This window comes from Lissotriton helveticus, chromosome 5_1 (assembly GCF_964261635.1).
Source record: "Lissotriton helveticus chromosome 5_1, aLisHel1.1, whole genome shotgun sequence".
In the NCBI taxonomy this organism is placed as follows: domain Eukaryota; kingdom Metazoa; phylum Chordata; class Amphibia; order Caudata; family Salamandridae; genus Lissotriton; species Lissotriton helveticus.
In genome coordinates, this window is record NC_136065.1 from 2,137,656,012 (window position 1) to 2,137,727,632 (window position 71,621).

Here is a 71,621-nt window from a genome sequence, read left to right on the forward strand (position 1 = left end):
GATGCACTGCTGAAACAGTACGAAACTTACCGGTCTCATAAAGAGACACGTCAGGACCCGTATCCACCGAAGTGGACACTTCGTTTTGGGATCTGTGTACCACCAAACCCCACGGACCAGGGACAATTAGATTGACCCTGTCTAGATACTACCCCAGCAACGGTACTCACCGGGCAGCAAGAACGGAAGGCCTCGGACTGGACTGGACTGCTTCGACGCCGGACGGACGAACTTCGGACTTCTGTTACGGGTGGGCCTCCGGATACCTCGGACCTTGGACTCTCGGCTTGGGCTCTGGTCGGGACTCGCCGCGTTCCTCCACCGCCTCGTCTGGATGCTGGACCGCAACCTCCATCTCCTCCGTGGGCCTGAGGGATACTTGAAGCAGAAATATCTGCACGTGGCCGGTATGGTTCCGTCACGGCTGCAGAGGGTCAGGGGGCATACGTGGCTTCACCGGCGCGTGGGGAAAGGGCAAGTCCCTGTTTGGGCGCCATTATGTGGTATATAAATAAATAATACCGGATCTAGGTTTGACTGGACATAGCAATAACAGATAGCTCAATAAATAAGAGTCAAGATTCGAGGTAGTAGGAGTTTGCAGGTTTAATACAGCATAAAGGACAGGAACAGGACAACCTGCACAGGAATAGGATGGCAGAGCCCGGCAGCTGCCGGGGCTGGATCTGGGATGAGCGCGCTAACTTTAATAACAGTACACAAGCATATATACTAAAACAGTTGCATTACAATACATACAATAGGCGGAGCAGTGGGTGTGGTCAATAGCAGTCGCGAAAGATAAGGGTGAAAGTGGGTGTAACAGGAGGCGTATACATAGACATGTGATGTAAACGTAACAGAATATGTCATAAATGGGGCGGAAACATGGAGGGGGCTACCTAAGGAGCCGGGACCTCTAACCTAATGGTGCGCGCAAACTGACAATGACGTGTCACTAGGAGAAGCTGGGGGCTATGAACTCTGTGCTAGGAGCAGAGACTGAAGTCTGGAGAGTCAGGGCGACATGTGCCTAAACAATATCTAGTATCTGATGTTTAGAGAACATGTCGATAGAATCCAAAAGTTATCGGGGTAAAGGCTAACAGACTCTAAGACTGGTGCATGCATTATTCTACATGTAGTGCGTGATGAAGAATATTAAATGACCATAAATACAGTATTTCTCTTACATGGAGACGTAAAGGCTAGACGATGACGGAAACTATTGATGCGATTCAGTAGTTTAGGAATGCAGAGAAGGAGGGCTGGACTGATAACTAGAATCATAACATACTCTTGGCAGACTAGCAGGCAGAGCCAGGCTGAACCGGGCACTGTGAGGCAGGAAGTAAGTGAAGGGTCAGGAACACAGGTGGGGGCTGTATCGCTCCTCAGCGAGGGCTCAGGAGACAGTAGCTGAATCTGGTGTCCGGGCCCTTTTGAGGCCTAGAAACAGGGACTTTTCAATGAAATAACGTGCACACTGAGAAACGTGGCAACGTAACCTTACATAGGCCTAATACTCGTAGCTTTCACGAGAACTGGAAACTAGCATACTAGAGATGGACACAACTATAATTGCGTCTTTAATCGAACATGGGGGATACATATGCATATTAATCATGCACACATAACATAAGATGGGGAACACGTAGGGACACAGAACATGGCAAAATTTACTTTTCCACAGTAGTAACATCAATATTTTTCCAGTCGCGACATAAGATCGGCGGGCAGGTGCTAGTGGAGATGTTTTTGTGAGGTTTAACTAAGATCGTGAATTTGACAGCTAAGTGATCTGTCCAGGTAAGAGGAAGCACTGTGGGAATAGTAGTGTGGGTATTGTTAGTAAATAAGGCATCTAAAGTGTGCCCTGCTTGGTGGGTGGCTGAGCTGACCTGCTGTTCTAAGCCAGCGGCCAAAAAGTCAGAAATCATCATGGCTTCTGTGGAGTACTTTAGTACGCAAACTGTTCTTTGTTCTGGATTGAGAATTTTTGGTGCCAGTAGTTTTTCCCTAGACATTCTTTGAGTTTTCTTGATAGATTCTTGGAGTATGTCCATAGGATACCCTCTCAATTGGTATTTCGTTATTTGATCTTTCAGTGTGTTCTCGAGTTGTTCTGGATTCGAGGTGATCCTTTGTACTTGGGTTATGAATTCAAAGTCGGTCATATTGACTTTTACATCCAAAAAAGTCAATATGACCAACTTTGAATTCATAACCCAAGTACATGTAAAATCTACTGACAGAAATTCCAGCCTCCTGTTCCAAAGCTTTCATCTGGATACGTTAATAAAACATTTACCAACTTCTCAGTTCATAAGACTGAAAAGGATCACCTCGAATCCAGAACAACTCGAGAACACACTGAAAGATCAAATAACGAAATACCAATTGAGAGGGTATCCTATGGACATACTCCAAGAATCTATCAAGAAAACTCAAAGAATGTCTAGGGAAAAACTACTGGCACCAAAAATTCTCAATCCAGAACAAAGAACAGTTTGCGTACTAAAGTACTCCACAGAAGCCATGAAGATTAAAGCCATAATCAATAAACATTGGTGCTTGATCAACACGGAACCAGATCTTAAAGACTTGTTCAATAAAAAGATTACATTTGCATACCAACGATCAAAAAATTTGAAAGAAATCCTAACAACTACAAAGCAGCAAAAAATCACCCACAAAGGGATGTCAAAATGCCAAAATTGTACTCACTGCAACAATGTGCTAGTTGGCAACAAATTTATGCACCCTACGCAAGGATATGAAATCCAACTTCAACACACTAGTACATGTGACACTAAGAACACTATCTATGTAATCAAATGTCCATGCGGAAAGGTCTATGTGGGCCAAACCGAAAGGAAAATCAAGGTACGCATAACAGAGCACAAAAGTAACATACGTCTAGGTAATACCAAATCAACTGTAGCTACCCACTGGATTGAAGCGAAGCATCAAATCTCGCAATTGAAGTTTACAGTTTTGGAGACAATTCCGTCACGCAACGACATGGACCCCACTAAACAGAGACTCAAAGCAGAATTTTTCTGGATAAAAAAACTGAACTCTCTACAACCTATCGGGATGAACGATCGCATTGAATACTCGTGCTTCTTATGAATCAGCATCAAATGAGAACTATTCTACTTCCCTGAAATTATCCACTTGACTTATGGAACTTTGATTTTGAGCATATGTATGCTGTGAACTCGTTAAACACACTTGCGTATACACATCAATTTATTGTTTATCATTATCATATGTATTTCTATCAGACTGCAAACTCGTATTGTCAACATCACGTAACCACCTGTATGAATATCCCTATAGACTGTTATTGTCCCTTTTCTATCTTTAGAACTCTCGCAGTTTTCTTCAACTTCAGGTAACATACTACCTCAACCCAATATACATCAACTCGTATAATCTACAAGTTCGCCACTTTCTCCTTTTAATTTAATTTCATTAGTCACTAGCACGCATTACCCTTTACTTCATGGACACATTTACCCACTTTTAAGATTGACTTTAGCTTCCGCTGGTAAAATCTCCATAAACGGAAAGTCTTTTATCGACTTCCATTGAAGCCTCAGTACCCATGTCACATGACCTTTACAGACACGCCTTTAAATTTTAAGCATGCGATAACTGCCGACAAACGCCGCGTAAACCGGATTACTCTTCACGACTCCTGTCATTATCTTGAATTGTAAGTAACTACCCTGTGCGTAACCATTCGCTATAGATGTTTCACAGTTTTGACTGTTCTTGATGCACTGAATATAATTTAGCCGCTACTGACACGGGCTCACCTCAGCTTCCTGTTACCTTTTCACGATATGTTTTCCCATTGACCAGTCCCCTCGGTTCATTGCCATACCGCCTAACATTACTCACCATTGATCGGTTTCGCTTAACAGACAATACGCAGTCATTTAATATTCGTTTTCGTCTTTTTGATATTAGTTAAAACAACCCTGAAGTTAGTTTACAGCGGATGAATGTATTTTATTTAAATGTGTAATGAAGTTTAAAATGTTTCACCTTTTAATTTGTTATGTATAGTGTGTACGATAGTGAACACTAAGGTCCTGTATTATTTCATTTTCAGGCCCCTGACGAAGGGTCCTGTTCTCAGACCCGAAATGCATTGGGCAACGTGAATAATGTACAGATTTTGACCATTTGGTGAACAAATGAAATATTCTTATGATTGAAATAAGAGAAATAACAAGAGATAACGAAAAATAAATCAGAAATGTTCGAATAACAAAACTATGACTCGCTAATTTTGAATTGGAGAAGAAATTTCAATAATTTCATGTGCACACGAGCGCGCACTTCAGTGAAAGTTGTTGCAACTGCCACACACTACTCCAGTCTATTTGAGTGCCAGACACGTGTCCCTCTGCCAGCCTCTCCCAGTGCTAGACAGTGTTCCCGACACCAGTTTCTCCCAGTGCTAGACTTGTGTCCCTCTGCCAATTTCTCCCAGTGCTAGACAGCTCTTCCTGGGCCAGTCTATTTGAGTGCCAGACACGTGTCCCTCTGCCAGCCTCTCCCATTGCTAGACAGTGGTCACTGTGCACTGTCACTCAGTGTTAGACATCTATCCCTGGGCCAGTCCCTCCCTGTGTCAGATGTCCCTCCTGGACCTGTATCTCCTAGTAATGGACAGCCATCCCCAGGCCTGTCTCTCGCAGTGATGGACAGATCTCTCTATACCAGCCTCTCACTGATAGACAGCTAGCCTGAGGCCAGTCTCTCTCAGTGACGGACAGCTGGCCCGAAGCCAGTCTCTCCCTGTAAGAGACAATTAGCCTTAGGCCAGTCTCTCTCAGTGATAGACGTCCCTCTCTAGGCTAGTATCTCCCAACTAGACTGGGGGTCACAGGTCAGTGTCTCCCTGTGCTGGACCTCCCTCCCTGGGCTATCATCTCCCAGTACTGGTCAGCGGTCACTGGTCGGTCTCTCCCAGTGTTAGACGTATATCAATGGACGAGTGTCTCCCGGTTCTAGACAGAGGTCACTGGACGGTCTCTCCCAGTGTTAGACATATATCGATGGGTGGGTGACTCCTGCTGCTAGACAGCGGTCACTGGTCAGTCTCTCCCAGTGTTAGACATATATCTATGGGCGAGTGACTCCTGCTGCTAGACAGCGGTCACTGGTCAGTCTCTCCCAGTGTTAGACATATATCTATGGGCGAGTGACTCCTGGTGCTAGACAGCGGTCACTGGTCGGTCTCTCCCAGTGTTAGACATATATCTATGGGCGAGTGACTCCTGCTGCTAGACAGCGGTCACTGGTCAGTCTCTCCCAGTGTTAGACATATATCTATGAGCGAGTGACTCCTGGTGCTAGACAGCGGTCACTGGTCAGTCTCTCCCAGTGTTAGACATATATCGATGGGCGAGTGACTCCTGGTGCTAGACAGCGGTCACTGGTCGGTCTCTCCTAGTGTTAGACATATATCTATGGGCGAGTGACTCCTGGTGTTAGACAGCGGTCACTGGTCGGTCTCTCCCAGTGTTAGACATATATCGATGGGCGAGTGACTCCTGGTGTTAGACAACAGTCACTGGTCGGTCTCTTCCAGTGTTAGACATATATCGATGGGCGAGTGACTCCTTGTGTTAGACTGCGGTCACTTGTCGGTCTCTCCCAGTGTTAGACATATATCGATGGGCTAGTGACTCCCGGTGCTAGACAGCGGTCACTGGTCGGTCTCTCTTAGTGTTAGACATATATCTATGGGCGAGTGACTCCTGGTGTTAGACAGCGGTCACTGGTCGGTCTCTTCCAGTGTTAGAAATATATCTATGGGCGAGTGACTCCTGGTGTTAGACTGCGGTCACTGGTCGGTCTGTCCCAGTGTTAGACGTATATCGATAGGCGAGTGACTCCTGCTGCTAGACAGTGGTCACTGGTCGGTCTCTCCTAGTGTTAGACATATATCTATGGGCGAGTGACTCCTGGTGTTAGACAGCGGTCACTGGTCGGTCTCTTCCAGTGTTAGAAATATATCTATGGGCGAGTGACTCCTGGTGTTAGACTGCGGTCACTGGTCGGTCTGTCCCAGTGTTAGACGTATATCGATAGGCGAGTGACTCCTGCTGCTAGACAGTGGTCACTGGTCGGTCTGTCCCAGTGTTAGACATATATCGATGGGCGAGTGACTCCTGCTGCTAGACAGCAGTCACTGGTCGGTCTCTCCCAGTGTTAGACATATATCGATGGGCGAGTGACTCCTGGTGTTTGACTGCGGTCACTGGTCGGTCTGTCCCAGTGTTAGACATATATCGATGGGCGAGTGACTCCTGCTGCTAGACAGCGGTCACTGGTTGGTCTCTCCCAGTGTTAGACATATATCGATGGGCGAGTGACTCCTGGTGCTAGACAGCGGTCACTGGTCGGTCTCTCCCAGTGTTAGACATATATCGATGGGCGAGTGACTCCTGGTGTTAGACAGCGGTCACTGGTCGGTCTCTCCAAGTGTTAGACATATATCGATGGGCGAGTGACTCCTGCTGCTAGACTGCGGTCACTGGTCGGTCTCTCCCAGTGTTAGACATATATCGATGGGCGAGTGACTCCTGCTGCTAGACTGCGGTCACTGGTCGGTCTCTCCCAGTGTTAGACATATATCGATGGGCGAGTGACTCCTGGTGTTAGACTGCGGTCACTTGTCGGTCTCTCCCAGTGTTAGACATATATCGATGGGCGAGTGACTCCTGGTGCTAGACAGCGGTCACTGTAGGTCTGTCCCAGTGTTAGACATATATCGATGGGCGAGTGACTCCTGGTGCTAGACAGCGGTCACTGGTCGGTCTCTCCTAGTGTTAGACATATATCTATGGGCGAGTGACTCCTGGTGTTAGACAGCGGTCACTGGTCGGTCTCTTCCAGTGTTAGAAATATATCTATGGGCGAGTGACTCCTGGTGTTAGACTGCGGTCACTGGTCGGTCTGTCCCAGTGTTAGACGTATATCGATAGGCGAGTGACTCCTGCTGCTAGACAGTGGTCACTGGTCGGTCTCTCCTAGTGTTAGACATATATCGATGGGCGAGTGACTCCTGCTGCTAGACAGCGGTCACTGGTCAGTCTCTCCCAGTGTTAGACATATATCGATGGGCGAGTGACTCCTGGTGCTTGACTGCGGTCACTGGTCGGTCTGTCCCAGTGTTAGACATATATCGATGGGCGAGTGACTCCTGCTGCTAGACAGCGGTCACTGGTTGGTCTCTCCCAGTGTTAGACATATATCGATGGGCGAGTGACTCCTGGTGCTAGACAGCGGTCACGGGTCGGTCTCTCCCAGTGTTAGACATATATCGATGGGCGAGTGACTCCTGGTGCTAGACAGCGGTCACTGGTCAGTCTCTCCAAGTGTTAGACACATATCGATGGGCGAGTGACTCCTGCTGCTAGACTGCGGTCACTGGTCGGTCTCTCCCAGTGTTAGACATATATCGATGGGCGAGTGACTCCTGCTGCTAGACTGCGGTCACTGGTCGGTCTCTCCCAGTGTTAGACATATATCGATGGGCGAGTGACTCCTGGTGCTAGACAGCGGTCACTGGTCGGTCTCTCCCAGTGTTAGACATATATCGATGGGCGAGTGTCTCCCGGTGCTAGGCTGCGGTCACTGGTCGGTCTGTCCCAGTCTTAGACGTATATCGATGGGTGAATGTCTCCCGGTGCTAGACAGCGGTCACTGGTCGGTCTCTCCCAGTGTTAGACGTATATCGATGGGCGAGTGTCTCCCGGTGCTAGACAGCGGTCACTGGTCGGTCTCTCCCAGTGTTAGACATATATCGATGGGTGAGTGTCTCCCGGTGCTAGACTGCGGTCACTGGTCGGTCTGTCCCAGTGTTAGACATACATCAATGGGCGAGTGTCTCCCGGTGCTAGACAGCGGTCACTGGTTGGTCTCTCCCAGTGTTAGACATATATCGATGGGTGAGTGACTCCTGGAGCAAGACAGCGGTCACTGGTCGGTCTGTCCCAGTGTTAGACGTATATTGATGGGTGAGTGACTCCTGGAGCAAGACAGCGGTCACTGGTCGGTCTGTCCCAGTGTTAGACATATATCGATGGGCGAGTGACTCCTGGCGTTAGACAGTGGTCACTGGTCGGTCTGTCCCAGTGTTATACATATATCGATGGCGAGTGACTCCCCGTGCTAGACAGCAGTCACTGGTCGGTCTCTCTCAGTGTTAGACGTATGTCGATGGGTTAGTGACTCCTAGTACTAGACTGCGGTCACTGGTCGGTCTCCCTCAGTGTTAGACATATATCGATGGGTGAGTGACTCCTGGTGCTAGACAGCGGTCACTGGTCGGTCTCTCTCAGTGTTAGACGTATGTCGATGGGTGAGTGACTCGTAGTACTAGACAGCGGTCACTGGTCGGTCTCTCCCAGAGTTACACATATATCGATGGGCGAGTGACTCCTGGTGCTAGACTGCGGTCACTGGTCAGTCTGTCCCAGTGTTAGACGTATATCGATGGGCGAGTGTCTCCCGGTGCTAGACTGTGGTCACTGGTCGGTCTGTCCCAGTGTTAGACATATATTGATGGGTGAGTGACTCCTGGAGCTAGACAACAGTCACTGGTCGGTCTCTTCCAGTGTTAGAGGTATATCGATGGGCGAGTGTCTCCCGGTGCTAGACTGCGGTCACTGGTCGGTCTCTCCCAGTGTTAGACGTTTATTGATGGGTGAGTGACTCCTGGAGCTAGACAGCGGTCACTGGTCGGTCTCTCCCAGTGTTAGACATATATCGATGGGCGAGTGACTCCTGGTGCTACACAGAGGTCACTGGTCGGTCTCTCCCAGTGTTAGACATATATCGATGGGCGTGTGACTCCTGGTGCTAGACAGCGGTCACTGGTCGGTCTCTCCCAGTGTTAGACATATATCAATGGGCGAGTGACTCCTGGTGCTAGACAGAGGTCACTGGTCGGTCTGTTCCAGTGTTAGACGTATATCGATGGGCGAGTGACTCCCGGTGCTAGACAACTGTCACTGGTCGGTCTCTCCCAGTGTTAGACATATACCGATGGGCGAGTGACTCCTGGTGCATGACAACGGTCACTGGTAGGTCTCTCCCAGTGTTAGACATATATTGATGGGCGAGTGACTCCTGGAGCTATACAGATGTCACTGGTCGGTCTGTCCCAGTGTTAGACGTATATTGATGGGTGAGTGACTCCTGGTGTTAGACGGCGGTCACTGGTCGGTCTGTCCCAGTGTTAGACATATATCGATGGGCGAGTGTCTCCTGGTACTAGACAGCGGTCACTGGTCCGTCTCTCCTAGTGTTAGACATATATCGATGGGCGAGTGACTCCTGGTGCTAGACAGCGGTCACTGGTCGGTCTCGCCCAGTGTTAGACATATATCGATGGGCGAGTGTCTCCTGGAGCTAGACAACAGTCACTGGTCGGTCTGTCCCAGTGTTAGACATATATTGATGGGTGAGTGACTCCTGGAGCTAGACAACAGTCCCTGGTCGGTCTCTTCCAGTGTTAGACGTATATCGATGGGCGAGTGTCTCCCGGTGCTAGACTGCGGTCACTGGTTGGTCTCTCCCAGTGTTAGACATATATTGATGGGTGAGTGACTCCTGGAGCTAGACAACAGTCACTGGTCGGTCTCTCCCAGTGTTAGACATATATCAATGGGCGAGTGTCTCCCGGTGCTAGACTGTGGTCACTGGTCGGTCTGTCCCAGTGTTAGACATATATCGATGGGTGAGTGACTCCTGGAGCTAGACAACAGTCACTGGTCGGTCTCTTCCAGTGTTAGACGTATATCGATGGGCGAGTGTCTCCCGGTGCTAGACAGCGGTCACTGGTCGGTCTCTCCCAGTGTTAGACATATATCGATGGGCGAGTGACTCCTGGTGCTAGACAGCGGTCACTGGTCGGTCTCTCCCAATGTTAGACATATATCAATGGGCGAGTGTCTTCCGGTGCTAGACAGAGGTCACTGGTCGGTCTGTCCCAGTGTTAGACATATATCGATGGGTGAGCGACTCCTGGTGCTAGACAGCAGTCACTGGTCGATCTCTACCAGTGTTAGACATATATCGATGGGTGAGTGTCTCTGGGTGCTAGACAGCGGTCACTGGTCGGTCTCTCCCAGTGTTAGACGTATATCGATGGGCGAGTGTCTCTGGGTGCTAGACAGCGGTCACTGGTCGGTCTGTCCCAGTGTTAGACATATATTGATGGGTGAGTGACTCCTGGAGCTAGACAACAGTCCCTGGTCGGTCTCTTCCAGTGTTAGACGTATATCGATGGGCGAGTGTCTCCCGGTGCTAGACTGCGGTCACTGGTTGGTCTCTCCCAGTGTTAGACATATATTGATGGGTGAGTGACTCCTGGAGCTAGACAACAGTCACTGGTCGGTCTCTCCCAGTGTTAGACATATATCAATGGGCGAGTGTCTCCCGGTGCTAGACTGTGGTCACTGGTCGGTCTGTCCCAGTGTTAGACATATATCGATGGGTGAGTGACTCCTGGAGCTAGACAACAGTCACTGGTCGGTCTCTTCCAGTGTTAGACGTATATCGATGGGCGAGTGTCTCCCGGTGCTAGACAGCGGTCACTGGTCAGTCTCTCCCAGTGTTAGACATATATCGATGGGCGAGTGACTCCTGGTGCTAGACAGCGGTCACTGGTCGGTCTCTCCCAATGTTAGACATATATCAATGGGCGAGTGTCTTCCGGTGCTAGACAGAGGTCACTGGTCGGTCTGTCCCAGTGTTAGACATATATCGATGGGTGAGCGACTCCTGGTGCTAGACAGCAGTCACTGGTCGATCTCTCCCAGTGTTAGACATATATCGATGGGTGAGTGTCTCTGGGTGCTAGACAGCGGTCACTGGTCGGTCTCTCCCAGTGTTAGACATATATTGATGGGTGAGTGTCTCCCGGTGCTGGACAGCGGTCACTGGTCGGTCTGTCCCAGTGTTAGACATATATCAATGGGCGAGTGACGCCTGGTGCTAGACTGCGGTCACTGGTCAGTCTCTCCCAGTGTTAGACGTATATTGATGGGCGAGTGACTCCTGGTGCTAGACAGCGGTCACTGGTCGGTCTCTCCCAGTGTTAGACATATATCGATGGGCGAGTGTCTCCCGGTGCTAGACTGTGGTCACTGGTCGGTCTTTCCCAGTGTTAGACATATATCGATGGGCGTGTGACTCCTTGTGCTAGACAGAGGTCACTGGTCGGTCTGTCCCAGTGTTAGACGTATATTGATGGGTGAGTGACTCCTGGTGTTAGACGGCGGTCACTGGTCGGTCTGTCCCAGTGTTAGACGTATATCGATGGGCGAGTGACTCCTGGTGCTAGACAGCGGTCACTGGTCGGTCTCTCCCAGTGTTAGACGTATATCGGTGGGCGAGTGTCTCCCGGTGCTAGACAGCGGTCACTGGTCGGTCTCTCCCAGTGTTAGACATATATTGATGGGTGAGTGTCTCCCGGTGCTGGATAGCGGTCACTGGTCGGTCTGTCCCAGTGTTAGACATATATTGATGGGCGAGTGACTCCTGGAGCTAGACAACAGTCACTGGTCGGTCTCTCCCAGTGTTAGACATATATCAATGGGCGAGTGACGCCTGGTGCTAGACTGCGGTCACTGGTCAGTCTCTCCCAGTGTTAGACGTATATTGATGGGTGAGTGACTCCTTGTGCTAGACAGAGGTCACTGGTCGGTCTGTCCCAGTCTTAGACGTATATCGATGGGTGAGTGTCTCCCGGTGCTAGACAGCGGTCACTGGTCGGTCTCTCCCAGTGTTAGACGTATATCGATGGGCGAGTGTCTCCCGGTGCTAGACAGCGGTCACTGGTCGGTCTCTCCCAGTGTTAGACATATATCGATGGGCGAGTGACTCCTGGTGCTAGACAGCGGTCACTGGTCGGTCTCGCCCAGTGTTAGACGTATATCGATGGGCGAGTGACTCCTGGTGCCAGACTGCGGTCACTGGTCAGTCTCTCCCAGCGTTAGACATATATTGATGGGCGAGTGACTCCTGGAGCTAGACAACAGTCACTGGTCGGTCTCTCCCAGTGTTAGACATATATCAATGGGCGAGTGACGCCTGGTGCTAGACTGCGGTCACTGGTCGGTCTCTCCCAGTGTTAGGCATATATTGATGGGTGAGTGACTCCTGGAACTAGACAACAGTCACTGGTCGGTCTCTCCCAATGTTAGACATATATCAATGGGCGAGTGACTCCTGGTGTTAGACTGCGGTCACTGGTCAGTCTGTCCCAGTGTTAGACGTATATTGATGCGTGAGTGACTCCTGGAGCAAGACAGCGGTCACTGGTCGGTCTGTCCCAGTGTTAGACATTTATCGATGGGCGAGTGACTCCTGGTGTTAGACAGCGGTCACTGGTCGGTCTGTCCCAGTGTTATACATATATCGATGGGTGAGTGACTTCTGCTGCTAGACAACAGTCACTGGTCGGTCTCTTCCAGTGTTAGACATATATCGATGGCGAGTGACTCCCGGTGCTAGACAGCGGTCACTGGTCGGTCTCTCTCAGTGTTAGACGTATGTCGATGGGTGAGTGACTCCTAGTACTAGACTGCGGTCACTGGTCGGTCTCTCTCAGTGTTAGACGTATGTCGATAGGTGAGTGACTCGTAGTACTAGACAGCGGTCACTGGTCGGTCTCTCCCAGAGTTACACATATATCGATGGGCGAGTGACTCCTGGTGCTAGACTGCGGTCACTGGTCAGTCTGTCCCAGTGTTAGACGTATATCGATGGGAGAGTGTCTCCCGGGGCTAGACTGCGGTCACTGGTCGGTCTGTCCCAGTGTTAGACATATATTGATGGGTGAGTGACTCCTGGAGCTAGACAACAGTCACTGGTCGGTCTCTTCCAGTGTTAGACGTATATCGATGGGCGAGTGTCTCCCGGTGCTAGACTGCGGTCACTGGTCGGTCTCTCCCAGTGTTAGACGTTTATTGATGGGTGAGTGACTCCTGGAGCTAGACAGCGGTCACTGGTCGGTCTCTCCCAGTGTTAGACATATATCGATGGGTGAGTGTCTCTGGGTGCTGGACAGCAGTCACTGGTCGGTCTCTCCCAGTGTTAGACATATATCGATGGGTGAGTGACTCCCGGTGCTAGACAGCAGTCACTGGTCGGTCTCTCCCAGGTTATACATATATTGATAGGTGAGTGACTCCCGGTGCTAGACAGCAGTCACTGGTCGGTCTCTCCCAGTGTTAGACATATATCGATGGGCGAGTGACTCCGGGTGCTAGACAGCGGTCACTGGTCGGTCTGTTCCAGTGTTAGACGTATATCGATGGGCGAGTGACTCCCGGTGCCAGACAGCGGCCACTGGTCGGTCTCTCCCAGTGTTAGACATATATTGATGAGTGAGTGACTCCTGGTGTTAGACGGCGGTCACTGGTCGGTCTGTCCCAGTGTTAGACATATATCGATGGGTGGGTGACTCCTGCTGCTAGACAACAGTCACTGGTCGGTCTCTTCCAGTGTTAGACGTATATCGATGAGTGAGTGACTCCCGGTGCCAGACAGCGGCCACTGGTCGGTCTCTCCCAGTGTTAGACATATATTGATGAGTGAGTGACTCCTGGTGTTAGACGGCGGTCACTGGTCGGTCTGTCCCAGTGTTAGACATATATCGATGGGTGGGTGACTCCTGCTGCTAGACAACAGTCACTGGTCGGTCTCTTCCAGTGTTAGACGTATATCGATGAGTGAGTGACTCCCGGTGCTAGACAGCGGTCACTGGTCGGTATGTTCCAGTGTTAGACATATATCGATGGGCGAGTGACTCCTGGTGCTAGACAGCGGTCACTGGTCGGTATGTTCCAGTGTTAGACATATATCGATGGGCGAGTGACTCCTGGTGCTAGACAGCAGTCACTGGTCGGTCTCTCCCAGTGTTAGACGTATATCGATGGGCGAGTGACTCCTGGTGCTAGACAGCAGTCACTGGTCGGTCTCTCCCAGTGTTAGACGTATATCGATGGGCGAGTGACTCCTGGTGCTAGACAGCAGTCACTGGTCGGTCTCTCCCAGTGTTAGACGTATATCGATGGGCGAGTGACTCCTGGTGCTAGACAGCAGTCACTGGTCGGTCTCTCCCAGTGTTAGACATATATCGATGGGCGAGTGACTCCCGGTGCTAGACGGCGGTCACTGGTCGGTCTCTCCCAGTGTTAGACATATATTGATGGGCGAGTGACTCCTGGAGCTATACAGAGGTCACTGGTCGGTCTGTCCCAGTGTTAGACGTATATTGATGGGTGAGTGTCTCCCGGTGCTAGACTGCGGTCACTGGTCGGTCTCTCCCAGTGTTAGACATATATTGATGGGTGGGTGACTCCTGCTGCTAGACAACAGTCACTGGTCGGTCTCTTCCAGTGTTAGACGTATATCGATGAGTGAGTGACTCCTGGTGCCAGACAGCGGCCACTGGTCGGTCTCTCCCAGTGTTAGACATATATTGATGAGTGAGTGACTCCTGGTGTTAGACGGCGGTCACTGGTCGGTCTGTCCCAGTGTTAGACATATATCGATGGGTGGGTGACTCCTGCTGCTAGACAACAGTCACTGGTCGGTCTCTTCCAGTGTTAGACGTATATCGATGAGTGAGTGACTCCTGGTGCCAGACAGCGGCCACTGGTCGGTCTCTCCCAGTGTTAGACATATATCGATGGGTGAGTGCCTCCTGGTGCTAGACTGCGGTCACTGGTCGGTCTCTCCCAGTGTTAGACATAAATCGATGGGCGAGTGACTCCCGGTGCTAGACTGCGGTCACTGGTCGGTCTGTCCCAGTGTTAGACATATATCGATGGGCGAGTGACTCCCGGTGCTAGACTGCGGTCACTGGTCGGTCTCTCCCAGTGTTAGACATATATCGATGGGCGAGTGACTCCTGGTGCTAGACAGCGGTCACTGGTCGGTCTCTCCCAGTGTTAGACGTATATCGATGGGCGAGTGACTCCTGGTGCTTGACAGCGGTCACTGGTCGGTCTGTTCCAGTATTAGACGTATATCGATGGGCGAGTGACTCCCGGTGCTAGACAGCGGTCACTGGTCGGTCTCTCCCAGTGTTAGACGTATATCGATGGGCGAGTGACTCCTGGTGCTTGACAGCGGTCACTGGTCGGTCTCGCCCAGTGTTAGACGTATATCGATGGGCTAGTGACTCCCGGTGCTAGACAGCGGTCACTGGTCGGTCTCTCCCAGTGTTAGACATATATTGATGGGTGAGTGACTCCTGGTGTTAGACGGCGGTCACTGGTCGGTCTGTCCCAGTGTTAGACATATATCGATGGGCCAGTGTCTCCTGGTACTAGACAGCGGTCACTGGTCCGTCTCTCCTAGTGTTAGACATATATCGATGGGCGAGTGACTCCTGGTGCTTGATTGCGGTCACTGGTCGGTCTGTCCCAGTGTTAGACGTATATTGATGGGTGAGTGTCTCCCGGTGCTAGACAGCGGTCACTGGTCGGTCTCTCCCAGTGTTAGACGTATATCGATGGGTGAGTGTCTCCCGGTGCTAGACAGCGGTCACTGGTCGGTCTCACCCAGTGTTAGACATATATCGATGGGCGAGTGACTCCTGGAGCTAGACAGCGGTCACTGGTCGGTCTCTCCCAGTGTTAGACATATATCGATGGGCGAGTGACTCATGGTGCTTAAGTGCAGTCACTGGCCGGTCTGTCCCAGTGTTAGACATATATCGACGGGTGAGTGACTCCTGGTGCTAGACTGCGGTCACTGGCCGGTGTGTCCCAGTGTTAGACATATATCGATGGGTGAGTGACTCCTGGAGCTTGACAGCGGTCACTGGTCGGTCTCTCCCAGTTAGACGTATATCGATGGGCGAGTGTCTCCTGGTGCTCGACTGCGGTCACTGGTCGGTCTGTCCCAGTGTTAGACGTATATCGATGGGTGAATGTCTCCCGGTGCTAGACAGCGGTCACTGGTCGGTCTGTCCCAGTGTTAGACGTATATTGATGGGTGAGTGTCTCCCGGTGCTAGACAGCGGTCACTGGTCGGTCTGTCCCAGTATTATACATATATAGATGGGCGAGTGACTCCCGGTGCTAGACTGCGGTCACTGGTCGGTCTGTCCCAGTATTAGACATATATCGATGGGCGAGTGCCTCCTGGTGCTAGACAGCGTTCACTGGTCGGTCTCTCCCAGTGTTAGACATATATCGATGGGCGAGTGTCTCCTGGTGCTAGACCACGGTCACTGGTCGGTCTGTCCCAGTGTTAGACTGGTCAGTTGCGTTCTCTCCCAGAATCAGGTCACTCTGGGTTTCACCCTCGACACAGCCATGAGACAGAGAGCTATTTTTCCCATGTTGACTTTCCGCCCATCTGCCACTCAAACTCACATTTTTGGAGGTTTTGAGGATGCCCCTCCAGATGTGGGAAGGTCTGGGATAAACCATGTGCTCATCATGTCTGTGGGCTGTCTCGCCTTTCTATCTTAGCTTGACTTCTGGCCCCTGCTGGCTCTCCTAATTTTTAGGTCTCGCCTAGTTAGCGTGCTTTCTCTTCAAGACATGCTAAATTCAGGATGTGGGCTTAAAGCTCCGCATACTTTCTGCCCATCTTTTTAATTGGCTCCTGTCCCTGTCCTTTGCAAATGGTGGCTTTGCATTGGTCATTAGGGTTAGTATTCCCTTCTTGCTACCGCCTTGTCTCTTTTTGTAACCTCCCATGAGGACACCCCTTGTTACATGTGTTTGTTGGACCCGGCCTTGTGGCGTGGTTCGCCTCCGTCCCTCCACACCCTGTGAGCGCAGGCCTGTACCCCGATTCCCCTGCGCAGCCTCCCCATTAGTGTAGTCTGCACCCCGAGCCTGGTCGACCTACTCCCGTTAAGCCTCGATCCCCCTAGAACCTCGACCAGGCCTGCCTTTCCCGCTCCGCGCCCGGCTCCGAGCGCCTAACCATGCATGCCCCCCAAGGCCCGGACGCCATCTTCCCTTCCTGGCATCCATGTCTTCCTGGGCCTAGCGTGACCCCGGCCCCAGCAAAACCCAGACTCCAAAGGCGCGCCAGTCCCGGATGGGGGGTAAAGGGCTCCCTGAGTGAGGAGTTTCGATGGCACCTCCAGCCTCCCCCGCGGGGCTGGTATCTATCACACCATTGGCCCTCCCCTGTGGGCCAGTTTCGATCACCCCTCTGGCCTCCCCGAGGGCTGGCTCCAGACCCGCTGGGCGTATGGGAATTCCCGGACCCACCCTTCAAAGGGATCAAAGAGCCAACCGCCGGACCTCGCCAACGGCCAGCCCCCCGGGCAGGAGACCTCTGCCTGCGAGGGTCCGGAGATCAAAGAGTCAGAGGACTATAACTGGGCCCGCCCGACAGCTAGCGGGCAGTTGTATCTTGGACCTGAAGCCCTGCTGATCTGATCGCGGCTGACCCTAAGACGAACTCATCTTGAACCTCTGAGCCCTGCTGACGCTGTCGTGGCTCCTTCTTCGCCTCAAGGAACTGAACCACCTGAGCCCTGCTGACGCTGTCGCGGCTCGATCTCTCTAAGACCACCGGAGCCCTGCTGACGCTGTTGCGGCTCGTCCTCTTGTAACCATCGGAGCCCTGCTGACGCTGTCGCGGCTCGACCTCTAAGACCACCAGAGCCCTGCTGACGCTGTCGCGGCTCCTCACGAACTCCTCCAGATCGAGCCCTGCTGACCTCGTCGTGGCTCGAGGAGTACTCTCGTCCGGATGGACCATCGAGACCACCATCACGACAGAGCCGACTCTACGGAGGTGAAGCAGCAGTACGACCACCATCCCGTACCCCCCGGCTCGAGGATTGAGAGCTGTGCGTAGGGTACGCCTCGTACTGAACCAGAGACTAAAGACTGTCCCGCTTCCCCCTTCCCGAATCCTCAAAGACTTTGTGGTCCCTCGATCACTGTGTACATAAGAGTGCTTTCTTCATTTATTGCTTATATAAAGAACTTGTTACTAGAATCCAACGGTGTGGTGTCTGTTCGTAGTGTGGTGTGAGCTCCGTGTGTACGATCCTAGACTCGAAGTCCTCCCCGGTGAAGGACCTCACAATCAAGACTCAGCAAGTTCTGTGGAAGAGGTGGGTCTTGGGGTGACTGGGCGAGCACAACCTGGCCCTCTGAGATCGCCCCTTCTAACATTGGTGGCAGCGTCGCGATAAGAACCTACGTCTAGGGATCGTACAGCACTAACACACTACCCGAACGAAGAGCAACCATGAGCATCACAAACGACAAAACCACCTTCCAGATGGAGCTGCTGAAGGACTATTCGCACCGTGAGCTCAAGCAATTCTACAAAGATCTCCATATCCCGTCAACGGGATTAAACACCAAAGAGGACTTTCAACAAGCTCTAACAGCCTGGGTGGAGACCGGAGCACAACCTCCAGCACCGACAGAAGCCGATGGAGGGGGAGCACCCCTAATCGAAACCCACGCCCCACAGCAAGAAAGAGCAGAGTCCCCGACGCGGACTCACAGCACGGAGAGAGGTCTATCTCGAGAAGAGATGACCGACCGAGAACGCAACCGAAGCCACAAGCTCGAACTAGCCCGGTTGAAGATGGAGGTAGAACTCAAGCTGGCCGAGAAAAAGCTAGCCATCGAGCAGCTGCGGCTGCAAGGAGAACTGGAGGAGAAGAAACTCCAGCGAGAACATGACGGAAAGAAGCTCCAGCTGGAGCACGAGCGCAGCATATTGGAAATGGAACTAAAGGCCCGGAACGAAGACAACCGAACAGCAGCGACCCGAGAATCTGTTCTCCCGGTGGAACCCAAGGTCCACATCCCCAAGGATGTGGTCAAAGAATATTATAAAAACGATGACATCCAGCAATGGTTCAAGGCCTATGAGGTCGCCATGACCTCCCACCGAGTTCCGCAGAAAGATTGGGGAGCCGGGCTGTGGGGTCGATTCCTGAGTGAGGGGAGAAACACCCTACTCGACCTACCGTCCGCCGAACAGACCTCCTACAGCCACATGAAAGAGGCCCTCCTCACCAGGTACGGGCTCACCCCAGAAATGTACTGCCAACGCTTCCGGGAACGCAAGAAGATCCCCAGCACCACATGTGTCGAATATGTCAATTTCTACAGCCGGGCCCTGGAAGGGTGGATCACGGGCAGCAAAGTGTCCACCTTCGAGGGGCTCATTGACCTCATTGCGTATGAACATTTGTCCCTGAATTGCTTTGTGGAACTCCGACAGCACCTCCTGGACAGCAAGTTGGCCGACCCCCGGAAGCTGGCTGTCGAGGCCGATCGCTGGGTGAGCACCAGAGTACCCAGGGGGCCCGGGGGAGACTCTGGCCGAAATGAACAGGGGTCTTCCCGCCAGATAGGAGGAGGGAATCAGAATAGACAGAGGGGATCCCAGGGAGGGTCCCCGCGCAGCCCCCCCAGAAATCAGCCAGGTCCCTCGCCTCCCACAGCGCGCGCAGGATTCCCCCCAGCTAAACCAGGGCCCCGAGTCAGCCAAGCCTGCTTCCATTGCCAGCAACCAGGGCACTATGCCAATGACCCCCGCTGCCCTTTGTTCCAGAAGCCTGCCGCTACAGGGCCCCCAGCGCGCCACATCACCTCAGTAGCCCTAGAAGAGGAGGGGGAGGAAGAGTTCGAGGGAGCTGACCCCGCTGCGATGAAGTTAGTCTCCCTGGGTGATAGGGAGATGGTCCCAGGAGGCCCCCTACCCGACAACACCGAGAAATACCGACAGCAGGTGACGGTCAATGGCCACCACATAGGGGCGCTCCGAGACACTGGGGCCAGTATCACCGCCGTCAAACGGCACCTCGTCACGGAAGCCCAGATTGTTCCCCACATCTCCTGCAGGGTGATCGCAGCCGATAACTCCGTCCGCACCTGCCGGATAGCTCAAGTCCCGTTCGAATGGGGGGGCGTCTCCGGAGAGTTACGAGTGGCGGTCCGCTCAGACATGCCCGTGGACTGCCTGCTCGGCAACGATCTAGAGAGCTCCCCATGGCAGCGGGTCGAGAAGAGGACCCACTTGGAGATGGTGGGCCTGCCCGAGTGGGCCTGTGTGAGTACCCGGTCGAGGACCGCCCGCAGGACCCCCCCCCCGAGGGGGCGACCTTAGAGGCGGCACCGGCGACCCCCGAGGACCCTGAGGTCCCTGAACCCTCTGAGACCCCTGAGCTGTTCCCCGGAGAGAGCTTCCCCCAGACGCAGGCCCCCTCGGCCCTGGCGTCGAACCGACCCCGAGCCTGGACGACCTTCCTGAGCTGGCCCAGTGGCGCCAGGAAGGAGGACCGTCCCGAGAAGAATTCTGCCTAGAACAGACCTCTTGTCCGTCCTTGGTTGGGCCGCGGCAGCAGGCCGCCGCCCAGGCCGCCGGTGACCAGTCCGGCTCCCACTCTGTCTATTGGGAAAACGGCCTCTTGTACAGCAAGCAAAAGTCTGCCGAGCTAGGGTCAGCCCGTGTGCTGGTGGTACCCCTACGCTTCCGCTGCTTCCTCCTAAATCTGGCCCACGATGTGCCCCTGGCGGGACACTTGGGTCAAGACAAAACATACTACCGCCTAGTCACCTACTTTTACTGGCCGGGCATGCGCTCCGATGTGGAGGCCCACTGCAAGTCCTGCCCCACATGTCAGTCCAGCAGAAAGAGCGGGGGGAAGCGTAAGGCTCCCCTCCAACCCTTCCCGTGGTCAGTACCCCCTTTGAGAGGGTGGGAATTGACATCGTGGGCCCCATCGACCCCCGGACCTCCTTGGGTCACCGCTTTATCCTTGTCTTGGTAGACCATGCCACCCTCTACCCCGAAGCCATTCCCCTCCGAACGGTGACCGCCCCCGTAGTGGGGCGGGCCCTCATGGCCATCTTCTCCCGGGTGGGATTCCCCTGAGAAGTCGTCAGCGACCGAGGGGCCAACTTCATCTCGAAGTACATGAAGTCCCTTTGGCAACAATGTGGGGTGACGTACAAATTTACCACCCCATATCACCCCCAGGGTAACGGTCTGGTGGAGCGATTCAACCGGACCCTCAAGGGAATGATCATGGGTCTCGAAGAGCCCCTGAGGCGTAAGTGGGACGTCCTCCTTCCCTGTCTCCTCTTCGCATACCACGAAGTACCCCAGAAGTCCCTGGGGTTCAGCCCCTTCAAGCTCCTTTACGGGCACCCCGTCAGGGGGCCCCTCAGCCTGGTCAAGGAGGGGTGGGAGACGGCGGCCCCAGAGCCCCCTCCCGATGTGTTTCGATACATTCTGGCCCTCCGGAACCAGACAAGGAAGTTCAGAGAACTGGCCGAGGCAAACCTCGAGGCCAGTCAAGAAGAAATGAACGGGGGTACGACCAGTATGCCACTCTGGTCGAGTTTCAGCCCGGACAACAGGTCTGGGTGATTGCCCCCGTAGAGCCCTGTGCCCTGCAAGACAAGTGGACGGGGCCCTTTAAAGTGGTAGAGCGCAAGAGTCAGGTGACCTACCTCATCGACGTAGAGTCTCCCAGGAACCCCTTGCGGGTCCTTCACGTGAACCGCCTCAAGCCCCACTTCGCCCGGTCCGAGTTGAGCTTGCTCCTCGCCACAGACGATGGGGAAGAGGAAGAAACGGAGCCTCTCCCCGACCTCCTGTCCACGAAAGAAAAAGATGGCTCCGTAGAGGGGGTGAGTCTCTCCTCCTCCCTCTCTCCCGAGCAGCGCGAGGACTGTCGCCAGTTGTTGGGACAGTTCTCGGACCTCTTCTCCCTCACCCCCGGCGTCACGAACTGGTGCATCCACGACGTGGACACCGGGGACAGCCCACCGGTACGGCACAGAGCCTACCGTGTCCCTGACCGAGTCCGGGCCTGCATCAAGGCCGAGGTATCAAAGATGTTAGCTCTCGGGGTGGTCGAAGCCTCTGACAGCCCATGGGCTAGCCCTGTGGTCCTGGTTCCGAAGGCAGCCCCCCCCGGTGCTGTTCCCGAGCTGAGGTTCTGCGTTGACTACCGCGGGCCCAACGCAGTCACCAGAACCGATGCGCATCCCATCCCCCGAGCCGACGAGCTTATTGATCGCCTCGGGGCTGCTCGCTTCCTAAGCACGTTCGACCTGACCAGTGGGCTAAGCATGAGCGCAAAATCCGCTCCGCTCGCGGATTTTGCGGATTTTCGGTAAATTCGCGATCCGCGAACTCCCGCGAATTTACCGCGAATCCGCGAGCGGCGGATTTCGGGGGCAAACGTTCAAGCCTGCCTGGCCTGTTGTAACTAATTTACGATGGCGCCGGCAAGCTGCCAGCGCCATCCTAAAATAGTTACTAAGTTAGCTTCAACAGGAAGCTCTAATAGATAAAACAAAGCAGGTGCTCGATTTTATCTATTAGAGCTTCCTGTTGAAGCTAATTTAGTAACTATTTTAGGATGGCGCTGGCAGCTTGCCGGCGCCATCGTAAAATAATTACAACAGGCGAGGCTGGTGTGCTGTCTCTTCATCTGCTGCTCTGATGGGGCCCAGACCCTTTGGAACCCCCGCCCACACACTCGCGCTGTGCACCGTCCTCCCGCCATTGACCCACAATGATGGACAGCTCAACCAAGGGACCCCTGCGCCCCTCGGGGCGATCGCATAGTAACACACACATGGTCGCTGGAACTAGTTGAAACTCTAATTCAGTGACTCATTCATCAGCCAAAAAGCAATCGTGAGCGTTGTCAAGGCTGGGCAGGTGTGCCTTCTTCCCAAATCTACCGTCGAAATCAGCTGTGATGCTGGATAGAGGCCTATGCATCCTTGACTTTCACGAGCGCAATCCCAGTGCTGTTCCTGTGACCAGGAGCTTCTGTATCTTCATCTACTGGTCTGATCGGTCTCTGACCTTTTATACAGACAAGAGGCATGTGCACTCGCATGGAAGCCCCGCCCGTTTGTCCCCGCCCACACACTCGCTGTGTGCACCGTCTTCCCGCCATTGACCCACTATGATGGACAGCTCACTCAAGGGACCCCTGCGCCCTTCGGCGCGATTGCATAGTAACACACACATGGTCGCTGGAACTAGTTGAAGCTCAAATGCAGTGACTCATTCATCAGCCCAAAAAAAATCGTGAGCATCGTCGAGGATGGGCAGGTGTGCCTTCTTCCCAAATCTACCGTCGAAAATCAGCTGTGATGCTGGATAGAGGCCTTTGCATCCTTGACTTTCACGAGCGCAATCCCCGTGCTGTTCCTGTGACCAGGAGCTTCTGTATCTTCATCTGCTGGGTCATCTCCATTGGGCCATGCTGCTCGATCAAGGAAACCACCAGGACTGAGGCTTAATTACAACAAAGGGCTACCTCGGACCCACTGAGTAGCTCCTGAGCACGTTGGAAGACCTTGGCAGTCGATGAATTGAAGTGAGCTGGGCAGGGGCAAGATAGAGAATTGAGGCCCGATTGGGACTGTCCCGGGCGGTGCGGCCTGTGCCTGTCCCCCAGAGGGACAGAGACAGTCACTGGTCGCTGGCTCAGTGGGGACCGAGAAGGAGGCGCCCATTAAGGGGGTGCAGAGGTACCTACTTGCAGAGGCAGCCGGGCTAGACCCTGGGGTGGATTGTGGGTGGGCTGGCCTCCCCCTGGCATTTGGGCCTTTGGCCCCCGTTGGCTTTGACTGAGCCCCCGCCAGACATCACAACTATCGCTGGCCCACGCTGGGATTGGCCGCCTGCTGACCTGGGAGTTACCCCAAAACAAAAATAAAATAAGAGGTGCCCTCCCCCAGGCACTCGCAGATATACCAAATATGACACGTGATATGCTGCAGGGAACTAAACAGAGCCCGATCAACCGGTACACGGTCGCATGGAAGCCCCGCCCAAATAGGCCGGTCCGCAATCCGCAAAATTCGCGGATTTTGCGGATCCACGATCCGCAAATCCGCAAATCCGTGAATCGTGGATCCGCAAAATCCGCCCATGCTTAGTACTGGCAGATCGCCCTCACCGAGGGAGCTAAGGAAGATCCGCTTTTTCCACCCCGGATGGTCACTACCATTTCCGGGTGATGCCCTTCGGGATGAAGAACGCCCCCGCCACCTTCCAGAGGCTGGTGAACCAGGTACTGGCGGGGTTGGAGGAGTTCAGCGCTGCGTATCTGGACGATATCGCAGTGTACAGTTCCCACTGGCCCGAGCACCTCCAGCACCTCTGGGCGGTGCTGACGGCCCTGAGAAGGGCCGGACTCACCATTAAGGCGAGCAAGTGCCAGATCGGACAAGGGTCCGTGGTCTACCTCGGGCACCAGGTCGGAAGCGGCCTCGTAGCCCCCCTACAGCCCAAGATCGATGCCATCGTGGCCTGGGAGGCCCCCACGACCCAGACGGAAGTGCGGGCATTCCTAGGACTCACGGGGTACTACCGGAGATTTATCAAGGGGTACGGCAGCATTGTGACCCCCCTCACGGAGCTAACCTCCAAAAACCAGCCGAAGAGAGTCAGCTGGACCTCCGCCTGCCAAGAGGCGTTCGAAACGTTGAAACACGCTATGTGCACTGCCCCCATCCTACAGGCCCCTGACTACTCACGAGAGTTTGTAGTCCAGACGAACGCGTCCGAGCATGGCATCGGAGCAGTCCTGTCTCAGGTGAACGAGAACGGCCTGGATCAGCCAGTGGCGTTCATTAGCCGGAGGCTACTCCCTTGAGAACAAAAGTGGAGAACCATCGAGCGGGAGGCCTTCGTGGTGGTTTGGGCCCTGAAGAAGCTGAGGCCCTACCTGTTCGGTACTCACTTCCGGGTCCAGACCGACCACCGACCTCTCCGGTGGCTAATGCAAATGAGAGGGGAAAATCCCAAATTACTGCGCTGGTCCATCTCCCTCCAGGGGATGGACTTCACTGTTGAGCACCGGCCTGGTTCTGACCACGCCAACGCAGACGGCCTGTCCAGATTCTTCCGCCTCAGCGAAGAGAACCCCCAAGAGGATGGGTAGTTCTCCCCGCCTTCAGCTGGGGGGGACGCGTGTTGGACCCGGCCTCGTGGCGTGGTTCGCCTCCGTCCCCCCACACCCTGTGAGCGCAGGCCTGTACCCCGATTCCCCTGCGCAGCCTCCCCATTAGATTAGCCTGCACCCCGAGCCTGGTCGACCTACTCCCGTTAAGCCCCGATCCCCCTAGAACCTCGACCAGGCCTGCCTTTCCCGCTCCGCGCCCGGCTCCGAGCGCCTAACCATGCATGCCCCCCAAGGCCCAGACGCCATCTTCCCTTCTCCTGGTGCTAGACCACGGTCACTGGTCGGTCTGTCCCAGTGTTAGACTGGTCAGTTGCGTTCTCTCCCAGAATCAGGTCACTCTGGGTTTCACCCTCGACACAGCCATGAGACAGAGAGCTATTTTTCCCATGTTGACTTTCCGCCCATCTGCCACTCAAACTCACATTTTTGGAGGTTTTGAGGATGCCCCTCCAGATGTGGGAAGGTCTGGGATAAACCATGTGCTCATCATGTCTGTGGGCTGTCTCGCCTTTCTATCTTAGCTTGACTTCTGGCCCCTGCTGGCTCTCCTAATTTTTAGGTCTCGCCTAATTAGCGTGCTTTCTCTTCAAGACATGCTAAATTCAGGATGTGGGCTTAAAGCTCCGCATACTTTCTGCCCATCTTTTTAATTGGCTCCTGTCCCTGTCCTTTGCAAATGGTGGCTTTGCATTGGTCATTAGGGTTAGTATTCCCTTCTTGCTACCGCCTTGTCTCTTTTTGTAACCTCCCATGAGGACACCCCTTGTTACATGTGTTTGTTGGACCCGGCCTTGTGGCGTGGTTCGCCTCCGTCCCTCCACACCCTGTGAGCGCAGGCCTGTACCCCGATTCCCCTGCGCAGCCTCCCCATTAGTGTAGTCTGCACCCCGAGCCTGGTCGACCTACTCCCGTTAAGCCCCGATCCCCCTAGAACCTCGACCAGGCCTGCCTTTCCCGCTCCGCGCCCGGCTCCGAGCGCCTAACCATGCATGCCCCCCAAGGCCCGGACGCCATATTCCCTTCCCGGCATCCCTGTCTTCCTGGGCTTAGCGTGACCCCGGCCCCAGCGAAACCCAGACTCCAAAGGCGCGCCTGTCCCGGATGGGGGGTAAAGGGCTCCCCGAGTGAGGAGTTTTGATGGCACCTCCAGCCTCCCCCGCGGGGCTGGTATCTATCACACCTTTGGCCCTCCCCTGTGGGCCAGTTTCGATCACCCCTCTGGCCACCCCGAGGGCTGGCTCCAGACCCGCTGGGCGTCTGGGAATTCCCGGACCCACCCTTCAAAGGGATCAAAGAGCCAACCGCCGGACCTCGCCAACGGCCAGCCCCCCGGGCAGGAGACCTCCGCCTGCGAGGGTCCGGAGATCAAAGAGTCAGAGGACTATAACTGGGCCCGCCCGACAGCTAGCGGGCAGTTGTATCTTGGACCTGAAGCCCTGCTGATCTGATCGCGGCTGACCCTAAGACGAACTCATCTTGAACCTCTGAGCCCTGCTGTCGCTGTCGCGGCTCCTTCTTCGCCTCAAGGAACTGAACCACCTGAGCCCTGCTGACGCTGTCGCTGCTCGATCTCTCTAAGACCACCGGAGCCCTGCTGACGCTGTCGCGGCTCGTCCTCTTGTAACCATCGGAGCCCTGCTGACGCTGTCGCGGCTCGACCTCTAAGACCACCAGAGCCCTGCTGACGCTGTCGCGGCTCCTCACGAACTTCTCCAGATCGAGCCCTGCTGACCTCGTCGCGGCTCGAGGAGTACTCTGGTCCGGCTGGACCATCGAGACCACCATCACGACCGAGCCGACTCTACGGAGGTGAAGCAGCAGTACGACCACCATCCCGTACCCCCCGGCTCGAGGATTGAGAGCTGTGCATAGGGTACGCCTCGTACTGAACCAGAGACTAAAGACTGTCCCGCTTCCCCCTTCCCGAATCCGCAAAGACTTTGTGGTCCCTCGATCACTGTGTACATAAGAGTGCTTTCTTCATTTATTGCTTATATAAAGAACTTGTTACTAGAATCCAACGGTGTGGTGTCTGTTCGTAGTGTGGTGTGAGCTCCGTGTGTACGATCCTAGACTCGAAGTCCTCCCCAGTGAAGGACCTCACAATCAAGACTCGGCAAGTTCTGTGGAAGAGGTGGGTCTTGGGGTGTCTGGGGGAGCACAACCTGGCCCTCTGAGATCGCCCCTTCTAACAGTGTTGTTATGCGCTAGGTTTTAATTACAGCCTCCACGCACTATTTTCTTAAAGGCCTTTAGACAGAACACTCATTTGGTCCAAACAAGGGTGGTAGTAGATACTTTACTTGCTAGAACATCTCACATGTATATTATACCTTCTATACATTTCCCTTCATCAGCTCCACATAGAGTACAACCTAATCCAGAATTAATGTAATAATTATTTTGTCACATTTCAAAGCTACTAATTGTACATATGGACTTAGCTATTTGAAGTGTCTTGTGGTACTGTCTTGCATGCAATGCATTATTGATAATCCTGGGCAATGAACTCCGCTCGTGGAGTTTGCGGATGTTGGACTTTGGCCTTGTGGCAGGTTCACCCCTGAACTTTTTCCCTTAAAGTATAGTGATTTCTGGTCTTTGCGCACTTTGACACTGTGGCGCAGTGTAAAGTGCGTGCGCTCCCTGAGTGCGTGGAGTGAGATAGGCCTGCCCTCCCATAGGAATGCATGGGGAATGTATGGGTCCCTGGTAGTTCCTGATGCGTGGGGAGTGCAGGCTCGAGTTTAGTATGTGTGAACTCGTGAGGGTGAATGCTGCGAGATGGTGTATGCGGCATGTATGTGTCTAGAAGGGAAGTGCTACTTCTGGACATTGAGATATGTGTGCAGTGAGGGTGCTGGAGTGTGATTGGCTGGAGCTGGCTGGCATGCCATGGTGAGTGTGAGATTAGCATGAGTGATGTGTGGGAGGAGTGTACCTGTGTCCTGGATGGGCTGGGTTTTCCCCACACAATGCTGGCTCCGCCCCCCTGTGGTGTGACTGATGACCCTAGCCTCCCCAGTGAATGAAATGGGTGGTTGGGCCATCAAGAGTACTCAAGAACCAGCTGCGACTGGTTCCGCCCCCACCCTGCCCTTAGACAAAGGATTTGTCTGTATAAAAAGAGGCTGTGACCTCTTAGAAAAGGTTCTTGTTTACTGCTTGAATCTACCAGGGGCGTGCTGCTGCTTGGGCCCAGGGGGAAGGCTTGCCTCCCCTGGGCCCTGCCCAGCCCCTGGACTCCTGAAGAGCGTTGCTGGACTTTGGTCCCTTATAGCGCTTGGGAGCGCTGTTTATTCCCCTCTAGCGCTGTGCTTGGACTTTTGCTGGACTTGTGTTCCCCTGAGGTGCCTGGAGGCCCTTTGTCCTGTCTGGTGGCGCTGGGAGCGCTTGACTGGTGGCTTCTGGCGCCTGGAAGCGCTTGTGTGCTGTCCCAATGGCAGCGCGGCCCGGCCGGAAGTCCCGCCCCCGCAGCCGCGACCTGGAAGTCAGGCAGGCCGGGGGCAGGAGAGAGGCAGGCGGAAGCTGCCCGCCGGGGCTCCCATGATGTGGAGAGAGCCCCGGGGCAGCCAGGAAAGTGCAGCGCCGGTGTTGCGGGGCTCCCATGGAATGGAGGGAGCCCCGGCCGAGGTGTCCGCCCGGAGCCACGAGAGCTCCGCCTCCCGAAGTCCCGGTCCCGAGATGGGGGACCGGGAGAAGCGTGGTGCACCACCCCTCGCCCCGAGAAGCAGCCGGTGAGTAGAGCTGCCTGGGGGGAGGGCGGGGGAGGAGAAAGCAGCTACCGAAGGCCCCCCGCGCTGGAGGCCCTGTGTTACTATGCAGCCCCCGCTTGACAGTGGGGCTGCTCAACGATGGGGGCATTTGTTGGCTTGAGGAGCAGGATGGCTCCAGAGGCGCCCCCCCCCGTATTTGCAGAGCCTAGATGGCTCAAGGGGGCGCAGTGGTTCTGATGGGCCCATGCTTCCCCGCACAGCTCTTCCTAGGGGCAGAGCTGATTCCCAGAGCCCCGTGGCTCCAACGAGGGGGACATGTATTTCTTTAAGGAGCCAGAGTGCTCCTGTGCACCCATTATGGATTCACAGCCTGTGAAGGGCTCCAACGTTTTGGGCGCAGTGTTCCTGAGGGGCTAGTGAGAGCCCCAGGCAAGAGTTGTTCCCCAGCTGCCCAGCAAGTAGTGGGCAGCTGCACCGTTTAGGTATTTTGCTTCTAGGGACATGTTCTGGACTTTAGGAGTGAGGCGCACTCCTTCATCCCTGGCCTTTCCCCAGCTGCGCAGCACTTAGTGCCAGCTGCAGCGTTTAGGCACCCCTGTTCTGTCCCTCAGCTGCCCAGCAAGTAGTGGGCAGCTGCTACGTTTAGGTTCCGGCGCAAGTGGCGCAACCTGGACCCTGGACTTTGATGTAAGTTCATGTTAATGTGATTTCTGCAAAGTGCTCTTTGCTGCACCGCTGAATGTGTTGTTGATGCATCATGTGCCTTGTTCCTTACACCGCTGAACGTGTGTTGATGCGTCATGTGTTTCTTACACCGCTGAATGTAGGTTCTGCATCAGGTGTTTTGTCCCCAGGTCTGTGCCCCTACTTGTATTGTGATACTGAGGTGGTTGTTCTTGCTAGTGCAGGTGGTGCTAGTAAGGTCCTGGTTCCCTGCGTGACCTGTTCCTAGGGTGGTTAGGATTGCGTAGGGGGGACTTACCAGTTACCAGTGGGTACTGGTTGTGTGCTTTATGTCCTATTTGGTGTTACAGTGATGTTCTGTTATGTACTAAGTGATATTCCAAGGGCTTGATACTGAGCTTGCCCCCTGACCAGAGTCCCAGGACCAGTGGACTCTATGGTGCCTTCCCTGCCAAATTGCTGGGACTTGTCTGATCTCCCTGGGCCCCTGGGGCCTCGCTGAAGTGTGCCTCGCTCGTTCCCCTCGGCAGCTCGTGCCGGCCGCCCGTCCAAGCCTCGAGCCGCGCCGCTCTCCCCTGAGCCGCGCCGCTTCGCTGGGCCGCCCGCATCCTGCCTCCCCCTCCTCTTCTGAGCCGCACACATTGGTCGCCCCAGAGAAACGCTTGTACCTTGCCGGCCGCCCGTCCAAGCCTCGAGCCGCACCACTCTCCCCTGAGTCGTGCCGCTTCGCTGGGCCGCCCGCTCAAGTTTACTAAGGAGGTCACTCGCATTATCCCACGCAACAAGGATGGGAGGTACTGTCCGATAGGCTCTATGTCCTAAGTTCTAGGCCTACAAGTATTGTATTCTACGTTCAGAAAGTGCTATTCCTGACAGTGGTCCAGGTGGCCCTGTCTTGTAAATAATCCCTTGTAAATTCTGCCCGTGCCTCTGGCACATTGTAAAGTGTGTGTTTTATCTAATGTGTTTTGGTGTAATACAAAGGCTATTTTTATATAACCTTGTGTGGAGTTTCCTTTGTGGTGGGCCTTTGGGTGTTGTTGCTGGGGTGCATGCGCAAATACTTAACTTACATCGCCTCCAAGTTTAGCCTTGCTGCTCGCGCCACGTTACCTAGAGGGTGAGAAGGGGTTATCTTGGCGTGTAACTCCCTTGCCCTGACTTGGGAGTGGTGGTCTCTGACTGACTTTGGCGAAAGCCCTGGCCAGCCAGGGATCCCATTTCCAACATTGGCGGCAAGCGGTGAGGATAAGGATTTGTGTTTGCGTTGTACCTTAGTAGCAGCTGGCTGCACCACAAAACTCTGCATTTTAGATAAAAACATTTTGGGGATTATTGTATGGAGTTTGCTGAAAATGTCATTTCTGTGGAAATGTGTTTCTTGTGCACTTTTAGTTAGGTGTCCCTAGCTCGGGAGGGTAGATCATCCCCCTAAGTGCAGTGTGTTTTCTGGATTCACCAGAAGGGTGGGATCCAGTGGTGGCAGCATACGTGTGTCCAGTGCATGTGTCCCCCGTCCCTGCCCTGGAGTAATGGTACCTGTGTCAAGTGTGGTCAGGTTGAGAAGTCAGGGGTGGTAGAAACTGCCTTACCAGTCTGGGGAGGGGTGTGTGTGGATGAATGGTGTGTGGCACTGGACGTGTTTGTGAGTTCTCTGGATGGGGAGCTTGCTGAATGCTTGTGTAATCTTGTTTTGTTCAGATACCTAAGTCCTGTGTGTTGAACTTTTCCCAAGAACGTCTGCAGATAGTGGAGCCTGCTTTTTGATTTCTGTGGTCTGTTGAGAGACAGAATTTTGGAGTTGGTAATGTTCTGGGAGGAGAGAGGCATAGGGGATGGAGTGATTCCAAAAGGAGTGTCTGAGGTGTCTTCCAGCCCAGCGTGGTGGAAGAGGTTCAGTGTAGCCCAGCTAGGTCTCGGTGTAGGGGCTCACGTCCTGTCTCAAGAGGAGAAGGAGTGGGTGGGACTGCATGTCTCCAGGTGCCCGAAACCCAGTGTCAGGGCCTGGATTGTTTCTGAAGGGAACATCCGGTCGGGGGCCTAGGCTGTACCAATAGGTCATTTGAGGAGGATCTTCCAGAGTGTCTGGAGAACGTGGAACCTCTGTAACCAGGGTTCCAGTAGTTCTGGTGTCTGGGAGTACCGCTCCAGTTGGGAGGGTGCAGAAGTCCAGATGGAGGGGTGCGAGGGGGATAGGTTCCCCAGTGGAAGAACCAGTGGGTCAGGGGCCAACCAGAAGGGTTGTGTCGCCCGGGAGTGACCATGGTGATGCCACTTCTGTCCTGAGTGTCAGGCAGACTTGTACATGACACATTAGTTGTGTCACCCTCAAGGAAGTCCTGGTGCGCCAGGCATCTGACCAAAGGGTACGTCCCTCGGTTGGGGAGCCAGTAGCCGGTGTTTCCGGATCTGGACGTAAGGGCAACTGTATGTAGTGTCCTGAAGTTACAAGAGGGAACTCATGCCTGAAGAGAAGGAACCGGGTAAGCTGTATGGGGTACTGACCTGCAGTGGTTGCCTTGCTGCTGAAGGAGGAGAGAAAGTCTTAGATTTTTGTTTCCAACTTGTAGAAGTCCTGGTGCGCCAGGCATCTAACCAAAGGGTAGCGTCCCTAGGTTGGGGAGCCAGGGTCAGGTGTTGCCTGTCCTGGACAGCAGGGCGACTGTAGCCAGTGTCCTGGCCGGTTTGTCTTCTAGGGGTACCCCTGTGAACACAGGTGGGGCTCATCTTAAGTGAAGAGACCCTGTGTTTCCCAGAAGGGGTGGTACAGGCCTAGCAGGGATCTTTAGGGTTCTTGGCTGAGTGTTGTGGTACTACCCTGAGAGCAGGTGGGGCCTACCTTAAGTGGAGGGACCCTGTTCTACAGTGGGAGGGTGCAGAACTCTGGAAGGGGGTCAGAGGAAGTCTGACCCCTGTGCATCCGGTGAATTTGAATCCCAGGTGGTAAACCAGTTAAGGGAGCTGTGACTCTGTCATGACCAGCCTGGTGTCCTGTAGGCACCGCACTGAGCCGCGTCTGCCTTCGGCCGCGCAGCCTATGCCGCTCGCCGTCCCCGTCTCGACGCGGTCCGCGAGCCGCCGCCTGCGCCGCATCTGGCAACCCGCAAAGTGCAACGCCTTACTACACCGTTCTTGTGCTGGTCTGACTGTGGTCACTGCTGCTGAGGAAGTCAGGTCCTAAACTGGTGGGAGAGTTGTGTTCTGGAGGGTGCTTCAGAAATAGAGGTAGGGTGGGGCATTCTTGCCCGTGACCTCTGGTCAGCCTGAGGGTGCGGACCCTAGGTTGAAGGATCAGTGGTAGTTTGGAACTACACTGAGAAAGGGAGTGGAGAATGACTAGTGCAGGCCAGGGGTTACAACCCCCCACTCTGTGGATGGGCATGGACCAGTGGTATCTGGGTGGCCTAGGGCCTGGTCCTAGCCGTGGACAACTAAGGAGTACCAGTGGGGTAGCCTAGTTGGGCCTGTTTTTTTTTTAAGTATGTACTTGTCTTATGGATCAACGTGGCGTAGAACCGGAGGGTGTCCCTGCAGTGCGGGCCCGCGTCCGTGTTCTATCGCCCCAAGCAGGGAAGTCCATCACGGTGGTGATTGGCCTACCCTGCGTTTTGGCTGGAAGGGGGTTGTATTGGACTTGGGCCTTGTGGCAGGTTCACCCCTGAACTTTTTGCCTTAAAGTATAGTGATTTCTGGTCTTTGCGCACTTTGACACTGTGGCGCAGTGTAAAGTGCGTGCGCTCCCTGAGTGCGTGGAGTGAGATAGGCCTGCCCTCCCATAGGAATGCATGGGGAATGTATGGGTCCCTGGTAGTTCCTGATGCGTGGGGAGTGCAGGCTCGAGTTTAGTATGTGTGAACTCGTGAGGGTGAATGCTGCGAGATGGTGTATGCGGCATGTATGTGTCTAGAAGGGAAGTGCTACTTCTGGACATTGAGATATGTGTGCAGTGAGGGTGCTGGAGTGTGATTGGCTGGAGCTGGCTGGCATGCCAGGCTCCAGGAAGTCTGGATGGGTCTGCCCGGTGGTGAGTGTGAGATTAGCATGAGTGATGTGTGGGAGGAGTGTACCTGTGTCCTGGATGGGCTGGGTTTTCCCCACACAATGCTGGCTCCGCCCCCCTGTGGTGTGACTGATGACCCTAGCCTCCCCAGTGAATGAAATGGGTGGTTGGGCCATCAAGAGTACTCAAGAACCAGCTGCGACTGGTTCCGCCCCCACCCTGCCCTTAGACAAAGGATTTGTCTGTATAAAAAGAGGCTGTGACCTCTTAGAAAAGGTTCTTGTTTACTGCTTGAATCTACCAGGGGCGTGCTGCTGCTTGGGCCCAGGGGGAAGGCTTGCCTCCCCTGGGCCCTGCCCAGCCCCTGGACTCCTGAAGAGCTTTGCTGGACTTTGGTCCCTTATAGCGCTTGGGAGCGCTGTTTATTCCCCTCTAGCGCTGTGCTTGGACTTTTGCTGGACTTGTGTTCCCCTGAGGCGCCTGGAAGCCCTTTGTCCTGTCTGGTGGCGCTGGGAGCGCTTGACTGGTGGCTTCTGGCGCCTGGAAGCGCTTGTGTGCTGTCCTGGCGCATTGGAGTGCTTTGTGTCCTGCTAGCGCTGAGAGCGCTTTGTTTTTCCGAGGCCGGTGCCCACCCGGCATTTGTTTGCATGCATTTTGCGTGAGGATCGGCGCGGGAGCCCACTCCGCTGTTTTTGCCGACCTCCGCGATCCACAGCCGGTGCCACCCGGCATTGCCCAGAGAAGGGGAGCTCATCCCCGTGATCCTTCCACTCGAGGGAGCCCACCCCTCGGTGAATTGCCCTCCAACCTCTGCAGGTCTGAAAACGGGCCGCCGAGCTGCCCGCGACGACCCGGAAGTGGTTGGCCGGCCGCCCAATGGCAGCGCGGCCCGGCCGGAAGTCCCGCCCCCGCAGCCGTGACCTGGAAGTCAGGCAGGCCGGGGGCAGGAGAGAGGCAGGCGGAAGCTGCCCGCCGGGGCTCCCATGATGTGGAGAGAGCCCCGGGGCAGCCAGGGAAGTGCAGCGCCGGTGTTGCGGGGCTCCCATGGAATGGAGGGAGCCCCGGCCGAGGTGTCCGCCCGGAGCCACGAGAGCTCTGCCTCCCGAAGTCCCGGTCCCGAGATGGGGGACCGGGAGAAGCGTGGTGCACCACCCCTCGCCCCGAGAAGCAGCCGGTGAGTAGAGCTGCCTGGGCGGAGGGCGGGGGGAGGAGAGAGCACCTACCGAAGGCCCCCCGCGCTGGAGGCCCTGTGTTACTATGCAGTCCCCGCTTGACAGTGGGGCTGCTCAACGATGGGGGCATTTGTTGGCTTGAGGAGCAGGATGGCAAGTAAGTTCATGTTAATGTGATTTCTGCAAAGTGCTCTTTGCTGCACCGCTGAATGTGTTGTTGATGCATCATGTGCCTTGTTCCTTACACCGCTGAACGTGTGTTGATGCGTCATGTGTTTCTTACACCGCTGAATGTAGGTTCTGCATCAGGTGTTTTGTCCCCAGGTCTGTGCCCCTACTTGTATTGTGATACTGAGGTGGTTGTTCTTGCTAGTGCAGGTGGTGCTAGTAAGGTCCTGGTTCCCTGCGTGACCTGTTCCTAGGGTGGTTAGGATTGCGTAGGGGGGACTTACCAGTTACCAGTGGGTACTGGTTGTGTGCTTTATGTCCTATTTGGTGTTACAGTGATGTTCTGTTATGTACTAAGTGATATTCCAAGGGCTTGATACTGAGCTTGCCCCCTGACCAGAGTCCCAGGACCAGTGGACTCTATGGTGCCTTCCCTGCCAAATTGCTGGGACTTGTCTGATCTCCCTGGGCCCCTGGGGCCTCGCTGAAGTGTGCCTCGGTCGTTCCCCTCGGCAGCTCGTGCCGGCCGCCCGTCCAAGCCTCGAGCCGCGCCGCTCTCCCCTGAGCCGCGCCGCTTCGCTGGGCCGCCCGCATTCTGCCTCCCCCTCCTCTTCTGAGCCGCACACATTGGTCGCCCCAGAGAAACGCTTGTACCTTGCCGGCCGCCCGTCCAAGCCTCGAGCCGCACCACTCTCCCCTGAGTCGTGCCGCTTCGCTGGGCCGCCCGCTCAAGTTTACTAAGGAGGTCACTCGCATTATCCCACGCAACCAGGATGGGAGGTACTGTCCGATAGGCTCTATGTACTAAGTTCTAGGCCTACAAGTATTGTATTCTACGTTCCGAAAGTGCTATTCCTGACAGTGGTCCAGGTGGCCCTGTCTTGTAAATAATCCCTTGTAAATTCTGCCCGTGCCTCTGGCACATTGTAAAGTGTGTGTTTTATCTAATGTGTTTTGGTGTAATACAAAGGCTATTTTTATATAACCTTGTGTGGAGTTTCCTTTGTGGTGGGCCTTTGGGTGTTGTTGCTGGGGTGCATGCGCAAATATGTTACCTAATTTCTAATTTCTCATTTAAAATACTTATAGAGCGCAGCGTCCACCTTGCGGTTTCTTGGCGCTATGGGCTAGAGGGTGACTTTGGCGAAAGCCCTGGCCAGCCAGGGATCCCATTTCCAACAGCGGAGATTTGTTAACTACGCATTCCAATAAAAACACGGAATTCAGGCAAAAACTCCTTTCCTCCACGTAGCGGAGTCAGCTACTGAACTGCACCGACAAATGCTTTGATAAAGCAACTTTACATGCAATAAAGCATATAACCAATTCACAAAAGTGAACTTTGAAAATGAAAAATATTAGGCAATGAGAGAGGTGATGATTTTGGGGTCCTCCCTAACCTAGGGGGAGGAACAAGCAGATGGAACACAAAGAGCATATCATGCTGAACGATTCAGTGGTGGTCTCATCCTCTTAGCACAACCCTAAGCGCAGTTATGGGCAAAAATACAATCCCAACCATAGGCCTTGCAATGCATTATGGAACGAGATTAACAGTATGCAGTGAATATTATAGTATCCAATATCAAAACATTCCTGAAAGTGCAGCAGTTCTCGGACTGAGCTGAGAGCTAATACTATACATTCTACAAAGAGTTGCAGTTCAACTAGTCATTGCTAGGTGTCACTCAAGTCAAATGTTTTTGCATTTAACTCATAAGGGTCACCTAGCAACGACTAGGTGAACTGCAGCTCTTTGTAGAATTATTTTGATATTGGATACTATAATATTCACTGCCCACTGTTAATCTCGTTCCATAATGCTTTGCAGGGCCTTTGGTTGGGATTGTATTGTTGCCCATAACTGTGCTTGGGGTGGTCCTAAGAGGATGGGCCCACCACCGAATCGTTCAGCAAGATTTGCTCTTTGTTTTCAAGGCATCTGCTTAGTTCTCTCCCTAGGTTAGGGAGCATCCCAAAATCATCACCTCTCTCACTGCTTGCTAAATTTTTATTTTCACTTTTGTGAAAAGACTATATGCATTTTAGCATGTAAAGACAGAGATCCTTGTTATTTTACCAAAAGTATATGAGGTCTCTGTTTTATTAATTAGGAGTTAGATGGAGGAAGTTGTGGAATACACTGCGTTTTTGTTCAAGTTTGTGGAATTCCACGTAGTAGCCAACTACACCCACCCTTAATTATTGGTAGGGTGGGTTTACCATATCTTCTGCAGGGTGCAGTATCATATGTGACCAAAAGTTTATGATACTCACAAGGGACCTCTAGGAGTAGCTTACGGTACTGCACCTAGACATGCAATGCTGGTACCTTGCTCAATAGGGACCTCTAGGAGCAGCTTGCGGTACTGCACTGAGACATACAATGCTTCTTCCTGGCTTACTATGCACGAATTTGCAATGCACTAGGTCTTGCATTACTGAAAGTATGAGCTATTGGCTTTCATTATTATTTGCAATGCCAATACCTCTAACTATCAGTAATGGGAGCCCTATTTTGTTGCAAATGCTTGTTCCTCTTCTGTCTATGTTTGCTTTCTGTCTCTCTGGCCTACCTGTTTCTTGGGGTCCCTGCATCAGAAGCTGTTCTTGTGCACTCTCAGTCTATGAAGAGTCCCTGTCTCTGAGAGCTATCTGTCTTTTGGGGTCCCTGACTTAGGAGCTGTCACTATGAGTGAGTGATTGTGAGAGTGGCTGTTTGGGTGAGTGTGTACTTTTGTCACTAACATTATGGGTGAGTGAGTATGTGTTAATATCTGTATGGATAAGTGAGTGGGTGTGTATATAACTATGTAGGTGAGTAAGAGGCTGTGAGATTGACTCCATGGGTGAGTGAGTAGCTCTATGGGTGACTGACAGTGTAAGAGGGGTTGCATGGGTTTATGAGTGGTTATATCAGTGGCTGTATTAGGGAGTGAGTTGGTGTATGAGTAGCTGTATGCATGTATGAGTGGATTTGTGTTTAGACCTATGAATCAGTGAGTAGCCGTGTAAGTGCTGGTATGGGTGCGTCAATGGTTTTGAGATTGGTAGTGTGGAAGTTGGAGTGGGTGTATGAAAAGTTACATTGCGGTGTGAGTGGGTGCGTTAGAGATTCTTTGGATTATGTCATCAGTGATGCCATTTGAGATGTCATCAGTGATGTCTTCAGGGATGTCACTGACCATGTCATGAGTGATGTAATATGTGAGGTCATAGGCATTGCATTGCGGGGGTGCGAGTTATAGTTAGCTCAGCTAACTATAACCGCTGAATTTCACTGGTTTTGTATGAGTGAAACCTGAGCCTAACTATAACGTCCCTGTAACCTTTTTTTTCTATGAATTTCTATGTTTTGTTTTATTCCATTTCCTAACTGTAACGTCCCTGTATCCTTTGTTTTTTCCGTGAATTTCTAAGGTGTTTTAAATACTAATTCCTAACTATAACATCCCTGTAACCTTTGTTTTTTTCAGTGAATTTCTATAGCTTTTTAAGTAGTAGTTGCATTTACAGAGTGGCTAAAAAAGGGGGCTGGGCCTCCGACCAGCTCTCAGGAATCCCACCGTGTAGGACTTATAGGAGATCCCTGCTGGCTCCCTGCCTCCTGCGGCATCCACCCGCGAGTCTGCGGCAAACTTTAAAAAACAAAATGCTTTTAAAACGTGGCGGGGTCCCTGTTGGACCCTCTCCCCATATCTGCGGGGCCAGGGTATTCCTATCCTGCCCCCTTTTCTTCATTTATTTTCTTTTTCTGAGACTCTGCTTCAAGCCGAGACCCAAAATGGCTGCCAACCCTTCCTGGTTAAAGTATTGGCCGCCAATCACATTTTAGTTGGTTTCCTATTAACATTGCTGTTCAACAAATTTGCACAATGCTTTCCAAAAACGTTCATCCACCTTTAGCTGCCTTGGGCCGTGCATGACAAATTTTGTGCCAATCTGTCAATTGGGAGCAAAGAAAAAGAGGAGGCTCAAAAGTGTTATTTCTCATTATAATTCCCAGAAGATTCTTTGCTTTTTGTTGTAGAAAAAATTGCTGAATGGATTTATGTAAAACTTGGCATGAAGGTAGAACTTAACTGAAGGAAGCGCCTTTGCAGGGTTTGAGAAATTACCATTTAACAAGATGCTCAGGTTGTGTATGAAGTGGGTTTGTTTTAGAATGTTTTATGTATATCTGGACTGGTAAGGATGCAGAAGAGGTGAACACCCTCTAATCAAGCAATTCAAAAAATACCCAGATACCATTGGCCAAGGCACCTTTTTCTCCCTTCTGCCATTTCGGTACCACAGACTTTATTTATTTATTTATTTATTTGTTTATTTATTTATAAAGCTTTGTATTGCGCGAACAAGACCCAAGAGGGTATCAGAGCGCTTCAAATTATAAGGTATGTAGGATACAGTAGTAGGAACACAGATGCAAAGACAAATCCTTGGTACTGTAACGATTTGATTGGTTGGTCACAAAATTGAACGCAAATGTTGCGGCTGCCTTCACATGACAAGGGGCAGGGTCAACACTGTCCTGAAAATACAATTAAAATGGCATATAAGGGGGCAGACGGAACACACCCGGATCCACAGGCCTACGTGGGTGCTCAGGTTTAATCAAAAATGTATTTTTTTCAGTGTGTTCATGGATCCGCCACAGCTTCCAGGACTGAAGGACCGCACTGCGTTGGACAGACAACAGAACCGCAACAAGTTTCCAAGCACGCAGTGGACCACCACCGGGGCGAGCTTCATAGAGGGACAGGCCCATTGCACTAGGCCAGGGGTGGTTCCAAGTCACGCTTCCATCTACTTGTAGACCGCCACCATGGAGGAGGTGCTGTATGAGGAGGTGCCTTCCCTCTTGTATGAGGGGGCACCGGTTCTGCTGTATGAGGGGGCACTGGCCCTGCTGTATGGGGGTGTGCAGATATCGAAAATAAACAAATGTAAGAGGTAGAAAACAGTGTGTTACAAGAGAAAAGTGGCGTGTGCATGTTACACATGAGTCCCAAACACAGGTAGAAGGATAATACTGCAATAAATGGCAGACTCTCAAACCACAAGAACACACTGGGAAGACACTTCCATAGTCATGTAAAGTAGATTTTTCTATACTAAAAGGTCTTCCTTCAGATAATAGAGAGGGCATGGATTACATTTGGAAATGTCTTTGAAGAAGGAGAACTTTGAGGTCCGTTTTCAAGGGCTGGGAGGAGGTGGTGGTCCGGAGCTGAGGCGGAAGGGAGTTCCAGATTCTCACCGCGTTGCCTGAAAAGCATTGGGCCATCGATCTTTCCTTCTTGAAAGTGGGAGGTTCAAGCAGTAGATTTTCGGCATTTTGTGATGGTCTAGAGCCTCCCGAGAGTTTCAGTTTATTCGCCAGGTAGCGCGGAGTGGAGGAGTGCAAGGCTTTGTGGGTGATGCAGGCAGTCTTGTAGATAGCTCTAGCCTCGATGAGAAGCCAGCGGAGGGTGGATAACATGGATGTGAAGTGGTCGCTTCTTTTGGCCCCATAAATGAAACGAGCTGCTGAATGGAGAACAGATGTAAGGGGGGACAGGTGGGATTTGGGGAGGCCAGTAAGAAGAGAATTACAGTAGTCCAGTCTGGAGTGGACCAGCGATTGGACCAGGGTTTTAAGGTCACGCTCCGGGAAGAAGCGACGAATCCCCCAAAGAAGGCGCAGTTGGTATCGAGCAGACTTTGCCATTGAATTAATGTGGGAGAGTAGATTGAGTTTTGTGTCGAGTATGACACCAAGGGATTTTGCGCTGTCGACAATGATGGGTTTATTGTTCAGTAGATTCATCTGATCCATCCATGATTGAACCGGGGGAGGAGAAAGTGAGGAGGAGAGGAGGAGGAATTCAGTTTTGGAGGGATTCAGAATCAGTTGATGTGTTGACATCCAGTTTTGAATGGAGTCGAGGGTAGAGCTTAGGACGGAGAGATCGTGAGTGGAGGCAGCCTTGAGGTAGATTTGAGTGTCGTCTGCATAGAGATGATAGTGGATCCCGGATTTGCTTAGGAGATTTCCCAGTGGTTCTAAATAGAGATTGAACAATGTGGGTGCAAGTATAGAACCTTGAGGAACACCTTGACCTACTGCCAAAGGAGATGAAAGACTGTTCGCTATTTTGATCATTTGGGATCTATCAGAAAGGAAAGAAACAAACCATTTAAGCACAGTGCCCTCCATGCCCATTCTCTGTTGAAGACTGTTGAGGAGAGTGTTGTGATTGACAGTGTCAAAGGCTGCAGAAAGGTCAAGGAGGATTAGAAGACAAGACCCCCCCCCCGAGTCTAGTATTTACAGCGCGTCATCGATCCCTTGCAGCAGGGCAGTTTCAGTGCTGCAGTTTTGGATGAAGCCGGACTGAAAATTGTCAAGAAGATCATTGTCCTTGATATGACGAGAGAGTTGTTTCGCTACACATCTTTCTATGATCTTCGCAAGAAAGGGTAGGTTAGTGATGGGGCGGAAGTTGTTGAGGTCATTCGCATCAGCAGTGGGTTTTTTAAGCAGAGGGGTGACCTGCCCAGTTTTGAAGGGAACAGGAAGGGAGCCTTGACAGAGGGAGAGGTTGACCAGAGTGGTCCAATAGGAAAGAGAATGGGTATAGAAGTCAATGGCAATGGCACTGGGGATGGGGTCGAGCGAGTGGTTGGAGGGCTTTGTTTCGAGGATGCACTTGAGGAGGACATCTTCAGAGATGGGGTCGAAGTTCTGCCAAATGGCTAGTGATTTGCGCTCCTCTGGAGGGGTAGGATGAGCGACCTGAACCACAAGTGATTTCACTTTTTCGTCAAAGAATACAGCGAAATCAGCAGCTTTCTTTGTAAAATCCTCCAATTTGGAGGTTGGGGGAGAGTAGTTAGTATTCTTGATGAGATCAAATAGTTTTTTGGGTCTATTTTTGGCTGAGTCAAGGAGGGTTCTGAAGTGTGATGCTTTCCCAAGGAAGATGTGCTTTTGGTACTTGGATCTTGCTGAACGAAGCGTAGCGCGGACTTTACCCGAAGGTGTCAGAGCGCTGTACAATAGAACCAGTTACGTTACATGAGAGAAATGTTACAAAATGGAACGTACAAAAATACAGGACGCAGAATCAAAACAACGCAGGCAAAAGGAACACAATAGCAAACACAGCAAGCACAGGAGTGTACAAAAAAATAAAAATAAATATAACAAATTTACAATGACTAACGAACTTCCTGGCGAGGTCTGAGAATGAGGGTATTAGTTCTGAAAGTGTCTTTGGAATAAAAGAGATTTGAAGTCCACTTTGAACATCTGGATGGAGGTGATGGCACGGAGCGAAAGAGGAAGCGAGTTCCAGATTCTCACGCATAACCTGAGAACGATTGCGCCATCAATTTTTCCCTTTTGAAGGAGGGGGACTCAAGCAGAAACTTTTCCACATTCAGAGAAGGTCTTGAGCCTCCAGACAATTTCAGTTTATTCACCAGATAGCGAGGGGAGGAAGAGTGCAAGTCTTTGTGGGTGATGCAAGCCGTTTTGTAAATAGCTCTAGCCTCGATGGGAAGCCATCGGAGAGAAGACAGGATAGGAGTGATGTGGTCACTTCGTTTGGACCCTATAATGAAGCGAGCTGCTGAATGGAGGACGGATTTGAGGGGGGAGAGGTGAGATTTGGGAAGGCCAGTCAAGTTCAAGTTCAAGTTCAAGTTCAGAGATTTGTATAGCGCACTACTAACCCATAGGGTCTCAAGGCGCTTGTGGGAGGGGGAGCATTATTTATCGGAGGTGAGTGGGGAGAGATTTCCAGGTCTTGGCCGCCAGGTAGGAGAAGGATCTTCCTCCCATGGTGGATCTGTGGATGCGCGGAACTACGGCAAGCGCTTGGTTGGAGGATCTTAGTTGGCGGGTGGGTGTGTAGAAGGACAGTCGTGTGTTGAGGCAATCAGGTCCTAGTTTGTAGAGGGCCTTGTGAGCGTGGGTGAGGAGACAGAACGTTATTCTCTTGTTGACGGGGAGCCAGTGGAGGTCTTTCAGGTGACCGGTAATGTGAGCTTGGCGAGGGATGTCCAATATGAGTCTGGCTGATGCATTTTGGATGCGTTGGAGTTTTTTCTGTAATTTGGCTGTGGTTCCGGCGTAGAGGGTGTTTCCATAGTCCAGTCGGCTAGTGACCAGTGCGCGGGTGATCGTCTTTCTTGTTTCGGTGGGGATCCAACGGAAGATTTTTTTGAGCATACGGAGTACGTTGAAGCAAGAGGATGAGACGGCGTTAGCTTGTCTGGTCATCGAGAGGGAGGAGTCTAGGATGAAGCCCAGGTTGCGTGCGTGGTCTGTGGGTATGGATGCTGTGCCCAGGGCCGATGGCCGATGGCCACCAAGAGTCGTCCCAGGCAGAGGGTGAAGATCCTAGGATGAGAACTTCCGTTTTGTCTGAGTTAAGTTTTAGGCGGCTGTTTTTCATCTATTCGGCTACTTCTTTCATTCCTTCGTGGAGATTGGTTTTGGCGGTGTTTGGGTCTTCGGTGAGGGAGAGGATCAGCTGGGTGTCGTCAGCGTAGGAGATGATGTTGAGGTTGTGTTGTCGCGCGATGGATGCAAGGGGGCTCATGTATACGTTGAAGAGGTTGGGGCTGAGTGATGATCCTTGTGGGACTCCGCAGATGACTTCGGTGGCCTCTGACTTGAAAGGGGGGAGTCGGACTCTTTGGGTTCTCCCGGCGAGGAATGAGATGATCCAATCTAATGCTTTTCCTTGTATGCCGATGTTGCTGAGGCGATGTATGAGGGTGCTATGACAGACTGTGTCGAAGGCGGCGGAGAGGTCGAGTAGGATGAGGGCAGCTGTTTCTCCGTTGTCCAGTAGCATTCGGATGTCATCTGTCGCTGCAATGAGGGCGGTTTCGGTGCTGTGTTTGGCTCGAAAGCCGGACTGTGAGGGGTGGAGGGAGTTGTTGGATTCAAGGAAGGCGGCGAGCTGGCTATTGACGGCTTTCTCAATTACTTTGGCTGGGAAAGGGAGGAGGGAAATGGGGCGGTAGTTCTTAAGTTCAGAGGGGTCAGCTGTGGGTTTCTTCAGGAGGGCAGTGAGTTCGGCGTGTTTCCAGCTTTCTGGGAAGGTAGCGGAGTTGAAGGAGCAGTTGATGACATCACGGAGATGGGGTGCGATGATTGAGTCTGCTTTGTTGAAGATGTGGTGGGGACAGGGGTCGGTTGGCAAACCTGAATGGATGGAGTTCATTAGGCGGATGGTGTCTTCGGTGGTGATTGGGTTCCAGGCGTTAAGGTTGTTAGAGAGCTGTTTGGTTTTGGAAGTGGGTGGGGTGGGCTGTTCTTTCGCAATGTTCTTAAAGCTGTTATGTATGTCGGCGATTTTGTTGTAGAAGAAAGAGGATAATGAGTCGCAGAGGTCTTGGGAGGGAGTAATGTCGTTTGAGGCTTCGGTGGGGTTGGTGAATTCTTTGACGATGTTGAATAGTTCCTTGCTGTTATGGGCGTTGTTGTCGAGTCGTTTCTTGAATGCTGATTTCTTGGTGGATCGAATCAGCTGGTGGTGTTTGCGGGTGGCAGTCTTGAAGGTGGTCATGTTGTCGGTGGTTGGGTTTTTTCTCCATGTTTTCTCGAGAGTACGGCATAACTTCTTGGATTTCTTAAGGTCATCGTTGAACCAGGGGGCATTTTTGCTGTCTTGTTTGGTTTGATGGTTTTTCAATGGTGCTAATTCGTCCGCGCTGTGAGTGATCCATTGTTTGAATTTGATGGCAGCTTGGGTTGGGTCCGATGAGAGGGCGGGTGGGTTTTGGTTGAGCGATGTGAGGAGTTGGTCGGTGGTGATTTTGTTCCATTTTCTTCGGGGAATAGGTTGAGGGGGTTGTGGGTCTGAGTTCAGGATAAGCTGACTATACACCGCACGGACGGACTGCCAGGATAGAAAGGAGCGGGGAGGCCGATTCGAAGGCTCAGGAGCATGAAAACGGACCGAATTTAAAACGGATCCTTTCATTGATACTGAACCCATACTCAACACCCAAATCATAAAGGGGAAAGAGACGGCAACCTGTAATCGCAAAACGGTGGCTCCTCCTGGTAGTCAAAGATACGGCAAACTTAATAATAAAAACAGAAAGACACGTGCTGAGTGGAAGAATGGAGGATAAATCCAACTACTTTATGGAAGTTTGAGTAAATCTCCCCTATTATAAAGATATTGTTTACCCTACACAGGAACAGCATAACCTTACCTGGTGTAGTGTGGTCTATGATCCCAAAACCCACAATTCATAGATGGGAAGGCAATATGACCATTTATTGAAGGAATAACATCTTCAATGAATAAGAATCAGTCCTGAGGAAGGTCTACCATCAAAAATACCGAAACGCCGCGTCGACTGTTTTGATTCTTTGTTTTTAAAAAAATGAACTTTTTAAATGTGTGATCATGTGATTTTAATATTGTAAAATTGTGAAACAATTGTGATGTAATAAAGTGCAATATATATTTTTACAAGACATAGTGTGGAAAATACATCTCTCTCTCTTGAATTTATGCATGTTTTTTGATATACAATGTTTTTTTCTCTAGTTTTTTAGAAATTGAATTCTAATAGTTTGAAGTTTATTCTTGAAATGTGTATTAGACTATTGCAAGCAATGCGAATGTGTTCCTAGGTACCCAGAAAAACTTTGAATTTCCCACAAGAAACTTAGGATACAACACTGTACCTTTACCTTTTCCGCCCAATTGATGGCATGCTGTATTATAGATAAATTAGTTTCCACTTGAGTGATGACTCTTGCAATTGGACATTGATCATCGGTCCATTCTCAGTGGGGACGCCTTTATGTTTTTTTAAAAAACGTTGTTTCCCCCCCAGTCCCCTACAAGTCTGAGCGGGGTCCTCCTTCACTTTATGACGCTGAAGTGAACACAACTGTGGTCCGTCCAATGGAGAGCTGTGGTGCGATCGAAGGAGATGTGTTTGCTGGAGGTGAAGATTGGGTCGAGCGTATGTCCGGCTACATGGGTGGGGGTGTCAACAAGTTGTTTGAGGCCGAGATTGGCCAGGTTGTCAAGAAGGGTGGTGGTGTTGCTGTCGTTCTTCTTTTCCAGGTGGAAGTTGAGGTCTCCCAGTAGAATGTAGTTCTCGGAGGCGAGGGCATGTGGAGCAATGAAGTCAGTGATGTCTTCGCTGAATTGTTTACGGGTTCCTGGAGGCCTGTAGATGAGGATGCCTCTGAGTGTGGTCCTAGGGTCGGTGTGGATCTGGAAGTAGAGGTGTTCGGCGGATGTAAGGTTATCGTCGGAGCTGGTTGTGATTTTGATGGTGTTCTTGTGGACGATGGCGATGCCTCCTCCTGTTTGGACGGTGCGGTCTTTTCGGATGATCTTGTAATTGTCCGGGATGGCAATGGCGATGTCGGGTGTTGATGATGCGTTCATCCATGTTTCAGTAAGGAAGGCGACGTACGGTGATGTTGTGTCGAGTATATCCCAGAGTTCAGTGGCGTGTCTGTGGATCGAGCGGGTGTTCAGCAGGATGCACTTCAGGTGGTTAGAGTCGGGGCTGTGTTTGGGGTTAGTGGAAGTGGTATGGGTCTTGATGCTGGTGAATTTGCAGGAGTGGCAGGCGAAGGGTCCATGGGTGTGTCCTGGGGCAGCTACGCAGCATAGAGGTGTGCGTCCGGGGTTAAGGGCTAGGAGGGTGGCGGCGTCATACGTTATGCTGGAGGGGTGCGGTTTGTGGGGGCCAGGGGGTCTGGCGCTGGGCGCGGTCCAGGCGCGGATGGGCGTAGACGGGCTTACCTTTGGCGCGCATGGGGTGCGATCGCTGCGCGTGAACGCTGCGCGCAAAGGCATCTGTCATAAATGGATAGTGGAAGGGGAGGGGCGAGGGAGGGTCAGCTGGGAGGCGGGAGGCGGGCTGGAGGTGCTGGTTAAGGCACAACAAACAAAATGGTGGGGAAATCGAAACTGAGCCTGGGCGAGATTGGGGCACAGGGAGGAGAGACGCTGAGGGCAGTGGCACCGGCACAAACAGAATATAAATATCGAATTACAAAGCCAAACACCAATACAACCTGAGCGCTAGCTGCGAATGCAAAATAAAATGACTGAAATGACACGAAGTGCACGTTTACAGAATGCAATTTAAAAGGACAAAGTGCACGTTTTCAAAGCGGCAGCAGTGGCAGGCAAAACAATGCGGCAATAGCAGGCAGGCGTATAGCGCTACGATACCAAATTCAAGCTGTGCAAAGCGATATGGCAGTCGGGCAGGGGGCAATGGGAGCGACCGCTTCCTACGAGGTAAGAGAGGTCACAGAGGATCAGCAGGCAAGGCAAGCCTTCTCAGTCCGTGGGAGGGAGGGTCAGCTGGGAGGCGGGAGGCGGGCTGGAGGTGCTGGTTAAGGCACAACAAACAAAATGGTGGGAAAATCGAAACTGAGCCTGGGCGAGATTGGGGCACAGGGAGGAGAGACGCTGAGGGCAGTGGCACCAGCACAAACAGAATATAAATATCGAATTACAAAGCCAAACACCAATACAACCTGAGCGCTAGCTGCGAATGCAAAATAAAATGACTGAAATGACACGAAGTGCACGTTTACAGAATGCAATTTAAAAGGACACAAAGTGATCGTTTTCAAAGCGGCAGCAGTGGCAGGCAAAACAATGCGGCAATAGCAGGCAGGCGTATAGCGCTACGATACCAAATTCAAGCTGTGCAAAGCGCTATGGCAGTCGGGCAGGGGGCAATGGGAGCGACCGCTTCCTACGAGGTAAGAGAGGTCAGAGGAGAATTACAATAATACAGTCTAGATAGAACTAGCGATTGGACCAACGTTTTTAGGTCATTCTCCGCGAAGAACCGACGAATCCCCCACAGAAGGCGCAGCTGATAACGTGCAATCTTGGCAATGGAATTGATGTGTAAGATTAAGGTTGAGTCTTTTGTCAAGTATGACACCTAAGGATTTAGCGCAGTCGACAATGATGGGTTTACTGTTGAGTAAATTCAGCGGATGCATCCAGGATTGAACAGAAGGAGGGGAGAGAGAGCTAGATAAGAGGAGGAATTCCGTTTTGGAGGGATTGAGAATGAGTTGGTGAACTAGCATCCAGTTGTGAATAGAGTTGAGAGTAGAGTTCAGTAGTGAGAGATCGTGTGCGGAAGACACCTTGAGGTAGATTTGAGTGTCATCCACATAGAGGTGGTAATGGATCCCAGATTTGCTTAGGAGGTTCCCAAATGGTTACAGGTAGAGATTAAACAGAGTGGGAGCAAGGATAGAACCTTGAGGGACGCCTTGACCAACCACCAGTGGAGACGAGAGACTGTTCGCAATCTTGATCATTTGGGATCTGTCCGAGAGGAATGAGGCAAACCATTTGAGTACTCTGCCATCCAATCCCATTCTCTGTTGAAGAGTGTTAAGGAGGGTGTTGTGATTAACAGTGTCAAAAGCTGCAGAGAGGTCAAGAAGAATCAGAAGGCACGATTACCCCAAATTGAGAATATGGAGCGCATCATCGATCACTTGCAGCAGGGCTGTTTCGGTGCTGCAATTTTGAATAAAGCCAGACTGGAACATGTCGAGGAGATTATTGTCTATAATGTGTTGGGAAAGTTGTTTTGCAACACATTTTTCTGTGATCTTTGAAAGAAAAGGGAGATTGGTGATGGGGCGAAAGTTACTGAGGTTGTTCGCATCTGCAGAGGTTTTTTTTAGAAGGGGGGTAACCGGTCCTGTTTTGAGGGCAGCAGGGTGGGAGCCTTGACTGAGGAAGAGACTAACTAGCCTGGTCCAATAAGAGAGAGTATTGGTATAGAAATCAATGGCGATGTCACTGGGAATGGGGTCAGAGGAATGGTTGGAGGGTTTGGTTTCGCGGATGCATTTGAGGAGATCAACCTCTGAGATGGCGGCAAAGTTCTGCCAAGTGACTAAGGATTTTCGCTCCTCAATGGGGTGGGCTGGGTGACCTGATCCACCAGTGATTTGACCTTTTCATCAAAGAATATAGCGAACTCAGTTGCTTTCTTCGCAGCATCCTCAGGTTCGATGGTTTGGGGAGAACAGTTTGGGTCTTTGATGAGGATTAAAAGTTTTTTGGGTCTGTTTTTAGCTGCGTCGAGGACGGATCTGAAATGTGATGTTTTTTCACGGAAGATGTGCTGGTGGTATTTGGATCTTGCTGAACGTAAAAGAGAGAGATTGGAGGTGGATGGAGATTGTCTCCAATGTTTCTCCAAGATTCTAAGGTTTTTCCACTCGTAATAGAGAGCTTTATTGAACCAAGGAGCTGATGGGGCGGGTCTTTTCCTTTTGCTTTGGAGTGGAGCAGCCTTGTCGATTTCGACTGCAAGGATTGAGAGGCAATGGGGAGTGAGTTCGTTGACATCTGTAATAGGGTCTAGACTCGGAAGTGAACGCATAGCAGAATCACATAGAGTCCTAAGATCAATGTTTTTAGTGTTGCGGAACCAGATAGAAGCCCTTTTAGGCTGGCCGAGAGTTATAATGTGCGAGAGGTGAAAACGGAAGGGAATGCGGAAATGGTCTGACCAGTCTACATGGATAGGGGGAGCAATGGTGAGCTGGTCTGATTTAGAAATAACAAGGTCCAGAATTGAGCCCTTGTCGTGTGTAATTTCTGAGCAGTGTTGGACAAGATCGTTAGCTGAGAGAAAGGTTGCAAGCTTGTTGGCAGCCGAGTCTTCCACGGAGCCCCAGTGGAGATTGAAGTCACCTAGGAAGATCTGCCTGCCGCTTTAGAGGGCATGGGGGTGCCACGAAGGAGTGCAAGGACAGAACTGAAGGCAGTGGCGTAGCAAGGTCAGGTGGTACCCAGTGCAGCAACATTTCTTGTCACCCCCCTCCACAGTGAAATTATTAACAGAAGGAAAAATAAGATAAAGATTTGCCTTTCTGTTTTTTTTCTTTGGTGCGCAGAAATCGTTTTAAACTATATTACTTTTTCAAAAAAAGTGTTGTGAGCCCACAATGTTTTTTTTTTTAAACACATATATATTTGTCATTTTCTCACCCCCGAGGTGATGACACCCTGGGCAGCCCGCCCCCACCGCATCCTTCTTCCTACGCCGCTGACTGAACGCGCTTTCCTTATCATGGGGGGTATCTCTTCTCCACCCCTCCGTGTGCGTAGTTGGCACACGCGCACATCTAGGCACACGCATGCACGCAAGCTCCCTCATGTACTTAAGCACCACACGCACACACTAAGACAGGCACGCTCGCCAGCGGGGGGTTCACGTTTCCAGACCTTTCGGTGTTGTGTGGCCCTTCAGGGTAGAAGAGTAGACCATCCCTTGGGACCACTGGAAATAGACATAAACCGGGCAAAAGTAATAAAAAAAGAAGAGAGGGGACTAACCAAATTAAGCAGTGACGTCATAGCAAATGACATCATGGCGCAAGGCTTTGCACGTGGCTTCACAGGATGTGGCATCACAAGAAGTGGCATCATAATCCATGACCTCACAGGAAGTGACTATCACAAGAAGTGACATCAGACCTGAAGCCCTCACACGTTTAGCCGGTCTATCATGAGTACATTTGAGCGCATTACAATATTTAACAAATGAGATATTTCTCCCCACCACATTCACTCCACCCCCTCCTTCTGAGCCCTCACGGCCCACTCCTGAGAAGACGCAATGTCCCCTCCTGAGATAAACAGGCTCCTGTGAGGACATAAACTCACACCTGGCCCCAACTGATGAACCCTTGACCCGGGTCAGTCTGAGGAGGTGCATGTGATGGAAAGATCCAGAATCAGAAGAAAACCAACAGCTCTTGGAACTGGGACCCCAAAGAGCAAAAGCGACTTAAGTTAGGATTTTGTCTTAAATCTGTCTTAAGTGTGTCTTAAGTTTGCCTTAAGTTTGCCTTAAGTCTGTCTTAAGTTTGCCTTAAGTTTGCCTTAAGTCTGTCTTAAGTCTGTCTTAAGTTTGCCTTAAGTTTGCCTTAAGTCTGTCTTAAGTTTGCCTTAAGTTTGCCTTAAGTCTGTCTTAAGTCTGTCTTAAGTTTTCCTTAAGTTTGCCTTAAGTCTGTCTTAAGTTTGCCTTAAGTTTGCCTTAAGTCTGTCTTAAGTCTGTCTTAAGTTTGCCTTAAGTTTGCCTTAAGTCTGTCTTAAGTGTGCCTTAAGTTTGCCTTAAGTCTGTCTTAAGTTTGCCTTAAGTTTGCCTTAAGTCTGTCTTAAGTCTGTCTTAAGTTTGTCTTAAGTCAAACTTAAGACAAAATCCTAACTTTACTACTACTACATGCCTTCTGTGAATGCCAAAAGTAGTAAGTTTAGCATTTAGTCTTAAGTTAGTTCTGTGAATCGGGCCCAATGTCATCTTCAAGATTATGAGGGCCCTGGGCAAGAATTATTCTGTGGGCCCAATTACAGAACACATTTGAATTGTGTTACCCTTTTCTTTCTAGCTCAAGCCCGCATGAAGCCAAACAATACCAAATTATATGTTAAACCTGTACAGAGTCCCACACTAGGAGTTGAAATATGTCGAGCCTGTGACCCCCAGGAGGACACAGGGTAGAAAGGCAGTGCATGGTGGGGGTAGGCTGGGAGGCAGAGATAGTACGGGTACCGTGGGTACGGCCTGCTCTGATGAGCCCCCGTGTGCAGTGAACTAGTCCTGCTCTGATGAGCCCCCCGTGTGCAGTGATCTAGTCCTGCTCTGATGAGCCCCCGTGTGCAGTGAACTAGTCCTGCTCTGATCAGGGCCCTGATGCAATTAACTCACCCCTCCCTGATGAGGCTAGGGTTGCCACCTCTACAAGAAAAAAATAGTGACCACATTTCTAAATCCTGCCGCAGCTTGGACATCAGACTGAAAGAAACTTTCCATAAAATCCCCTCTCTTCACTCGGTAGGAGCCTGGCACACCGCGCAGCTGGCTGGTTTGCTAATGACGTCTTTGGGGCCTTCGAAGCCTCCCTGGGACTGCCTTCTGCCTGTTGTTTACTGGCAGTGAGTGTGTGGTTTCAGCTCACATGTGCTTGCTTTCTATTTCCGGTCTCTGCTTCAGGCTGTCCATCTCTCTCGAGGTCGCCCCCTCCCTCGCGCAAACCCTCTTTACTGTCTTCATCCGCCAGCTCTATGTTCTCATGAAGTCTGGTAGTAAAATGTGTGAACGCTCCCAATATGGAGTAAATCCACTCCGTATATTCATATCCGGTGCGCGATGAATGGTTTCCACTGTGTCCAGCGAGCATTGACACATTTTGGGGCAATTGCATCAGCACCAAAGCAATTCACAAAATAGGGAACCATAGTTCATGCCATCACATATTTTGCTAATCAATCAATCAATCAATCATGTCATTTTTAGAGCGCACTACTCACCCGTAGGGTCTCAAGGCGCTGGGTGGGAGGGGGGTGCCGTTACTGCTCGAACAGCCAGGACTTGAGCTTCTTCCTGAAGGAGAGGTGGTCTTGGGTCAGGCGCAGGTCGGTAGGCAGTGAGTTCCAGGTCTTGGCGGCCAGGTAGGAGAAGGACCTTCCTCCTGTTGTCGCTCTTCGGATGCGGGGGACGGCGGCGAGGGCGTGGTTGGTTGATCTGAGGAGGCGCTTGGGAGTGTAGAAGTTGATCCGGTTGTTGAGGTAGCTCGGGCCTTGGTCGTGTAGGGCTTTGTGCGTGTGGGTGAGGAGACGGAAGGTGATTCTCTTGTTGATCGGGAGCCAGTGCAGATCTCTAAGGTGTCCGGAGATGTGGCTGCGTCGGGGGATGTCGAGGATGAGTCTGGCCGAGGCGTTCTGGATCCGCTGGAGTCTCTTCTGGAGCTTGGCGGTGGTTCCAGCGTAGAGGGCGTTGCCGTAGTCCAGTCGGCTGGTGACGAGGGCCCGGGTGACCGTCTGCCTCGTCTCGGTGGGGATCCACCGGAAGATCTTACGTAGCATGCGCAGGATGTTGAAGCAGGACGAGGAGACGGCGTTTACTTGTCTGGTCATGGAGAGGGAGGAGTCAAGGATGAAGCCCAGGTTGCGTGCGTGGTCCGTCGGTTTGGGTGCGGTGCCCAGGGCGGGGGGCCACCAGGAGTCGTCCCAGGCGGAGGGCGAGGAGCCCAGGATGAGGACCTCCGTCTTGTCCGAGTTCAGTTTCAGGCGGCTGGTCGTCATCCATTCGGCTACATCTCTCATCCCTTCGTGCAGGTTGGCTCTGGCGGTGGCGGGGTCGTTGGTCAGGGAGAGGATCAGCTGGGTGTCGTCGGCGTAGGAGATTATGTTGAGGTTGTGTTGGCGTGCGATGGCAACGAGGGGGCTCATGTAGACGTTGAAGAGGGTGGGGCTCAGTGAGGATCCTTGAGGGACGCCGCAGATGACTTTGGTGGCCTCTGACTTGTACGGTGGTAGGCGGACTCTCTGTGTTCTTCCGTCGAGGAAGGAGGTGATCCATTCCAGTGCCTTGTCCTGGATTCCGATGTTGCCGAGGCGCTGTACTAGGGTGCGGTGGCAGACAGTGTCGAAAGCCGCGGAGAGGTCCAGGAGGATGAGGGCCGCTGTTTCTCCGTTGTCCATCAGAGTTCGAATGTCATCGGTGGCAGCGATGAGGGCGGTCTCGGTGCTGTGGTTCGCTCGGAAGCCCGACTGTGAGGGGTCGAGGGATCCATTCGTCTCGAGGAAGGCGGCCAGCTGTTTGTTGACGGTCTTCTCAATGACTTTGGCCGGGAACGGGAGGAGCGAGATGGGACGGTAGTTCTTGAGGTCGGTGGGGTCTGCTGTTGGTTTCTTGAGAAGAGCGCTGAGTTCGGCGTGCTTCCAGCTCTCAGGGAAGGTGGCGGTGTCGAATGAGGTGTTGATGATGTCCCGCAGGTGGGGTGCGATGACAGCGTCGGCCTTGTTGAAGACGTGGTGAGGGCAGGGGTCAGTCGGAGATCCGGAATGGATGGAGTTCATTGTGCGGATGGTGTCTTCGGTGCTGATCGGAGTCCAGGTGCGGAGGGTGGTGGTGGGTGGCGTTGTTGCGGATGTGGCTTGCGTTGGTTGGTTGCTGAAGCTGTTGTGTATGTCCGTGATCTTGTTGTGGAAGTAGGACGCGAGGGAGTTGCAGAGGTCTTGCGACGGGGTGATGTCATTGTTTCCGGCGTTGGGGTTGGAGAGCTCTTTCACGATGTTGAAGAGTTCCTTGCAGTTGTGTGCGTTGTTGTCCAGTCGGTCCTTGTATGTATTTTTCTTGGTGGCGCGGATCAGTTGGTGGTGTTTCCGGGTGGCGAGCTTGAGGGTGGTCATGTTGTCCGTAGTTGGTTCCCTTCTCCAGACTTTCTCGAGGGCTCGACAGTTCTTCTTGGAGCTCTTGAGTTCGTCGGTGAACCATGGTGTTTTTCTGCTGCAGGGTCTGCTGGGTGGGGTTCTCAGAGGGGCGAGTTCGTCCGCGCAGTTGTTGATCCACTTCGTGAGGTTGTCGGCGGCCTGGCTGGGGTTCGCTGAGCTGGCGGGAGGGTGCTGGCTCAGGGAAGCGGTGAGCTGGTCGGCTGCATTTAGGGAATTGCAATTTGCCCTTGGAGCATGTATGTTTGCCACATCTGCACACTTACCTGTTTTGGGGGGGTGTCAGGGTGGCCTTTTGGCCTCCTGTCACCCTTGAAATTGCATTCGCAAATTGCGAGTACCTGTTTGGTACTCGCAGATTGCGAATGTCTTCCCATTCCTTAATAATTTGCGATTCGCTATTAAGGAATATGTAGGAAACACAATTTTTGGTAATTGCGACTCCTTAATAGAGGTTCCTTAATAATCGCTATTAAGGAATCGCAACTCCTCCCTTTGATGCAGGTCGTCATGAATGACGCAGCGCGTCTGATTTTTAGACTCCCTAGAAGGACTAGAGCATCTCCCCTGCTACGGAACCTACATTGGCTCCCTATAAAGGAGAGGGTAGAGTTTAAGAGCATGTGTACGGCACATAAGGCTATTTATGGCCATGCCCCGGCATATATTAGAGACCGGCTGGAAGTATATTGTCCAAAAAGAAATCTTAGATCTTCTGAATCTCAGCTGTTGAACTTCCCTCGGTTCAGGCTTGTAACTAAGGGAGGGAGAACTTTCTCGGTGTTGGCTCCTCAATTATGGAACAAGTTGCCTGAGGAACTACGCAGGGAAGTGAATCTCCTGCGATTCAGAAAATGTCTAAAGACATTATTGTTTGGGAGGGCTCTGGGTACAATGTAGTCCGGCTGCTGTATCATCTTCTTGTGGGACACACAGTTATTGTATGAATACATCGATTTCCGAGCTCCTAGAGACCTGTAGGTGATTGGCGCGATACAAATCTAAATTAACAATAACAATAACAATAACAACAATGCACGTGCCCCTTTACTACCAGACTTCATGAGAAAATAGAGATGGGGAAACCACCTACAGAGAATAGATATTTGGACATTCCGGGACGGGAGTCCAACCGGAAATAAGGGGGACAAACAGCCCTGAGGAAGGATCGGGTCAATTTCCCTTGTGTAACGAAACATGTGTTGGTTTGTGGCTAAAAACGTAACAATTGAACAACAGATTGAAAGAATAATAAGACATTTGTGGTACCTTGAACACATATGAATGAATTATGTGCAATTTTACAAAAACGCGTGCTAGAGGTTATGATTATGCCACTAACTTTTAGCCAAGCTGAACAGCAGCCACACTGGTCCACAACATTGCTAAAGCACATTGGCAAAGCCAATAGCTCTTGCATAGGCGTGACTTATTGATTTTGCCAATGCTTGTTTTTAACATGGCTTATCTGTTTTTGTTTACTTTACTTATCAGCCAGGAATCATTATGGTAGCTTTAGAATACATTTAAAGTACTTTCTCATGATATTTACTGTTTAAAGTATAAACTGATTCAGGGGGGAATTCTGGCTTTTGGTGATTGTCCTCATTTTGTAGCACAAGGGCATAGAGATACTGGTCACACTGGTCCAAACCGGCCAGCTGGCAGCTCTGGATGAGGCGCGACTCGGACACTGTGTTCCTGGCTCTACAGAAAGCTCTGGTGGTGGAGAGGAGCCGAGCTCACTGGACAGGATGGGAGAGCCAGGGCAGGGCGCCGGAGGGACCCTCCCTGCTCGGAAGCAGTCTGGGCCTCGGCGACTTCCTTGTACGCTCCTGGGATGGGCGCGGCATCTCGAGCACCCTGGCGCTGCACCTGGCGCCGCTCACCTGGATGAACCTGTTCGGGCTTCTTCCCGCGACGAAGAGGAGCCAACAAGGCTGTCTTTGTTAGCAAGTCCTGCCTCTGCCTGTCTGTGCCTTGCATGCGCCTCTCTGTCTGCACGAGTGTTAGACGGGGACCGGGAGGGCCGGCCGAGCACAGTGATCGCACAGACAGGTAACTTCCCCCCCACAGATGGACACCACACAAAGATTAGGGTAACACCTTTTATAGGCACTTCGGGTAGTAGTGTGGTACGATACAAGGCGATCAGGACACGATGATCCTCTCAATTCTAGTCTCTAGTAAGGGAAGGGGGTAGCGGGACAGTCTTGGTACCCACGGGTACGGGTGTGTAACGGTGATAGCTCACAATCCTCGAGCTCGGTGTTCGGATGGGTCAGACCGCGGCAGCGCCGGCAGGTCCCGAAGAGGTCGTAGGTGGCAACGGGCCGCGGCAGCGCCAGCAGGTCCCAACGAGGATGAAGGTTACAACGGGTCGCGGCAGCGCCAGCAGGTCCCACGAGAATGCAGGTTGCAACGGGCCGCGGCAGCGCCAGCAGGTCCCAACGAGGATGGAGGTTACAACGGGCCGCGGCAGCGCCAGCAGGTCCCACGAGGATGCAGGTTGCAACGGGCCGCGGCAGCGCCAGCAGGTCCCAACGAGGATGAAGGTTACAACGGGCCGCGGCAGCGCCAGCAGGTCCCACGAGAATGCAGGTTGCAAAGGGCCGCGGCAGCGCCAGCAGGTCCCACGAGGATGAAGGTTACAGAGGGCCGCGGCAGCGCCAGCAGGCAGGACAATAGTTCACAAGGCAGGGCTGTGGCAGCGCCAACAGTCCGTCAAGGATGAGTTCGTCGCGGTGTCTCTCGACTCCAGGATACAACTGCCTTCCTGTCCTGGGGCTGCCCCAGTTATAGGTCTGGCGCCCTTTGATGTCCGGACCCTCGCTCTTGGAGGTCGGGAGGTCCGGGATGAGGGAGTCCAGACACCCAGCAGGGGGGCGGAGCCAGCGCCCGAGGAGGCTGGGGGTGCTCGGCACCTGGCGGGGGAGAGCCATCGACACTTCGTACTCCCATTGACCTGCCAAGTGGGCCGTTCACCTCCTGGGTGGAGGGTGGTGCCGGGATGTCGGGGCCTGGCCAGGCCCAGGGTTGGGGTCGGGCTGAGGCCGCGCGGCCGCGTGGTGCCGTGTCCAAGATGGCGGCGGGGCCGGGCAATGGTGCTGACGGTGGCCCGGGCCCTGTCCTGCGGGGAGGGAGCGAGCCCTTCATGTGGCCTGTCCAACATGCGTCCCCCCCAGCTGAAGGCGGGGAGAGTCACCCATCTTCTTGGGGACTTTCCTCGTCGAGGCGGAAAAAGCGGGACAGGCCATCCGCGTTGGCGTGGTCTTGGCCAGGGCGATGTTCCACAGTGAAGTCCATCCCCTGCAGGGAGATGGACCATCGCAATAGTTTGGGGTTCTCCCCCCGCATCTGCATGAGCCATTGCAGGGGCCGATGGTCCGTCTGTACCCGGAAATGGGTTCCGAAGAGGTACGGCCGGAGCTTCTTGAGGGCCCATACCACCGCGAAGGCCTCTCGCTCAATGGTGCTCCAGCGCTGTTCTCGGGGCAGTAGGCGTCTGCTGATGAAGGCCACTGGTTGGTCCACTCCCTCGGGGTTCAGTTGGGAGAGGACGGCCCCAATACCCTGGTCGGAGGCATCGGTCTGCACGATGAACTCGCGGCTGTAGTCGGGGGCCTGGAGCACAGGAGCGGTGCACATGGCGGCCTTCAGCGTCTCGAAGGCTGCTTGACAGTCGGGAGTCCAGTTGACTCTTTTTGGGTGGTTCTTAGACGTGAGCTCCGTGAGGGGCCCCACAATGCTGCCATAGTCCCTTACAAACCGCCGGTAGTATCCGGTGAGCCCCAGGAAGGCTCGGACCTCGGTTTGTGTCTCGGGGGGTTGCCAGGACTGAATTGGCAGCTACCTTGAGTTGGAGGGGGGCCACCAGACCGCTCCCCACTTGGTGTCCGAGGTAGGTCACGGACCCCTGGCCGATTTGGCACTTGCTGGCCTTTATGGTGAGGCCGGCCTGTTGGAGGGCTTGCAGGACCTCTCTGAGGTGGTGGAGGTGATCCGTCCAGTGGCGGCTGTATACCGCGATGTCGTCCAGGTAGGCGGCGCTGAATTCTTCGAGGCCTGCCAATACCTGGTTCACCAGTCTTTGAAAAGTGGCTGGAGCGTTCTTCATGCCGAAGGGCATCACTCTGAAATGGTAGTGCCCATCCGGGGTGGAGAAAGCGGAACGTTCTTGGGCTCTGGGGGTGAGGCCGATCTGCCAGTAGCCCGCTGTCAGGTCGAAGATGCTTAGGTAGCGGGCTGCCCCCATGCGGTCGACTAGTTCATCTGCTCGGGGGATAGGGTGAGCGTCGGTTCGGGTGACCGCGTTCAGACCCCGATAGTCAATGCAGAACCGGAGTTCAGGGGTGGTGCCCGGGGCCGCAGCCTTGGGGACCAGGACGACCGGGCTGGCCCAGGGACTGTCCGAAGGTTCGATGACTCCGAGGGCGAGCATCTTGGAGACTTCTTCTTGGATGCATGTACGTACCCGATCCGGTACTCGGTACGCCCGGTGTCGAACAGGAGGACTGTCCCCCGTGTCCACGTCGTGCAGACACCAGGAGGTGACTCCGGGTGCGAGAGAGAACAGGTTTGCGAACGGCAGCAGGAGGGCCCGGCAATCTTGACGCTGCTCTGGGGTCAGGGCCTCAGAGAGTCGGACCCCGTCCACCGAACCATCTCTTTCCCGGGTCCTCAGTAGGTCAGGGAGGGGCTCGGAGTCTCCTTCTGCGCCACTGTCGGTAGCCATCAGCAGGCTGAGCTCTGAGCGCACGAAGTGGGGTTTGAGTCGGTTGGCGTGGAGGACCCGGAGGGGGTTCCGGGGGGACTCCAGGTCGATGAGATAGGTGACGGGGCTCCTGCGCTCGATCACCTTGAAGGGCCCCGTCCATTTGTCCTGCAAGGCACATGGTTCGATGGGGGACATCACCCATACCTGCTGACCCGGTTCAAACTCGATGGAGGAGGCATGTTGGTCGTACCACTTCTTCATGTCCTCTTGACTGGCCTCCAGATTGGCTTTAGCGATCTCCCTGAATTTCCGGGTCTGATTACGGAGGGTCAGGAGGTATTTGTAGACGTCCGGAGGGGTCTTTAGGGGGGCCATTTCCCATTCCTCCTTCACTAGGCTGAGAGGCCCGCGAACGGGGTGTCCGTACAGGAGTTCGAAGGGGCTGAAGCCGAGGGACTTCTGGGGGACTTCTCGGTAGGCGAAGAGGAGGCACGGTAGTAGCACGTCCCACTGGCGGCGTAGGGGTTCTTCCAGCCCCATGATCATCCCCTTGAGGGTGCGGTTGAACCGCTCGACCAGTCCGTTCCCCTGGGGGTGATAGGGGGTGGTGAATCGGTAAGTGACTCCGCACTGCTGCCAGAGGGATTTCATATACTTTGAAATAAAGTTCGTACCCCTGTCGCTGACGACTTCCCGGGGGAAGCCCACTCGAGAGAAGATCCCCATCAAGGCTCGACCCACTACTGGGGCTGTTATCGTACGAAGGGGGACCGCCTCAGGATAGCGGGTAGCGTGATCCACCAGGACCAGGATGAAGCGATGTCCCTGTGCTGTTCGGGGGTCCAGGGGCCCCACAATGTCTATTCCCACCCTTTCGAACGGGGTGGTCACCACGGGGAATGGTTGTAGGTGTGCCTTGAGTTTGCGGCCGCTCTTCCCACTGGCCTGGCAGGTCGGGCAGGACCGGCAATGGTTGGATACGTCATTTCTCATTTTGGGCCAAAAAAAGTGAGTCACCAGGCGGTGGTAGGTCTTGTCTTGGCCCAGGTGCCCGGCCAGGGGGACATCATGGGCTAGGTTCAACAGGAAGTCTCTGAAGTGGAGGGGCACCACCAGCACTCGCCCGGCCCCCAGTTCTGCGATTTTCTGTTCGCTGTACAAGAGATCATTGTCCCAATAAACCCAGTGGGCCCCGGTGGTGTCTCCTTGGCTCTGGGCGAGCGCTTGCTGTCGCAATCCCTCGAGGGAGGGGCAGGTCTTTTGCTCCTGCCGGAATTGTTCCTGGGTGGGCCCCCCTTCTTGACGCCACTGAGCCAGGTCGGGAAGCTCGGGGGGCTGTGTGGACCCCTCTGGGGTGGGGTCCGGGTGGTCGGTCTGGAGGAAGTCTTCTTCTGGAGTGATCGAGGGCGGAGGTGCTGCCCATTCTGGTTCTTCTGGTCTAGGGATGGTGCGGGTGGCCATGGACCGGGTGGTTATGCACGCCCAGTCCGGGAGACCCAACATCCCCAGATGCTCTCTTCTTTCCACAGCGGCCCACGGGGAGCTCTCGAGATCGTTCCCCAGGAGGCAGTCTACGGGGGCATCGTCACGGACAGTTACTTTCAGCATGCCGGACACTCCTCCCCATTCGAAGGGGACGCAGGCCATCCGACACAGGCTCTCCGAGTTATCTGCCGATCGGACGGGGCAAAGTACGTTTGGTAGGATTTGTTCTGGGGTCACCAGGTGACAGCGGACGGCCGTCACACTGGCCCCGGTGTCACGCAGGGCCTCGGCCTTGCGCCCATTGATGCTCACCCATTGGCTGTACTTCCGAGTGTTGGCGGGCAGGGGAGTCCGCGGGACCATGTCTCTTCCTCCTACGCATGCCAGGGTCATGGCGGCGGGTTCCCACTCGAACTGCTCCGACTCATAGGTCTCCGTGTTTTCGGAGACTTGTTCTTCTCCCAGGGCGGCGGCCGCCATCTGGCGGGGCCCGGGGGCCTGGTTCTTCGGGCAGGTCGGGTCACTGGCATAGTGGCCGACTCGCTGGCATCGATGACACGTCACGTTAGCTCGGAACCCCGGGCGCATCGGGGGGTTTCCCCGGCCTGCTGGGGCCGGGGTGGCGTTAGTGGGTGCGGCCGGGGCGGCGTCTCTGCCCCGGCCCGGGCCTCCTCCTCCTCCTCGGGGACGATGGTGACCTTGGTTGGTTCTGTTCTGCTCATTCGGCCCACTCCGGGCCACTCGGGTGCTCTCCCACCGGTCAGCCTCGGTGGCGAGCTGCCGGGGTTCAGTCAATTTACTGTCGAGGAGGTGCTGCCTGAGCTCGACAAAGCAGTTGTTGGAGAGGTGCTCCCACACAATGAGATTGAAGAGTTGTTCGTAAGTGGTTACGTTGTTACCCTTGATCCACCCCTCGAAGGCTCGGCTGAAATAGTTCACGTATTCCAACCACGTCGTACCTGGGATCCGGGTGCAGTTGCGGAACCTCTGGCGGTACATTTCGGGTGTAAGTCCATATCGACTGAGGAGGGCGGCCTTCATGTGGTCATAGGACGTCATTTGATGGTCCGGAAGCTGCAGCAGGGCATCACGACCCTCGTTGACGAATCTCCCCCATAGACCGGCTCCCCAGTCACTTCGAGCGACCCGGTGGGCGGTCATGGCAATCTCATAGGCCTTGAACCACTGCTGTATGTCGTCGTTCCGGTGATATTCTCGGACCACATCCTTGGGGATGTGGACCTTCTGCTCGGTAGGACCCGGGGAGTGCGGTTGCTCGGGCACCCCTAGGTTTTTGTTCAGTTTGCGTATTTCTATCTCCGCTAGTTTGCACTCGTGCTCGTATGTCAGTCTTTTTTCTTCGAGGTCTCTCTGTCTCTGTTTTTCCTCTCGCTCTTCTCTGAGCCGTAAGTGTTCTAAGTTTATTTTTTGTTCCGCCAGTTTCAATTCTCCGTCTAATCTGAGTCGTGCCAAGTCTAACTCGTGTAATCTATTTTTTTCCCGCTCTTGGATCTCTTCATGGGAGGGGCCTGTTCTCCGTTCCTCCGTCCGGGTGGTGTTGACTTCCGGGGCTGCGGGGTCCCGGGGGGTTGCGGTATTTGTCTCTGTCCAGGCCTCTAGGGCGTTTTTGAAGTCTTCTTTTGTGCTTAGCCCGGTGGTAGCAATGCCTAAGTCCATGCAAAATTGTTTGAGCTCTCGGTGGTTGTATTCTTCCCGCTTTTCCATCTGGAACTTCTCCGCCGATCCGCTCTCTTTGGTCGTCATTGTGGTTTTAGTCGTAGGGTGAGTTACTGTCTGTACGGTACGCGTTGGTTCGGATCGCGCCGCTAGCCACCAATGTTAGACAGGGACCGGGAGGGCCGGCCGAGCACAGTGATCGCACAGACAGGTAACTTCCCCCCCACAGATGGACACCACACAAAGATTAGGGTAACACCTTTTATAGGCACTTCGGGTAGTAGTGTGGTACGATACAAGGCGATCAGGACACGATGATCCTCTCAATTCTAGTCTCTAGTAAGGGAAGGGGGTAGCGGGACAGTCTTGGTACCCACGGGTACGGGTGTGTAACGGTGATAGCTCACAATCCTCGAGCTCGGTGTTCGGATGGGTCAGACCGCGGCAGCGCCGGCAGGTCCCGAAGAGGATGAAGGTTACAACGGGTCGCGGCAGCGCCAGCAGGTCCCACGAGAATGCAGGTTGCAACGGGCCGCGGCAGCGCCAGCAGGTCCCACGAGAATGCAGGTGGCAACGGGCCGCGGCAGCGCCAGCAGGTCCCAACGAGGATGAAGGTTACAACGGGTCGCGGCAGCGCCAGCAGGTCCCACGAGAATGCAGGTTGCAACGGGCCGCGGCAGCGCCAGCAGGTCCCAACGAGGATGGAGGTTACAACGGGCCGCGGCAGCGCCAGCAGGTCCCACGAGGATGCAGGTTGCAACGGGCCGCGGCAGCGCCAGCAGGTCCCAACGAGGATGAAGGTTACAACGGGCCGCGGCAGCGCCAGCAGGTCCCACGAGAATGCAGGTTGCAAAGGGCCGCGGCAGCGCCAGCAGGTCCCACGAGGATGAAGGTTACAGAGGGCCGCGGCAGCGCCAGCAGGCAGGACAATAGTTCACAAGGCAGGGCTGTGGCAGCGCCAACAGTCCGTCAAGGATGAGTTCGTCGCGGTGTCTCTCGACTCCAGGATACAACTGCCTTCCTGTCCTGGGGCTGCCCCAGTTATAGGTCTGGCGCCCTTTGATGTCCGGACCCTCGCTCTTGGAGGTCGGGAGGTCCGGGATGAGGGAGTCCAGACATCCAGCAGGGGGGCGGAGCCAGCGCCCGAGGAGGCTGGGGGTGCTCGGCACCTGGCGGGGGAGAGCCATCGACACTTCGTACTCCCATTGACCTGCCAAGTGGGCCGTTCACCTCCTGGGTGGAGGGTGGTGCCGGGATGTCGGGGCCTGGCCAGGCCCAGGGTTGGGGTCGGGCTGAGGCCGCGCGGCCGCGTGGTGCCATGTCCAAGATGGCGGCGGGGCCGGGCAATGGTGCTGACGGTGGCCCGGGCCCTGTCCTGCGGGGAGGGAGCGAGCCCTTCATGTGGCCTGTCCAACAACGAGTGTGAATACTCTGCTGTGCCTTGCATCCGCCTCTCTGTGTGCACGTGAGTGTGAATACCCTGCTGTGCCTTGCATCCGCCTCTCTGTGTGCATGTGAGTGTGAATACCCTGCTGCGCCTTGCATCCGCCTCTCTGTGTGCACGTGAGTGTGAATACCCTGCTGCGGCTTGCATGCGCCTCTCTGTCTGAACGTGAGTGTGAATACCCTGCTGTGCCTTGCATCCGCCTCTCTGTGTGCACGTGAGTGTGAATACCCTGCTGTGCCTTGCATCCGCCTCTCTGTGTGCATGTGAGTGTGAATACCCTGCTGCGCCTTGCATCCGCCTCTCTGTGTGCACGTGAGTGTGAATACCCTGCTGCGGCTTGCATGCGACTCCCTGTCTGCACATGAGTGTGAATACCCTGCTGTGCCTTGCATCCGCCTCTCTGTGTGCACGTGAGTGTGAATACCCTGCTGTGCCTTGCATCCGCCTCTCTGTGTGCACGTGAGTGTGAATACCCTGCTGCGGCTTGCATCCGCCTCTCTGTGTGCACGTGAGTGTGAATACCCTGCTGCGCCTTGCATCCGCCTCCCTGTCTGCACGCGTGTGAATACCCTGCTGTGCCTTGCATGCGCCTCTCTATCTGCACATGAGTGTGGATACCCTGCTGCGCCTTGCATGCGCCTCTCTGTCTGCACGTGAGTGTGAATACCCTGCTGTGCCTTGCATCCGCCTCTCTGTCTGCACGTGAGTGTGAATACCCTGCTGTGCCTTGCATGCGCCTCCCTGTCTGCACGTGTGTGAATACCCTGCTGTGCCTTGCATGCGCCTCCCTATCTGCACTTGAGTGTGGATACACTGCTGCGCCTTGCATGCACCTCCCTGTCTGCACATGAGTGTGAATACCCTGCCGTGCCTTGCATGCGACTCCCTGTCTGCACGTGAGTGTGAATACCCTGCCGTGCCTTGCATGCGACTCCCTGTCTGCACGTGAGTGTGAATACCCTGCCGTGCCTTGCATGCGACTCCCTGTCTGCACGTGAGTGTGAATACCCTGCCGTGCCTTGCATGCGACTCCCTGTCTGCACGTGAGTGTGAATACCCTGCTGCGCCTTGCATGCGCCTCCCTGTCTGCACGTGTTTGTGAATACCCTGCTGTGCCTTGCATGTGCCTCTCTGTCTGCACGAGTGTGAATACCCTGCTGCGCCTTGCATGCGCCTCCCTGTCTGCACGTGTGTGTGAATACCCTGCTGTGCCTTGCATGCGCCTCCCTGTCTGCACGTGTGTGTGAATACCCTGCTGCGCCTTGCATGCGCCTCTCTGTCTGCACGTGAGTGTGAATACCCTGCTGCGCCTTGCATGCGCCTCCCTGTCTGCACGTGTTTGTGAATACCCTGCTGTGCCTTGCATGTGCCTCTCTGTCTGCACGAGTGTGAATACCCTGCTGCGCCTTGCATGCGCCTCTCTGTCTGCACGTGTGTGTGAATACCCTGCTGTGCCTTGCATGCGCCTCCCTGTCTGCACGTGTGTGTGAATACCCTGCTGCGCCTTGCATGCGCCTCTCTGTCTGCACGTATGTGTGAATACCCTGCTGCGCCTTGCATGTGCCTCTCTGTCTGCACGTGAGTGTGAATACCCTGCTGCGCCTTACATGCGCCTCTCTGTCTGCACGTGTGTGTGAATACCCTGCTGCACCTTGCATGCGCCTCTCTGTCTGCACGTGTGTGTGAATACCCTGCTGCGCCTTGCATGTGCCTCTCTGTCTGCACGTGAGTGTGAATACCCTGCTGTGCCTTGCATGCGCCTCCCTGTCTGCACGTGTGTGTGAATACCCTGCTGCGCCTTGCATGCGCCTCCCTGTCTGCACGTGTGTGTGAATACCCTGCTGCGCCTTGCATGCGCCTCCCTGTCTGCACGTGTGTGTGAATACCCTGCTGCGCCTTCCATGCGCCTCCCTGTCTGCACGCGAGTGTGAATACCCTGCTGTGCCTTGCATGCTCCTCCCTGTCTGCACGTGTGTGTGAGTACGCTGCTATGCCTTGCATGTTTTTTCCTGACTGCACATGTGTGTGAGTACGCTGCTAAGCCTTGCATGTGCTTTCCTGTCTGCACATGTGTGTGAATACACTGCTGCGCCTTGCATGTGCTTTCCTGTCTGCACATGTGTGTGAATAAACTGCTGTGCCTTGCATGCACCTCCCTATCTGCACATGTGTGTGAATACCCTGCTGCGCCTTGCATGCGCCTCCCTATCTGTACATGTGTGAGTACCTTGCTGTGCCGTGCATGCGCCTCCCTATATGCACATGTGTGTGAATACCCTGCTGCGCCTTGCATGCTCTTTGCATGCGCCTCCCTGTATGCACATGTGTGAATACGCTGCTGCCGCTTGCATGCGCCTCCCTGTCTGCATGTGTGTGAATACCCTGCTGTGCCTTGTATGCGCCTCCCTGTCTGCATGTGTGAGTGACTACCCTGCTGCGCCTTCTATGCGCCTCCCTGTCTGCACATGTGTGAACACCCTGCTGCGCATTGCATGGGCCTACTTGTATGCAAATGTGTGAATACCCTGCTGTGTCTGGCATGCACCTCCGTGTCTGCACATGTGTGTGAATACCCAGCTGCACCTTGCATGTACCTCTCTGTCTGCATATGTGTGTGAATACCCTGCTGTACCTTGCATGCGCCTCCCGGTCTGTACATGTGTGAAAACTAACCCTGGGCGTAGTTCGCGTAATAGCGCTACGCGAAGCTACGCGAAGTGCACTTCGCACTACGCGAACTTCACTTAGCACTACGCGAGCTGCGTAGTACCCTGTTCGCACTGTGCAAGATGCGTTTTCAATGATTGCACAGTGCGGACAAGCATCCGGCACTGTGCAAGCATTGAAAACGGCATCTTGCACAGTGCAAGCTGTAGTTTTCTGCTGCTCGAGTAGATTATTACTCGAGCGGCAGCTTTCTCAACGCGAACAGGTAGTTTCTCATTGAGAGCGGTCGCGAGCATGCGCAACCACTCACAATGAGAAACCTGACCTCCTCGCGTTGAGAATCTCGCCGGGATGTCATTTTGCTTGCTCGCGGTCGCGAACATGACGTTCAGGACCGCGAACAAGCAAAAAATGACCGCTGCAATACGCTACGCTGCACTACGCATGTTCGCACTGTGCTACGTGCAGCTCACGTAGTGCGAAGTTGCGAAAACTTCGCAAACTCCGCGAGCGTAGCATAGTCCTTCGCCCAGGGTTAGTGAAAACCCTGATGTGCCTTGCATGCACCTAACTGTCTGCACGTGCGTGCGAATACCCTGCTGTGCCTTGCATACGGCTCCCTATCTGCACATGTGTGTGAATACCCTGCTGCGCCTTGCATGCGCCTCCCTATCTGCACCTGTGTGTGAATACGCTGCTGCGCCTTACATGCCCCTCCCTATCTGCATATGTGTGTGTGAATACGCTGCTGCCCCTTGCATGCGCCTCCCTGTCTGCATATGTGTGAATACCCTGCTGTGCCTTGCATGTGCCTCCCTATCTGCACATGCATGTGAATACCCTGCTGCGCCTTGCATGCGCCTCCCTGTCTGCACGTGTGTGTGTGTGAATACGCTGCTGCCCCTTGCATGCGCCTTCCTGTCTGCATATGTGTGAATACCCTGCTGTGCCTTGCATGCGCCTCCCTGTCTGCACGTGTGTGTGTGAATACCCTGCTGTGCCTTGCATGCGCCTCCCTGTCTGCACGTGTGTGTGTGAATACCCTGCTGCGCCTTGCATGCGCCTCCCTGTCTGCACGTGTGTGTGAATACCCTGCTGCGCCTTGCATGCGCCTCCCTGTCTGCACGTGTGTGTGTGAATACCCTGCTGTGCCTTGCATGCGCCTCCCTGTCTGCACGCGTGTGAATACCCTGCTGTGCCATGCATGCACCTCCCTGTCTGCACGTGTGTGTGTGTGTGAATACCCTGCTGTGTCTTGCATGCACCTCTCTGTCTGCACATGTGTGTGAATACCCTGCTGTGTCTTGCATGCACCTCACTGTTTGTACATTTAGGAATACTCTGCTGCGCCTTCCATGCGCCTCCCTGTCTGCACATGGGTGTGAATGCCATGCTGTGCCTTGCATGCACCTGCCTGTCTACACATGTGTATGAATACCCTGCTGCGCCTTGCATGCGCCTCCCTGTCTGCATGTATGTGTGAACACCCTGCTGCACCTTGCATGGGCCACCCTGTCTGCACATGGGTGTGAATGCCATGCTGTGCCTTGCATGCACCTGCCTGTCTACACATGTGTATGAATACCCTGCTGCGCCTTGCATGCGCCTCCCTGTCTGCATGTATGTGTGAATACCCTGCTGCGCCTTGCATGCACCTCTCTGTCTGCACATGTGTGTGAATACCCTGCTGCGCCTTGCATGCACCTCCCTGTCTGCACATGGGTGTGAATACCCTGCTGTGCCTTGCATGCACCTGCCTGTGTACACATGTGTATGAATACCCTGCTGCGCCTTGCATGCGCCTCCCTGTCTGCATGTATGTGTGAATACCCTGCTGCGCCTTGCATGCGCCTCTCTGTCTGCACATGCATGTGAATACCCTGCTGTGCCTTGCATGCGCCTCCCTATCTGCACATGTGTGTGAATACCCTGCTGTGCCTTGCATGCACCTCACTGTCTGCACATGCATGTGAATACCCTGCTGTGCCTTGCATGCGCCTCCCTATCTGCACATGTGTGTGAATACCCTGCTGCGCCTTGCATGCGCCTCCCTGTCTGCACGTGTGTGTGTGTGAATACGCTTCTGCCCCTTGCATGCGCCTTCCTGTCTGCATATGTGTGAATACCCTGCTGTGCCTTGCATGCACCTCACTGTCTGCACATGCATGTGAATACCCTGCTGTGCCTTGCATGCGCCTCCCTGTCTGCACGTGTGTGTGTGAATACCCTGCTGTGCCTTGCATGCGCCTCCCTGTCTGCACGTGTGTGTGTGAATACCCTGCTGTGCCTTGCATGCGCCTCCCTGTCTGCACGTGTGTGTGAATACCCTGCTGCGCCTTGCATGCGCCTCCCTGTCTGCACGTGTGTGTGTGAATACCCTGCTGTGCCTTGCATGCGCCTCCCTGTCTGCACGCGTGTGAATACCCTGCTGTGCCATGCATGCACCTCCCTGTCTGCACGTGTGTGTGAATACCCTGCTGTGTCTTGCATGCACCTCTCTGTCTGCACATGTGTGTGAATACCCTGCTGTGTCTTGCATGCACCTCACTGTTTGTACATTTAGGAATACTCTGCTGCGCCTTCCATGCGCCTCCCTGTCTGCACATGTGTGAACACCCTGCTGCACCTTGCATGGGCCACCCTGTCTGCACATGGGTGTGAATGCCATGCTGTGCCTTGCATGCACCTGCCTGTCTACACATGTGTATGAATACCCTGCTGCGCCTTGCATGCGCCTCCCTGTCTGCATGTATGTGTGAATACCCTGCTGCGCCTTGCATGCACCTCTCTGTCTGCACATGTGTGTGAATACCCTGCTGCGCCTTGCATGCACCTCCCTGTCTGCACATGGGTGTGAATACCCTGCTGTGCCTTGCATGCACCTGCCTGTCTACACATGTGTATGAATACCCTGCTGCGCCTTGCATGCGCCTCCCTGTCTGCATGTATGTGTGAATACCCTGCTGCGCCTTGCATGCACCTCTCTGTCTGCACATGTGTGTGAATACCCTGCTGTGCCTTGCATGTGCCTCTCTGTCTGCACATGTGTGTGAATACCCTGCTGTGCCTTGCATGCACCTCTCTGTCTGCACATGTGTGTGAGTATCCTGCTGTGCCTTGCATGTGCCTCTCTGTCTGCACGTGTGTGTGAATACCCTGCTGTACCTTGCATGCACCTCCGTGTCTGCACATGTGTGAATACCCTGCTGTGCCTTGCATGCGCCTCTCTGTCTGCACGTGCGTGCGAATACCCTGCTGTGCCTTGCATACGGCTCCCTATCTGCACATGTGTGTGAATACGCTGCTGCCCCTTGCATGCACCTTCCTGTCTGCATATGTGTGAATACCCTGCTGCGCCTTGCATGGGCCACCCTGTCTGCACATGTCTGAATACCCTGCTGTGCCTTGCATGTGCCTCCCTGTCTGCACATGGGTGTGAATACCCTGCTGCGCCTTGCATGCGCCTTCCTGTCTGCACATGTCTGAATACCCTGCTGTGCCTTGCATGCACCTCTCTGTCTGCACATGTGTGTGAGTATCCTGCTGTGCCTTGCATACGCCTCCCTGTCTGCACATGTGTGTGAGTATCCTGCTGTGCCTTGCATGTGCCTCTCTGTCTGCACATGTGTGTGAATACCCTGCTGTGCCTTGCATGCACCTCTCTGTCTGCATGTGTGTGAATACCCTGCTGTGCCTTGCATGCGCCTTGCATGCACCTCCCTGTCTGCAAACGTGTGAATACGCTGCTGCCCCTTGCATGCGCCTCCTTGTCTGCACGTGTGTGAATACCCTGCTGCACCTTGCATGCGCCTGCCAGTTGCATGTGTGTGAATACCCTGCTGCGCCTTGCATGCGCCTGCCAGCTGCACGTGTGTGTGCATATCTTGTGCCTGTCTGTCTGCATGTGTGCGCAAATCCTACACCAACCTGTTTGCACGTGTGTGAATATCTAGCTATGCCTTGCATGTTCCTGTATGTTTCTTTATACGCCCATGTGTGTGCCTGCCTACATGTGTATGTGAGAACCCACCCACTCCTTGCCTGCTCCTGTTTGTTTGTTCATACACCCATGTACACGCCTGCCTACACGTGTATCTGCATATTCAGCGACTCCCTGCCTATTCGCATCTCTCTTGACAATTGCGACAGAGTGACTCGCCCTGCAAACTGCGGTTCACCGCCTTGCAGCTCCCCGGCCCAACTGATGCCGCAGACAACCAGGAGGAGGTATGCGTGCTCTGGACGGTCAGATCTGTCTCCCCACCGAGGGTGAAGACACCAGGACCACCCGGAGCTGGGCAGCACCAGCCTCCCGGGGTACCAGATGCCCCGCACCTAACACGAACAGAGAGAGTCCAGTCTTGATTCCCACTGCCCCTCCACCGAGCAGTAGTCAAGGAATGTTGGCATCACTTAGACCAGGTTCATGAGTAGCCCAGCTGTCCTGATTTTGCCCCTGCCAGCTGTTTGCCTCGAACCAGAAGGAGCATGTTTGGGAACCAGCTCAGGAGCCCTAACCACCCTGCACCGAGTCGCCGGCCCGGGTACTGAAGAACCTTCTGAGCCCCATTTCTCCAAGACCCCTGGCGACCTAAGGCCCTGCTTGGGAGGTGTCTGACTTGTCTCCAAGTCCCCCAGTGGAGCCTGTTTCCAGGTGGCCACTCCTTCTCTGTAGCATGCTTAGCTACAGCCTCACCTTCAGCCTGCTCCTGGTAAAACCTGGGCAGTTCCTGATGGACCTTGGCCCACTACAGCTTCGAAACCTGAAGGCGAACCCCTAAAACTGACTGTACCTCCCTCTACGCATCTCTGTGAAAACACCAGGACCAACCGGAGCTGCACAGCACCAACCCCCAGGGACAACAGACACCCTCCACCTGACACAAACAGTGAGAGTCTCGTCTGGATCCCCACTGCCCCCTGACCGAGCTGTAGTCAAGGAACGTTGGCATCACTTAGACCCGGTTCATGAGTGGCCCAGCGGTCCTGATTTTGCCCCTGCCAGCTGTTTGCCTCGAACCTCAGGGTGCATGTTTGGACACCAGTGGGGTCTGTCCCGCTCCCTCGTTGGACTATCTTTCCCGCTTCAGGGGATCAACAGTTAAGGGGTCCTTGGTCTCCTGTGGGCACCCGGGTGGAGAACTCTGGCAAACATTTGAAGGTCTTGCCAAGTTAAAGTTTTTCAGTATTTCCTACTGTTGTTGTTGCATTAAAGGATTTGAATTATTATTGTTGCTGACTACATTAAAGATTATTGTTTGCTAAATTGTATGGTTTAGAGTTATCCCTACCATTGCGATGTTGAATGCTTTCAGTTGTGGTGAGTTTGTAGTTGGGCTGGTGCTGAGGCTCTGGACTCTGCTTGTCTGGGAGGTTCTGGAGTTTGTCCTGTGTGTAGGGATTCTGCAGGGGTAATGAGGTTCCGTGAATTCTGACCCCGTGTTTTAAATGTCATGGTTCCGTTGCGATTTTGGTTACAATGAACCGTAACTAATGAGTTCGGCAAGTACGAGTGTTTTCGCCATGTTACACGCAAGGATTCACAGTGTATTTGAAGATTCCGTTCTGAACCTTGGTTTCCATTTTGTGCGAGGCAGTCATTTTGTGGTTGCCCTCA